Source organism: Zosterops lateralis (genome assembly GCF_965231275.1).
Source record: "Zosterops lateralis genome assembly, chromosome: 2".
NCBI lineage: Eukaryota > Metazoa > Chordata > Aves > Passeriformes > Zosteropidae > Zosterops > Zosterops lateralis.
In genome coordinates, this window is record NC_139763.1 from 81,549,538 (window position 1) to 81,621,626 (window position 72,089).

General features: G+C 38.2%; 1 protein-coding gene across 1 annotated transcript; it reads right to left on the reverse strand.

Annotated features, from left to right (window-relative positions):
* Positions 1 to 1,732: 1,732 nt before the first annotated feature.
* On the reverse strand, positions 1,733 to 27,692 carry LOC310924027 (putative N-acetylated-alpha-linked acidic dipeptidase). The gene is made up of 19 exons (XM_083885041.1): positions 27,558 to 27,692; positions 26,151 to 26,259; positions 23,001 to 23,187; positions 22,112 to 22,213; positions 20,451 to 20,576; positions 18,383 to 18,569; positions 17,158 to 17,251; positions 15,723 to 15,821; positions 13,974 to 14,059; positions 12,861 to 12,980; positions 11,444 to 11,526; positions 11,107 to 11,170; positions 10,520 to 10,587; positions 8,496 to 8,587; positions 7,620 to 7,710; positions 6,571 to 6,835; positions 5,678 to 5,759; positions 4,303 to 4,395; positions 1,733 to 3,325 (listed from the first exon to the last, which is right to left on the reverse strand). Exons 1-19 carry the CDS (start codon positions 27,673 to 27,675, stop codon positions 3,136 to 3,138), a joined length of 2,256 nt encoding a protein of 751 aa, XP_083741167.1. The 5' UTR covers positions 27,676 to 27,692; the 3' UTR covers positions 1,733 to 3,135.
* Positions 27,693 to 72,089: the final 44,397 nt, after the last annotated feature.

Genomic DNA, 72,089 nt, shown 5'->3' on the forward strand with positions numbered 1-72,089 from the left:
TATACATGTCAAATGCAAAACTAGCATGCATTTGTGTGCTGAATGCTATTCAGCATGAATTCTGCTATTCAGCCAAGTAGTAAAGCCAGTAATGCTACATGAAACACAGAATGAATGCCAAGGCTTGTAAACTGTAGGTTGTAGCTGCTCAGTATCTGGGCCCTAAAGCTTAATATCTGCAGCAAGAAAGATACACTACTGTTGTGCTGCTTGACCTGCTGTCTGACTAAAGGCTGAACTTGTGACCTGAGAAACTAAGGGACCCTGATCTATGGGAAAGACAGCTCTGGCAGGAAAAATGGCAACAGGGGAATGCTCAACTGCAATTTCAACTGCAAATCAGTAGCTTCCTACTGATTCTGTCAGTTGCACAGTCCCCTGAACTCTCTCATGGCCTCTGCAGCCTTTCTAGATTAAAACAGTAGTAGATGTTGATTCTTTGAGTCAGAGTCTCTCTTATATTGAGCTTCAGGAGACCATTTTCAAATTCCAACTAAAAGTTTATATTGCTGGCAGCTGACAAGTGCAGCTTGTACACTTTGACCATTTCTTCTACAAGAGGAAGTACTCAGCAAGACCGAGAGAGTAAAGGACTATTCACACTGAACACAGGGACTGTTGCAGTTCACCTTAAGGCCATTCCTCCTTATCCTATCACACATGTCCTTATAAAAGTCCCTCTCCAGCTTTCTTTATGGCCTTTAGGTACTGGAAGGTGCTCTGAGGTCTTCATGGAGTCTTTTTTTCTCCAGGCTGAACAGCCCCAGCTCTCTCAGTCTGTCTTCACAGCAGAGGTGCTCCAGACCTGTGATTGAATGGTTCTCTAGATTCCTTACAACAGGCCTTTCTTACACGGGAGCCCAAGAGCTGGATGCAGCACTACACGTGGGGTCTCATGAGAGCAGAGCAGAGCAGAGCAGAGCAGAGGGATGGAATCCTCTTTCTCAACCTGATGGTCACACTTCTCTGGGTAAAGTCCAGGATGCAACTGGCTTTCTGGACCACAAGTGCGCTTTGCCAGCTCACACTGAGCTTCTCATCCACGAACACCTGCAAGACTTTCTCCTTAGGGTCAGTCTCAATCCATTCTCTGCCCAGCCTGGATTTGTGCTTGGAATTTCCCTGACCCAGGTGCAGCACCTGGCACTCAGCCCTGTTAAGTATCATGAGTTCCACACAAGCCTATGTCTCCAGCTTGTAGCCAACGGGAGAGAAAAAATTTCTGCTCTTGTATCCTGTTCCCTGCAATGATTAGTGAACAGGCAACAGATTTTTTAAATGGCTGTTGCTGGTAGTTTAAGAGTGTAACTACTTCTGTATTTTGTGTAGTCCTGGGCCAGGACATTGGATATTATCTGCTAATTATTGCCAAAAAGGGCCCTAATTAAACTTAAATGAAACAATGCTATGTTTAGGCCAGAGATTAAAAAATTATGTCTTCTAGACTGAAATAAAAGGTTCCTGAAGCAGCATACAGGTCACATAGGGGAAGATCTCCACAATTTTGGAGTTTGGCACTTCCGTTCATCCTCCTCAGCAATAGAAAAATACTGTTATTGCATCCACCTGGTCAACAGGACCTGTCTGTTGCTGCCCCTCTCTACATGGTGGATTTGGCTTATCATTGTCCCAATTGCTGCAGACAAAATCATTTAGGATAACTTAACTAAATTAACCTGGCTATTTTTTTTCAGAGTTGGATTATAGACAGTCATAATGAATTCTCCATGTGTGAAAGTGGGGCAGTGGAACACACAGCAGTGACAACACAGAGTCAGCAATGTCTCCTGTCAGCACTGGATTTGGGGGAAGACATCTCCATTATTTTACTCCAATCAGTTTCATAAAAATGTAAAAATAACTAGGCAATAACTAGGGGTATAAGAGCATTTCCCACTATCTGGTAAACTAGACTATTTTATCAGAAAGACAAACAATTAAGCAAAATATTGACTTAATTATAGTAACTTGTCTAAAAGGTTTTAATGAGAAGTGCAGAAATATTTACGATAAATGAAGCCTCATAGAAAAAAAAAAAAAATAAAAAACATGCCATGGTACTGAAAACCATCAGATCACAGGACAGTAGTTCAAGACATGATAGAGGCCTCAGTTAACATGGCACATCAAATCACACAAAATATTAGCTGTACAAGAGGTTTATAATAATCCAGTGGCAAAATTTCAGATGAAGAGATCTGATTTTGAGTCTTCTCTGTCTGACCTTGGTTGTCCCATGGTCCATCACAAGAGTAAGCAGCACATGATAATCAGACATATAGACTCTACAAAAATGGCAATATTCTGGTATCCTGTCAAACTAAGGACATGATGAATTTTCTTTGCTTCTGTCTTCATATTAAAAACACCTCTACAGGGACAAGGCATAGCAAGGGCAGATTTTGGTTAAAAGAATAACAATAGGGTCTTCATCTTGAAAGACATTTTGTGAGATGACTCTATGTCTAACAAGATGCATTGCCTTGTTTTTATTCCAGTGACTAAAAGCTTCTTGCTTAAATTTATTTGCAAACAGCTGCAAGGCTTAGCATGTGAGGAAAAGAATGTCATGGATGAGTATTCTGGGCTGGCTGCCCAAAACTTGTTACCATTATTATACATGCTGCACACAGTATGTGACAGTTTTCCCATATCCATATCCATCTCAGTCTTTGTGGAAAAAGAGGGCTGAGAGGTCTCTCTTGAGGTAAAATTATGTAAACTCAGGGTAAATAACAAAAAGGCACCAACAAAATTAGTTACTGATAAAAACATGACATGAATTCTGTTTTCCTGAAGAACTATGGAGATCCCTATAATAATCAAGCTAGAAAAATTCAAAAATGAAAATAAATCCAGTGATTACCAATTCCTAAAATACAATGCTGAGAGAAAACCTGGAACATTATCAGTCTCAATTCAGAAGACATCTAAATCCTGAGCTCTCAGAATGGAGTACATTACTTTGTTAGCATTACTAAATGAATTCCACTTGGGTATATTATTTGCAAAGGCCAAGATTTTTTTGATTTTTTGTTCCTTGTCATAATCTTCCTAATGTTTTCAAATGCTCCATTTTTAAGGCTTCTGCAAACCATCACATTTAGTCTTCATTGACGACTATATTGTTCATATTTATGCTACTTCTTTCAGTGTTTCTGCTGCTGCCTGCACAGTGAAGGCTGCAATGGAAATCTGCCTCTTCACTTCTTCCCAGGCTTCATGTTGATCAGCTTTGCTTTCGATATCAAACATGGCATCATAGATTCCTGGGAAGGATTCTCCTGCATATTTGTTGTGGCTGCTTGGAGCAAAGATAACATGTCTGTAGGGAAGTTGAGGGAAAAAAATAACAATATTATGCATTAGGAATATAAAACATACTATTTTATGTTTTCTAAACCAACTGTAAACACTTGACACTGAAGATGTAAATAAATAAGATTATTGCAACAATAGTAGCTAAAGTCTATGAAACAAGAAAATAACATAAGCTACATTATGCCATATGAATTCCACAGCCTTATAGCTACTTGAGATAAAGTTAACTAAAATATTTTCCTTTCTCTCAGCTTAGATGAAATGAAAAGATTTTCAAAAAGCCAATTTTTTTTTCTCACAGATATATACAGTCTCCAACAGAAACAGGGATGCTTTGATGTAGGAAAGACTTTTAACAAGACACTCTTCTCAACAGATTTTTAACCATGATCTATGAGAGGTACAAAGATTGCAGATCTAAATTTCTCCTTCTGAACTTAGTTTTTACTGGAGAGATTACTGTAGAAGGACCAAAAAACTGGACTTGATTCACTGCCTCTTAAATAAGATTTGCTTCTTGAACTGGATGAGAGGACCACTGAACTCCTTCCCTGCTGTTTCAGTACTGCCCTCCACACTACATTTGCTAGCATGGCTGTGCTCTTAAAATTGATCAAATTGTAGGTACTTCAATTACATATTATTTCACTTTCAAATAATAAGAACAACTTCCCGAAGTTTCTACAATTAAAATTATTTAGAATTACTCCAGGGCTAAACTTTTACATCTATTTAGAAGCATAATCAAACCAAGAGAAATAATCTGAATAGGCCTCCAATAAGACTCTTCCTCATTCTGCAGAGTGTATCACACTGAAGTGTTCCCCAATGTCATTTCCCCTTTTCAGTCTTATTCCTCCTGTCTCATGGACTTTTGCTGTGTTGAATAAAATCATTATAACTCCATTTAGAGACTGCTAAATTTTAAAGGAATTTTCATAGACTACTGCAGGAGGAGAGTGAAAAGTAAACCTTTCTCACCTGTAGAACGGCCTGCCAGGTAATCCAAGAGGGTCGATGAAAGCCCTTTCTAGAAACATGAGCTGATCATTTAGTGATCTGACAGCAAGCAGGCTAAAATAATAATAATAAAAAAGGGAATATGTTGAATATGTTAACTGCAGTGTGTTTGACCTATTCTTATCCCAGCATACACATCTGGATTTATGAAGGACACTAGATCTGTGATGTTGAATTTTAAGTGTAGCCCACAAAAGATAGCCCACGTCAGCTAACCTGCATAGCAGAATTATGCTGATCTGTGCTGTGACAGAGTCTGGTTCATAACTGGAAAGTCTCTTACAGCTGTTTTTAAAGCCAAGTGATAGTGTCAAAAGACAGCATTATGGGTATTTTCTCTCATCTTATTCCTTTATTTCCTCTTCATGAGGATGCTTAAGCAGACCATTCTCTTCTTTTGTACAACAGTTTTCTAAGGACCCTCTTTTCCTGAAAGCCAGCCAGCCACAAATTACCTCAATAAAATTGCATTTGCTTTTATGTAAAACAACAACACATCAGAAAAAGCAACCCTGTGATGTTAAAATCCCCTTTTGAGCCATCAGAGAATTGTGTTTTTCTGATGGTAGATTTTAAATTCCCTAGAGCAGAGACCATCTGTGCCTGTGTGCTTTTAATAGCCCTGCACATACTATTGATGCTTAACAAATAAAAGACCTGTGATGAGGTTATACAGAATATATGTGGGCTTGGTGGTTTACATCCAAAGTAACTTGTAGACCTTCAAAGGCATTCACCAATAAAAATGTTAAAATTTATATCACAATAAAGCTGGAGTAAGTCTACTACCATTAAGGAATTTTTTTTCAAGTTTACAGTGCTGTAAACAGAAACTGAAACTGGTTGGTTGAATTAAGGCATAGATTTAGGCCATCCATCAATAAACCCATTTTGAAAATGTCACATACATGTCATATGTCATAAATGTCATCTTTTGCATAAGAGATTACTGTTAACTCCTTTATCTGAAAGTTGCTGCCATTAAAAAGATGGCTTTTATCCTCAGTTAGTGTTCCATAAGGGTAAGCATATGGCTAAATTAAATTCTTCCCAAGAAATGGAACATACATATATGTATATACAAAAGGAAGTTTGGCATGTCATTCTGGGCATGGCCTACAAAGAATAAATTAAGCATTAAGTCAAGTGCAAACTAGGCCTTTTGGCATAGGTGGTGAATAGAATTTCTTGAAAGCTCATCAAAAAGCTTGCCACAACTACAGCTTTTTTATTACTTCTTTTTTCTATTAAATGTTAGCAAGTGAAGACTAAGCCCTCTTGAGCTCAGAGGACTACATGGAGTATTTGACTGGAAGAAAAAAAGAGTTGAACTTACTTATTGGTATCTATTTGTTGCAGTCTCTCATGAAAGCTCTCAGCAACTTCTGTAAAATTCTTCACAGCTGAAAACAGAGCATCTGGAGGGAGCAGGAGGAAAGTATTTAACTTCAGATTCTGAAGATATCATTTAACAAATCAAATTCTTTAATTAAAACTTTATCTTCCCCCGTGATCATGATTGTGAACTGTTAAAAGTCTTGCTGAAGGAAATGAAGATGACCCCATATTCCTACATTAAAAATTATGTAATTCTGTGTGAAAACATCTCTTAGAAACAATAGCAATAAGTATTGTTGTGAATATTGTTTACTATTTGCTACTTGAAGGATGCATAGAAATATCAAAAAACCAGACTGTTCAGGTAGGTCTGAGATTTTATAAATCCCAGCAACCTGTGTTTTACAGCTATGTCCCTCCACACAGAGTTTTGAGAAAGACTGAGAACATGTGTGTGTGTACGTGTGTACATACATGCACATGTACCCGATATTGGCCATTAGCAGCCAAATCCCAAAATGAATATTCTATATTGTTGCTAATTAAAAAAAGGTTTCTCAGGCACAGAATTATCCAACACCATAAACTCCAAAACAGTGTGATTTTTTTTTTAAGGAAACATGACAATGATGCATTGTCAATACTGGCCAATCATACACAGATCAAAGCACACACAACTGTAAGTGTTAACTCTATTTGGCAGTGGCTAGTCCCCACACAGGCATGCTAGTGACAAAATACTCCCATTTCAAATTAAGGGAGAGTATTGCTCTTGTTCTATTTGCTGCTCATACAGCACAAGGTAAACACCAGGTTGTGACTAAGGCATCCATTAATATAAGGCACTGTTAGCATTAACAGAGGAGGAATGTGATCAAAGACTGTACGTACCAAAGGATACATTGTATGTTGCCAGCTCCTCTTCGTGATTCCTTGACAAATTATAGATGATGTGAGCATAGTTACTCACAGCTGATGCATAATCTCTACAGTCAAAAGGAAGCACAACAGAGTTGGCCAATTCGAACACCAGCCCTCCCCGTACCTGAGCTACTGCCAGATGATTCTTGAAAGTGGGATCATAAAACTGTTCCACAATTTCATAGGTTTCATAGACACTGTGGTAAACTGGATAGCTGCTGTATTTTTCTACGTTCTGAAACAAAGGAAACCAAGCCAAAACAAAACCATTATTCAGCTATGTCTATTTCTATTTTTGAAAACCTTTGCTGTGGGATTCAAGACATGCTAAGTTTTAGAGTTCAGGTCACACTAATCCTATGTAGCCACTATAGACAGTCAAAGGAAAACAACTGGTGGCTCTCTTAGACATTACCCTATGATGAGATAAATGGTCATTTGGAGAAATCTCTCTCCACTGATCATGTACACAGCCTTAAGAAGGTAGCTAAGCACAGACACATAACTCTCTGTTGACCAAATCCAGGTGAAATTGTACTTCTCTTGCTTGGATTTAATAATCATTTGTGTCCTTGGATATTTCTTCTTTTTCAGAGGAAAGGACCACATTGAATAGTTTGCTCTTTGAATATTTTTCAGTTAATCTGTCATAGTGTGCTCCAGAGTCCAACCCATATTTTCAAGAAAACATGAACTATTTTGAATTCAAAGCTTCGTAAAGTGTTACAAATCGTTCAAAAGCCACCATAAGCTACTCAGAAGCCTTCATCAGCCACAGGTAATTTTGAGCACATCCATTACCCTGAGCAAAAGTCCTTTTGTCTAAGTGACAACAAGTTGATCATTCTTATTTATTATATATTTGTGTTGAGGTAGCTCATACAGTTGTGGTAATTAGACACCACTCTGATACACTGAACTGTACTATCCTAAAAAGCTGGAAATCTCAATGGTTCCTTTACAAGTGGTGTTATTCAGGCAGTTACAAGGGAGATCAAACTACAAAGACACAGACTTACCCAATTTTTACTGTAACGTGCTCTGCCTGAAGCGATTCCAAGACGTTGAAAAAATGCTTCAAAGTCATTGCCAGAACCTAGTTTATTTATTCTTTAAACAAGAAAGAGGAAAATGCCTTGAGTGACAATACTTAAGGTATAATTTTAGTTTGCTTCCAAGCATACCATGGCAGTTATTTATTCAGCAGTCAGTCATTATACACTGCATAGTCTTTTCTCAATGTGCTCTTTTTTGTCAATACACCATGAACTCCCTCTGACCCCTGCATTACCTTCACCTCATCAGTTGAATTTTCATAAGAGCAAAGTCACCCTTCTCAGGGTCAGAGATATCCAGTTCTCAAGAGGGGAATGCACCTCACTGTCTTTTTACCACTGACAAGAACCAATGACCTTCCTCCTGCTGAACTTCCACTATCCTGAGCTCTCAACTCAGAGGAATCACAGCAGTACCAGCATGGCTTCATGGAATAAAATCATTTTGAGATTCTGTAGAAATCTCTTGGTAAATTTGAAGGACAGTGTTGTAAAATCCTGCCTGGTGTGCTCCCCAGTCACCTAAACTCAGAGGCCTTCCAGAAGACTGGGAAAAATGCAAAGGAAAGCTGTTGAGTTAACACCTTGTGTAATTGCCTCTACAAACTAAATGAACACATTTCATATATAAAGCCTCTTGTTCATCTGCAAAGGCAGGTTCACAAACCTGTTGTACAATAGTGTATAGATTGCAATCATTACAAACCTGGAATTTATACCAGGTGAGAATCACACCATTTCTCTTCAGGATTCAGGTTTTCATATGAGTATTCTTTAAAACACACACTCTAGAAGTTACAATCATGTTTGGTATGTCATTTGTTTTCTTTTGTCACTGACCTGGGGACCTCTTTATATTCACTTGATGGATTTTTTTCATACCAGCTCTCATAAAGAGATTTTCCTTCAAACCCCTCATCAGGACTCGGTATCTAGAAAAAAGACAAAGGGCAAAATTTTAAATGTTACCAAGCAACAAGTCAACAACCTGTCATTACACCAAGCCTATGACTTAGAGTAATGAGTAAGTCTCATTAAGCCTCTCAACCTTTCTCCATTTCCATTTTAACATTTCAAATGCACAGCATTTTCCAGAAGAATAGTTTATTTCCTAAAAAAATAGGCCAATTTAGATGGAAGAAAACACAAGGAAAGCAAAACATTTCAAATTCTGATATTTCTTTATGAGATTTTCAGCCATTTAATTTAAATATTCAAAAGAGAATAAACATTTTGCTTTACTTTGGCAGAAAATTTCAACTTTGTCTTAGTTTAATTCAAAAATGTTTTTACCCTGTTTCAGTTCCCAAAAAATATGTTTATGGATGCAGAAGCAACCTTAAAAGGGCAAGGTGCACAGTACCTGGTGTTTATGTCATCATAATTGCTAGAGAGTTATACAAATCACAATCATTCTAATGCTCATTCCTACCACTGACTAATTTGCAGGTAACTGAGCATCTTAAACACTGTGGATGTTTCTTCATCTCTCCTTTATATTGGTGGACTGCTGAGGTTTTATTATTTTGAATCTATTAAAGATTATTAATAGATATTCCATTATTAATCTATCCATCTTTTATCTAAGAATAAGTCCACAACAGGAATCAAATTAAAACTAATTTGTTTGGGTTTTGTCCATGGAACAGAACTATGAGCATGAAACCTTTTTACCACACATTAACTATGGATCACATGGGACATGCTTCCTCATCAGCATTCTCTTCAGACATCAGCTACCAACAAGCTGTGGTTAAATGCATTCATCAGCCTTTGCTTCCCAACTCGAGGAAGGGTTACACAAGCATTTTTTACTGGTATTTAGGCCAAGATTTTAATGATGGCTCTTGGTGTCCAAACTGAGACTGCTGACCTGATTTCCTGACAGTTCTGAACATCTTCATTTAGCAGAGGTTACCATGGGAACTGCAGGTGATCAACTCTTCTTGAGTTCAGGACAGAAGTCTCTTTATCCAGGTACCCACTTTTAACAGAGCTACATTTTATTTGCCGTCTTTTAATTGCCAGAAAATTATTATACTGATTTACTGTTTTTCCTTTACTTTTGCACCAGTCTAGTGCCAGCTTCCAAGAGATAATAAATTATCAAATGACTGACTGAATATATAAAGCAGATAAAGGCAGATAAAGTAAATTCACAGAATATACACAGTAGTTGAATGTACATTACATCAGCATCTAAAACATATGCAAAAACTAATTAAATGTTCACTGTTTAATACAGTTAAACAGAAAAAAAACCCCTCAGAAATAAAATGCCAGCCTCTAAGACCCACTCCCAAAGCAAGGGACATCTTACATCTAAGATGGTGTGGCTATTTCCTGAGAAAGGTCCCTACCTCTCAATTTTGTGTGCCACACAGGTGTGTGAGAGCATCATGGTCAGAGAAAAAGAATAACTAACAGGGTACACTGAAGCTGAGCCTGTCAAAACCTGTCACATCACACAAAAACAATACGGTAGTCACCCTAATTTCTTCCCCTGCCTAAAGGGAATCAGAGTCTCCTACTACCATGGGCATTTTAGTAGAAGATCTGGGTAGCCAGGTACATGCTTGTTTCTGTCCTCTGGTTCACAGAATACTTTTATGCTTTAGTTTTTAGAAGGAATGCTTTCACAGGAGGAATGGAAAAATCTCCTAATCCTGAATAGTTAATAATTTAATGGTATAAGCTGGGAATCCCCTTATATATCCTGGGAAAAAGCTCCAGTTCCTTAGCTATTGACCTAAAAGAGGTACTGCAGTCAGCAAAGAAAGATCTGACACCACATTTTTATAGACAGAGTCCCATCAAGTAATTGAGCAGCAAACATACTGGCTAAAAATTCCAAGTGATGTTACCTTTTTAGTCAGACTGTAAACCAGACTGTACATCAGTGGTGTGCAATCCACTCGCAGTGTGTAGTTTCCTGAAAAAACATGAAAAACTATTTATTTGAAGAAGAAAGTTCCCTCAGCTGAAACTTCATGCCCTCTAAAGAGAAAAGGACTAGGGAGCTACACTCTTTATGAGAAGCAAGCTGAGAAGATTCTTCCTATGATCTTCTCAGTGCACTTCATTGGTTAGGATGAATTAGAGCCCAGCTTTGGAAGCAAGTCTTAAGAGCTTTCTTACATCCCCATGATTATTATGCACATTATAAGAGAAGAAGCTGACTCTAAAGAGAGGCCACAGAACCCAAGGCACAATACTTCTTGTCTTTCTTTGACCTCCCAAACAGTGTAGCTACTGTAAATAACTTTTCCTCTGAAATAACACAAATGTCTGAAGGATACTTTATGATTCCAAGCCATGGTTTCTCCCCATATTCATTTCTGAATTAATGGAACAAAAATTATCACACTGAAGGCCTCATGAATCTCCAAGACAAAATCCCTCCCAGTCATACCATCACTATTCCTGTAAAACACAAGTCATATCCATGTACCTTCAACAGAAGAATCTGCATTTATATAAGCCACTCCTCGTGCTTGCAATACTTTGGCATTTTCCTATGAGAGAGAAAAAAAGGAAGAAAATGCTGATAAACTCTTTTTTCCCTCAGAACTATCTTCCCATTCACAAAAGAAACAACTGTTTCAGAGAAGGATATCATATACTGCAAGGAGCTAGAGATTCTTGGTAGTTCAAAAGGAAACTCGAGGGAGAGATAGAACTCGTGTCAAAGGAAAAGAGGTAGGGAGAGAAGAAGTGTTTCTTTCTAGTGCAGACTTCTCAGAGAGCAGCCACCATGCAAATTTCTTTTTGAACACTCTTGGATTTACCTCAGCCCACTCTGTTGATCCTAACAAGCCAAATTCCTCTGCATCCCAGCTCGCAAATAGCACTGTTCTCCTTGGTCTCCATCCTGAAATGAAAGACCATAAAGTTGTACTACAAAAATAAAGGCTGCTTGTTACATGACTCATGTGAAAACACATTCCATTTCTGGGGGGCTCCTCTTTTACCATGATCTGTGGGGAAAGAGATATACATAAGACTTCAGTAATTTTATCTAATAATGATTTGCTATTGTAGCAATCTTGCCTCTATTTCAATATGGGGCCAATTAATGTATTTCATCTCTCCTTTAAATGCAAGAAAATTTTCTAGAATCTAAAACTCTGATCAAGGAAAAGTAACGTGCTGTGCACAAACTCTTGAAAGAAGACTTTTCTGATCCTCTTGCTCTCTTCAGTTTAGTATACATTGTATTTCAGTATCTATTCTGACAGAGAAGTGGCATATTTTCATATTTATTATAGAACTTCTTTGACCCGTCTTTCAAATTCTGGATTTCAAAACCCAAGCAATTCCCTGTAACTTTGACAAATCACCTTCAAAAGAAAACATTTTCGCTTGAAGTCTTTCATTCAATTTAAACTCAGGCCAAATAGAACAGGGTCTATTGCCCTGATGCTGTATCTCAGCCCAAAGTTTTCTTCGAAGCTATTAGAACCTTTTCATTTTTACTCCCTTTCTTTTCTAACTTTTATTTTTTTTTTCCCATCTGCATTCCAGAGAGCTTCCCCTGATATTCAGTTACTGGGAAGAAATGGAAATAAAACTAAAAGTCAATAGGTTTTATGTGTAAAAGGCAGGCAAATAACACTTCTCTAGCATAGTATTTATGTTAGAGCTTCACCCCACGGGATGTCAGATAGGGAGACAGAATTTGCTCTGACAGCAACAGAAACTTGGTGCAGTTGACAGTTGTTCCTCTATTCTAATGCAAGTAGGCATGAGGTATTTTTAACCATTACCTCCTACCACGTTTGTACAGCTCATTCTCAGCGTTACATTGACATCCTTCACTTATTCTTGAGTATGCCTAGGAGCCATAGACAAGTGCTGAGAAGGCTCTCACTGTGGCCCTGATGAAGCCTTTATCAGTCCACCACTGTGTTAATATTATAACACCACTGACATATCCAGTCTGACCAGACTCAAATACAGACTAGTCAATTGTACCTAAAGGTCCTGTTTAGTTCAGCCTCCCCTATTTTGGTTTGTTTTCCTCTAGGTGTACTTTCTCTTGAGCAGAAGTACTTCACATACAGCAAGGTGCACAGCAGTGTGTTTATGCAAGACATCATTGAGATACACATTTTTCATTTCAAGCATATGTTTAGATCTCACAGAAATCAATGGGCACTGCTGGGAGCAGCTACTTTCATGTGCTTTATTCTTTCATTACATTACCTTTCTTTTTCAGTTTTCCAAAGCTCCTCACAATCTCGTGAACCACAGCTGCCCCACTCTGAGGATCAATGCCACCAAATACCCATGAGTCACGGTGGCCCCCCAGGATGACATATCTGTCTAGAGAAATTATTTTGGAAGTTTACTTAGGATACTTTTTTCCCAACACAGAGATGTTAACTTGAAGTAATTTCTAATTTTCCATGTACGTATCAAGCAACAGATATCAATAGTTTATAATATACATGACAGAAAGGAAAAAAAAGTTTTACTGTTCCGAAGACATTTTTTCTGTATTTTCAGTCAGTGTTGAAGAACTTGTCAAAGCTAGTAACTAGATCCCACAAGACTTACAACCTCAAATCCCATGTTGTTAGTTCTATTATTAAATACACTACAGGTTTCCTCTAAAGATAGAAGCATTTTTCCATACTTCATAATAGTGTGTTTCATGGTGAAGCTGATCCACTAATTATATCTGTACAGCACAGAAATTCACAACATTGTGAATTCAAGTGCTGAATGCCATCTTTCTCTGGATATATATAATCAATCACAAAAAGAGTTGTCCAAATCATGACAGAGATATGATTATTGAGATAAAATTCAGACTAGTTCTCTGTGTTACTATAATATGGTTAACAGTTGTGTTTTAGGCAAAAGGAAAGTGCTGCAATTAGAAGGTAAATGACATTATCATCATTCTAGGGATGTCTATATATCTAGTTTTTTTAGAGTATAAAATTGCACTGGTTACAAGAGAATGTAAGATAGGCAAAAAGTCAATAATGGTAGATATAGTGTCTTCCAATGGAACGTAAAATCCATTCCCATGTTTCTTAGGGGAGAATATCCACTTAAAAATATTCTTTCAATTGCAAAGTTACTTGCCTGAAGACAAATAATTCCATCTTAGTTATGACCCCCTTGAAAATCAGCATTTGCAGTGAAAGTGCTGACATACCCTGAAGCATATGAAAGCCGGTGCAAATACCATTTCAAAGATCATGCAATATATGAAAAAGAAAGAGAAAAGTATATTTCTCATGTCCCCCTTGTAACCATATAGAAGTCACTGCTCACTCAGATTATGATAAAGGCAAATGGTTTTACCTGGTTCCACTGCACCTCTGATGGTACCAATCACATTGTAAATCCTTCTTACTTCGTTGTTGCTATGAATGTGCATTTTCACCTTTCTAGTGTATCGGGAAGAAAATACAAAGAGAGAATCCACCAAATTAGACATCCAAACAACTTGGCACCTTTCAAAAGTGTACAATACAAATGACAATGAAAGCATTTTGACCAAATTTATCTCCTATTAAACCAAAGTAAATCTGAAAATATTACAGTGTCGTTTTTTTCCAGATTCATACATGCATGAATGAGAACAGCATTTAGCCCTTGACAGATGTGTAATATTGCTGATGTCAGTAAGATTAATACAGATAACAGGATGAGAATTCCAAAGATCTTTTGCTAGCAGCTAGTTTTTAAATTTGAAATAGTGAAAGAAAAATGGAAAGCATCTAATGTTAAAAATAACAATAGTTCTAATCTTCTGCAGTATGGAGCAAATCAGAACTGACTCCATGTCACAGTTTCATCCCAGTCAGCAACTAAGCCCCACACAGCCACTCACTCCCCCAACAGGAGCAAGAGAATCTGGAGGGTAAAAGGTAGAAAACTCATGAGTTGACATAAAGACAATTTTATACATAAAGCAAAAGCCAAGAAAACAAGCAGAGCAAAACTGTTCAACCATCTCCAAAAGGGCAGAGCCCACTCACATGTAATGGTGACTTGGGAATGCAAACACCATTACTCCAGACGTCTTCCCTTTCCTCCTTCCTTCCCCCACTTTATGTATTGAGCATGCTGTCAGATGGTCTGCAGTATCCCTCCCAGCTGGGATCACCTCTCCTGGCTGTGTCTCCTCCCAGCTTCCCATGCACCCCCCACTCTCTCAACAGTGTGGCAGACCAAAAAGCAGAAAAAGCCTTGGTTCTGTGTGAGCCCTGCTCAGCAATAACAAAAATATTTCTATATTATCAAGCCTGTGTTCAGCACAAATCCAAAGCACAGCCTCATACCAGTCACTGTGAAGAAAATCAACCCTACTCTAGCCAAAACAAGAACATTCCAGCATAGTCCATATTACTGCAGCACCTCAGGCAGCAGAAAATCGGATAATCTGAGCTGCATCAAGAGCTTTTTCTACAACATCAAGAGTTGTTTATCTGTACCACAGCTGAAGGTGTAACAACTCTGCCCCAAGAGTTCATATAAAGTTCAGTATGAACAATTACATGAAGTTAGTTCACATGAAGTTGGTACATTGTACTCAGGCAACATTGAAACACACAGATTTTAGTCCTAAACTGTAATTACTAATTCAGTTAAAAACAAACTGAAGCAATAAAATCGACATCGAAGTTCAAGCTCTTTTTCTGGAAAAGCTGAGTGGAAAAACTGCTTATATGAAGCAGCTTTATGTAAGTCAACAGGTAAGACCAGAAGCTGGACTCACTGAATTAAAAAAAAAAAAAAAAAAAAAAAAAAAAAAAAAAAAAAAGTCATTCTCAACCAATAGTTTATCAAAGGACAGATGCTTTTCAAATGAAACTGGTTCAAGACTAGCTGGAAATTAAAGCAAGTAGGTCATATCCATCTAATCAAGATATATTGTACAAATGCTTTGCACTGAGCTTATTTCAGCCAAGGAAATAGCCAAAATCAAAGGAAAGATGTAAATAAACCCAGTTACTAAACCCAGCTACTCTATCTTGGTCAAACTTTATTGGTCTACCTGTTTTTTCCCTGACCTCAAGAACACTCTCCTTAGGGAACAAAACTGACCTTATAGAATAATCTTCTGTAAAACCAGGACCGACGTTGTAAGACACATTCAAATTGCCTTTCCAGCTACTGTAAGGTGGTGCCTGCCCTCCCATATTACTGTTATGGGGAGAAAAAAAAAAATCATTATTAGTTACAGACATCTTACAAGAGCACCAAACAAATGAGAAACCAGAAACCACACTTTGCTAGGTCCCATGCAAAATCCAGTGTTGGTCTTTGTTTTATACAATTTATACTACAAGCTTTGGCAGGAGAATAATCTGAAGTTTTAGCTACACTAATACTAGTAAATTAACACAGAGCAATAATCCTGGGCATAGAGATCAGCTTGGAATGGTCTACAGCTACCTTGGAAGACAGTGTTGGTCGAAAGGTTTTGCATATAAACTGCCTCCTGTAAATGGTCCCTGGAACATTCTACTGCCTTGAACTGCATTTGCATTTGAATTAGCAGGGAGCAACTTGTGCCATTCCAACACTTTAACAGCACAGGCAACAGTTTTGTGGTGCCAGTCCCTGCACACGGTTTAATCTTGTAACATAGACAGCTGATGTGTGTCAAAGATGGCTAAAGGAGAGAAATATGATCAGTCCAAGTCACCCTTTCTTGTTCCATTATCAAAAGTGTCATGTTTTTCCTGTTAACACAACCAGAATTGCAGTAATTCAGTGGATCAAAATCACCCAGACTCATTCCCTTGAAGGAGTTTTATTTTTGACATGAACTTCTGAGATACAAAGAAAGTATGCTGGATGTTCTGGTTCTCAGGAAGCAAAATATATTTATTGTAAATTAAAGCATGTCTTTTATTGTACATACATACTTCAGTCAAGCTTTATTCCACAGAACACTTCAACGTGTCTTAAGACCCTGAGTAAATTGTTTATATAAAAATATGACAGCAGGAACAACAAGATGCTATGACTTCTCAAAACAAAAGTGAAAACAAGGACACAGTAATCTTAAAGGATTTAGGTTTCATTTATAATTATTAAAACCAAGTTCTAGTATTATTTAAAACTTATTGAACAGAAGTGTCTGGCTACATCATATTTATATTGCATTACATCATAGTAATGGCAGTGGATAAAAGAGGGTTTTTTACCTATATCTCTTATGCTTATGAGCAGTTATCCTGATAACTATATAGTTTTATAGTGATAAGTATAGAGTTTTAAAGAAAAGAAAATTTGGAGACATATTAGTCCATATTACAAATGACCTTTCCCAGATAACTCTGCACATATCTCATATATGACAATAGATACCACACTTATCTCCTACAGAGATCCTAATAAGAAACAAATATACTATTTCAACAGGTACAGGACAAGCAGAGTGCAAAAGTCTTTTTACTCTCTTTTCAAATACTCTCATAACTTCCAAAAAATCAATCTAGTAAAAATACCTCATGTTCTCCCATGCACTCACCGCAGTAATGACTCTGCATCATGATAGCCAATAGGATGAACTGGAATTTTTGGGAGACCTACACCACTGGTTTTGTCTAATCGGTACATGTATTCTGAAAGCAAAAGGCAGATATTTTCATGTTTACCAGTCTCAGAAGGAAGCTGTATACTCACAGCACAGTCTTAACACTGGAGTCAAGAATAATCATTTCACTTTCCTGGAAGCTGAGCTGACATTCTCCCAGTAATTTCATTCTTTGGGCTTTATCAACATGTTTTCAGAGAGACACTAATCAAGGTTCTCTCATAGTGTCTGCAGTGATACATTTAAAGATGGCTGGAAATTTTAAGATTATTTGTTCATTTTTTTGTGTTGAAATGCTTTTACAATAAAAATGTTTCTCTTCATGGGAAAGAAGTTCAGACTAAGATACACATAAAGAAGAAGAGCAAAGAAGGAGTCCATAGTGTGATGCTTGGAACATTCAGATGGAAACTAAAAAAATTTGCCACTTGATAAAGAGATGCAGATAAGATCTTATACACTGGACTACTGAATATTCTGGGTTGCTGTTTTTGTGTACAAAGCAAAATCTAGGTTTTGTTCCAACAAAGCTCAAATACAAGTAATTTTTTTTTTCAAATCCTAATCTTCATGACATGGACAAAAGCACATACAGAATAGTTTCCTCCTTAATACAACATTCACAGGGACCCTTTGTGACTGAGGGAGACATGCATTCATCTGTGATATCACTGGCTCTAGCATGAGGAACCAGAAATTTTCTGTCTACTCTGCCATGCTGCTGTTTTAAACATGTATCCCTTTCCAGCACAAGTTCTGCTGCCTGGAGGCAATACTGCCCACCACTTAGGGACTACTTTTCTTGAGGTGATTGCCTCTCTGATATGCTGGCCCAAGTGCTGCCATAAATTGTTCCTCTCGAATTTCAATCAAAATGATCTGGTTTAGTTGCTAAATGAAACAGCTTAGGAACAACTCAAGCAGCTGAGGAAGTCTAAGGTGAAGGTGATGAATACAGATCACACCTCTAGGGATCCCCTAATGTCCTCTAAATTTCTCTCATGTGCCATTTACAGAAGTGCCCTACTGCAGTGAAACTCAAAGCTGCCTCTTTTAGCAACAAAGACTAAGAAAGAATGTGTTGTTATAAGGGAGAAAACATCTTCTGTCCTTTCCTCGTATCAGACCCTTAGAGAATGCCTTCTCTAGAGTCACTCACCTTTTGCAGGATAACCTGGGGTCAGAGGATCCCCTGCCCCATTCAGGTTTAATACATTCCCACGCTGGGCTCCTCCACCTGGAAGGTTCCAGCCATTTGGATAAGGATCTACTCCAAGTGCGCAGTAGTCAGCAGGGTCAGAATACAGAATAAGTCCCTTGGCACCTGCCAATTCAGCATTCTTCACCTGCAAAGCACATCTCCTGTCCCTATCCAGTCCTTTATAGCTTGACACCAGAGTTCAAGGGCAAAAGGAAGTATGAATTACAGTGATTTTTCCCTCAGGGTCCTTTACAGTGCTTGGGATAAGTCAAGGGCCCATAACTTTCTCATAATTTCCTGAAAAAAAATATATGTGCAGATACCAGGTTTTATATGAAAGTGAAAGGTTTGCTGTTGCTTTGACTTTTAGTTAGGAGATAACATCGGTGACACGGAAAACATCCTCCACAGTATTGCTAAATAACCTGAGTTTGCATTCTGTCATTCAGATCAAAACAATCAACTGACTATTGAAATGTGCCTGAAGAGAAAAAAAATGCATCACATTAATGCAACAGTGTCTTTCAGGTAGTCTGGTTCTTGCCTTATTTACCTAAATGATCTCTGAATGTATCTCAAATCCTGGTCTATGCAGGAAGATTATAATTGGAGAGCTTGAAAGTGCCTTTGGCTGCGAACAAGACTAAATCCAGAGAGCCACATTTTAGGCTCATTACGGCAGAAGGACTGACCTGCATGCTGTTTTAAAAGTGTTCTTGTGTGACTTTATTATTGTATAATATATATCATTCTGACATCCCAATCTGGTTTTCTACTAGATATGACAGTGATGGATAGTGACAGAGTGACAACTAATCCTCAACGGTTTTAAATTTGGGCATTTAAACTCAGAAATATCATAGCTTTTTTTCCTTTCCTTTTTTTTTTTTTAAGGAAATACAGTAGTTGCCTTCATCCTCTATCCTATTTTTGCACACCATTAGGAAGTTGAAAAACTTTCAGTACAGTTCTCCAGATTTTATATAGCCTACCAAATTCTTCAGTATATAAGCAGTCATTAGAAATACTATTGTAAGAATGAGGATATCCCTTTGTGTCAGTGAGGACATATAATTTCCAAACCACAGGAAAAACTGCCTCTCTAGATATTAGTAATTCTAAGATATCTGTGTTTCATTTTAAGGAAAGGTTCATAGACGATAATACCTTCTTCAATTTTTAAGTCCTTTCCATTTAGATAGTATCCTTAGGAGTGGTAAACATTTGAGTGAAAATATTATCTGATCCAGAATATGAGTTATATACTACTTTTCACTGGTGAAAATGATATGTACGTAAACCAGTGAGTTATCTATTTAAAAGCTTCACACAAGATTAATCAACAGCATATAATAAGAATTGGCATCCAGTGAATTCAGTGCTTGATACCCTTAGGTAACTGACAAATACAAATTATAATTCGCTTAAATTAGGGTCAAAATAGTTGTTGTATAAAAGCCAAACACTCTTAAAATAGACTGTCTTCTTACATCTCTGTTGAGAAAATAACTTGAGTGTATGCCTGAAGTATGTACAGGATTATGTCCTTTCCTGTTAGGTCATTGAAATCTGGAAAAACTGTGGTTTAAAAATAAATTTATATGACAGGGATGTTGAATAATCAGATGCAGAATTTAAAATAACTTCCATACAGTTATAGTCTCTGACCAGGGTACAGAAATCATTATAAAAAACACAATATAGACATGGCAAAGAACAGCTGAACCAACAGGGAAGAACAATCTAGTTCAGAATTAGTCTATGATACTCTAGTAGTGATATTTTGGAACAATTTATAGAATGCCAATGAATATTAAAATATGGAACATATTCCAACTGACTTACTTTTATCCTAGAAATGCTAAAGAATCATTTTTGAACACAGGTCTGTGAAAACTAAGTTACTCTAAAATCTCCAGAACACATTAGGGAAGCGTTTCATTCTCTAGAAAACATTGAAGGGCAGAACAGTTGAAGTGAGAGTAACACTGAGAAGGACAACAACCTTATTATACACAGGGATTACCTTGTTTCCTCTGAAGATCTTCCCATATCTGGCAATAACAATCTTTCCTGTACAGTTAATCCCCATTTCACGTTCTAATGTGAAGAAGTCCTCGGTGCGGCCGTAATTCACATACACCAACTCACCCTGAGAGAAGGAGGCAGGGCTTCAAACAGTAATGTCAAAGAGCATGTTGAAAGGAGTATGTGATCTACTAAGATAATAATGGTTTTAAACATAAAATTCTTGGCCTGCAAGAACTCAGAAGAACCTTGGCCCTACTGAATATTCCCACTGAGGAGCTTTGTACATACTCCTTCCTGTGCTGTTTGCAGTACAGATCAGACAACAGCTCACTGGAGAATGCTACTGCTAACAGCACTACATAAGTACTTGGAGGTCTTGTCAAACTATTATGTAATAAGGTGAAAATATGCATCAGATTTTGAAAAGACAATCTTGTCTTTTGATATTGTTTTTATTGGAAACAAAGATTTTATATTTAATAAAAATAAAACAATTTCCTAAAGAAGGAAGCTGAAGCTTTTAAAACTTGTTTTCATCATTTTCCATATCTCATCACAAACCAAACAAAGCAGTGATGTTATTACATCTTTCTCTGGTGATAGTTATGATAAAAGGTCAAAACTCATGAATTTTATCTTACACTATGTTCCAAATTTCCCACTGCAATTCTTGGAACACTCAAAGCTCTTATGTCCCAGGGAACAGATTATTGCCTGGTTCTCCAGCTTTCTTTGAGTGTCTGAGGCAAATTAATACAGTATTCCTTTTGTTTTCTGGACTTGAACAGCTTACTAACAAACATCACAAAGTACATGACTCTGATATAATACCAAGCTGTGTGAGTAGAAGCATTAGCATGTTCAAATAAAGCAGAGCCTGGACCAGAGTTCTGTCAACCTAAATTATTCTACATATAGACAGGAAAGATATTGAGAACAACACCAAGAAATTCTAATCTAACAAAATATTAATTGAAACCCCTAATGATCATAGAACAGAAAACTCCTGTTACACAGCCCAGCTCTATCAAAGAAAGTTGATATAATCTGTGTAACAAGACACGAAGGATTAGTGTTAAGTTCAGATCACTGCAATGCCTTTATCGCCAGCTAGAAATGTCAGCAAAAGCTTTTCAAGCATCCTCAGCACTGTGCACCTATACCTGTCAGTGTGAGCCTTGGGCATGCAGCATTTTGAAAAGTGAGACTGTTCATTTGGCTGGGTAAATGTAACCAAGGTGGAAAACAATGGTGCATAGTTACAGAAATAGCTGGGGAAGTTTACAGCAGCTGATATTAAGGATTTATAACTATAGTTTTTAAGGAAAAGAAAAAATAAAACCCAGCTCTGACTCAAACTAGAGGAAAAAATTGAACATAAATATGAATGCTCAATTTGAACATTGCTTCATCACAATAATCACAAGAACATCAGAGCTAGGTCACCCTTCCTACTGGTGATAAGTTGGGTTTTGAACTAAAGCCTAAGGAATTTCATATTATTCTGCATTGCTCTCTGATATTCTGTGCAATGTTACAGTTAACTGTGGTATTCCATCTTTTTCATTTATATTATTTCTATTTCTGTCTCTGCTTCTTTTCCTACTTCTCTTCCTATCTCCATTTCTTTTACTATGTAAAATTCTACTATCTTACCTCAGGCATTCCTTGGGGTGAAAAGGCACTGTAGGGTGGCACTACATCTCTAACAGCCTCATATCCTGGAGGAGGAGGCTCAGACAATGATGTGTTGAAAACCTAATGGGAAAGGAGAAAAGGAATAAGGTACACAAGGCAATAAGGAAAATAAACGCTTTCTATTCACAAGCACATTTGACAAGCATTTGCACTCTAAAGGACTCTGGTTTTAGAATTCTATCTAAGAAGAGGCCAAAGTTTTAGCAAGCACTGGGCATCCTTTTCAGCAGGCATGCTCAATGTGTGAACTTACAAATCCCATCCCCACTCTTCACAGAGAATCCTGCATAAATGATCACAGGGTTCCCTGAAATGGTCTGAGTTCAGCAGATAAGAACAGGATAGATTACAGTGGTAAAAATGCTTGCATTCTGTTCATCTCTGAAGCTTCTACATGCACTTCAGCCAGTATGTAATGATCGCATCCCCCTTGTGATAGCACGTCTTGAGTCCTAAATTCTAATCTCCCAGAAACTGAATTTTGCAGAATCATCAATACTGTGAAATGAATCAATGCAAAGAATGGTGCTGACCAGGCTTTTTTTCCTCTTTCTACATAAGAGAGTAATTTTCAAACAATTGAATTACATGAAGTAATTGTTTTCCATAATTGGTTTTTAATCCATATGTCAGGATGCTGCATGAATCAGGGTAAATATTAGTATTCGTCACACATATATTATGAAACGAAGATGCAAAACATAAAAGCAAACTGGAATCCCTGACTTCCATGAGCTTTGTACCAGGCCCCACACCATTAAGTGAACAAAGGACAGTTTTCCCTCACAGCCTTCCCAGGTGTATGAAAGTGATTTTTTTCCCTGGTTGGAAAAACTGTGTTTTGTACCTCATTGCCATGCTCATCAATTATTGAGATGTAGTTGGGCTTAGTGTCATCAGGGTAAGAGAGCAATACATCATAATGAACCAACTGAACTGAATCCAAACCAAATTTCTCCCACTCAGCTTGGACTTGCTGTGCCAGATGCATATTTTCCTTTGTTCCTGCTAGGTGAGGAAGCTGTGTAAAATTGCTAGAGAAAAGGAAGAAATAAGCAGGGTCAGGCATTGAAGGTCATAATCAGAACTCATCTTAGCCTAGCTGGAAATAAACCTCATAAAGGTGATCAGATATACTTAGGCTAAATAAGGACCAAGACTTCTCTGCATCTACATATTTTTACATTGTACACATAAACTGAGATGAAGGGTTTCAGGCTGTCCTAGCCTGAATCTAGCACAGGTATTTAAATCTTCCTTGCAGCGTGGTTTAGCAAGAATGGTGTGGTGACACCAGCTATGGGGTCTTGTCCTTTCCTTACTCCTTGTCTTCTGAGCTACAGTAAGTCCATGCACTTCTATGCACAGTAAGACCTTATGATTGTGAGATGATTAAAAAACTGAGTGCAATTATTTTTATGTATTCAGTTTAGAAAAGTGCATAATTACTCTGATCCTTCCTTGAATTCCACAATTTATTAATTAATTTTGGCACAAAGACTGGTTTATCTAAAAATTCAGTCCTAGTGTGTCTTGTTGGCAAGAAAAAGAGAATGAGTTTTGAGTACCCTATAAACAAGGAACAGAAAAACTCAACAGTTTGCGACTTAAAAGTCATACCAGCATGAATAACAAACAGTGAGAGAGAGCATAAATAATGAACAGCCCATTGTCTGGAAAAAAAAATAAAAAAATGTCCAGATCATTGTGAAAACCCAGTTGTGAAGCCAGCTGAAAAAACCCTCAGTTGAATGAGGCTGTCATCATGATGTCCTCATTCTATCATATGACCATGCCATTAACAGGCCAAAGAAGCATGTGTGGCACCAGCTGGTGTCAATGAAGGAAATTGTATCTTTGATTATGAAGGGGTGCAAGATTAGGAAAAACTTAAATTCTGGAGCTCAAATAAGACCAAAGTCACGAAAAAAAGCCACTCTGAAAGAACTATACATTGGAATATAATCAGAGTAAGAGTAAGTTTGCTTGTAAGGGATCTACGACAATCATCTAGCCCTACTGCCTGACCAATTCAGGGCTAACCAAGTTAAAGCATGTTTTAAGGGCATTGTCCAAATGTCTCTTGAAGACTGACAAGCTTGGGCCATTGACTACCTCTCTAAGAATGCCTGTTTCAAGTCTGAACATCCTCTTGGTAAAGAAATGCTTCCTCATGTCCAGTCTGAACTTTTTCTGGTGCAGAACTGAACTGCTGAACTATTCCTACACATCCTATCACTGGATACCAGGGAGAAAAAACAAGCACCTCTCTTGCCACATCCCCTCCCTTAGGAAGCTGTAGGGAGCAATGGTGTTGCCCCTCAGCCTCCTTTTCTCCAGACTAGACAAAATCCTTAGCAGCCCAATACTGCTGGATAAAACCACGTTCCTCTGATCATGCCAAAATCTAATACCGTACTAAAAGTCACTGTTATAGTGACAGCATGATCTTCTGGATAACATATGCTTAACCAAGAGCACACTTAGTGTTATTGTGACTGAGAATGTTTTTTTTTCTATAGGAGTTTCAAGTGTTTAAGAATCACATTTTCATTAGAAGTTGATTTATGCAATAACATTTCCCTGTACTACACTCCCATAACTGAACCTTGTGTTTTTCTTTATTCTCTCTTCTAATCTGACTGCCTGTACTAGTAGTTCTGAGCAATGACTAAACATCTGCTGTATTTCACTGCAGGACTGGCCACATGACAGTAAATGAGGTACAAGGCTTTCTGCTTACACAGAGACAGGGAGTTTAGAGGGCAGGAAGTTACTGAGCTGTTTAACTACAGTTGACTTTGCAGGAGCCAAAACACGTGAAGACTCTAAAACCTACTAGATCTTTGGTTATGAATGTGTATGTTATAGTCCAGTACATGACTGCTACGTAGGAGAGTGACCATACTTTCCAGCTAATTTATCTGCAATAGTTCATAGCAAATACACTTAAAATGAAAGTAGTGGGATTGCCACAATCCTATTAACTGAAAATGGTCTCTTAGTAATTTAATTTTGCACAACTCCACGCTATGCAATCAGACTGGGAATATGAGGCAAATCCAACTTTGTTGATTATTCTTACAATGGCTGATGCTCTTTCTTTACACTGAAAGCAAACTCCTATCATTAAACTATGACTTGTGGCCTGTTACTGACTGGAATAAATACAAGATTTTAACAAATCTTAAGAGAAAAATAATCCATTTACAAGATCCCTAAAACAAAGAAATCAAGTACAAGGACTTGCAGTCAAAGCTTCCAAGTTACTAAAATAGAAATACTTATAACAGTGATTAAATTTTAATAGACTTTAAAACATCTATATTTTCATGTTCCATTGAAATGGTTGTGAATTGTTTAAGTCATGACCAACAAGTCAGGAGAGGTGATTCTGCCCCTCTACTCTGCTTCATGACACCCCAGCTACACTGCTGTGCTCAGCTCTGAGACCCAACACAGGAAGGACAAGGACTTGATGGAACAAGTCCCACAGGAGGCCATGGAAATGATCAGAGGGCTGGAGCACCTCTCCTGAGAAGAAAGGCTGAGAGAGTTGGGGCTGTTCAGCCTGGAGAAGGCTCTGAGACCTTATGGCACTTTCCAGTATCTGAAGGGGACTTACAAGAAGGCTCAAGAGGGACCTTTTTCGAGGGCATGCAGAGGATAAGAAGGGATAATGGCTTTAAAGTGAAAAGATGTCAGGTTTAGATTGGCTATTAGGAAAAAATTCTTTATGCTGAGGATGATGAGGCACTGGCATAGGTTTACCAGAGAAGTTGTGGATGTTCCATCCCTGGAAGTGTTCAAGGCCAGGTTGAATAGAGCTCTGAGTAACCTGATCTAGTGGAAGGTGTCCCTGCCCATGGCAGATGGGTTAACACCAGAGGATCTTTAAGGTCCCTTCCAACCAATTCTATGATTCTGTAATCATTTGGCTGGCTCCCACTTGATTTTTTTTTTCTTGTCTGAACTGATTAGTCTACACACTGCTTACTAAAGAAACTGCTTGATGTTTTCTGCTTTCATTTCAGCCATAAATGCTGTCCTCATGTCCTCATGAGTACTCACAGACGTCTTCTCATCTGTAGGTTTTGCAAACCAGCCTGTATAACACATGAAAATACAAAAGTAAAAACAGAGTAATATTCCCATGACATACACCACTTCTTTTTGGTCTCACCACAAGATTTTCAGTGTTTTACATTTTAGAACTGTTTTTATTTCAGCACATATAAGCAGATACAACCTAATGCAGGCTGCAAAGGGATGGGAGTATTAGTCCACAAATGGTAAGAGAACTTATTTGTCTAGGTAGACGTTGAGGGATATAAAATACTATCTTATATATTTTCCTGTAGATGGTAAGGAGACCCATCTATCTTCCTTGAGCACCAGAATGTCATGCTGTCAGTCATATAGCTACCTCAATAATAAGGCAGATGCTTTACAAAAAATGCCCATACACACAGGCACACTTTGTCAGGAACAGATGTATTGTAACTTCTTTCTCACTCTCTGGTCTGTCTGGCTCCTTTCTGGAATCCTTCTCTTTCTGAGCAAGCAATACCAGAGTAAGTGATGAGAGAACAGCTGGCTAGAAAGAGAAGTGTTCCTGACATCTGTTTTTAAGTCAGACTGGACAAGGTCAGTGCATGTACAGAAGCAGCTACATGGGTAGTGTAAATGAGAGAACCAGTGGGTTCAAGAGGGTAACAAGCCGGCACCAGTGAGGCCCTGGTTACTGGCACAGTGAAAGGCTCCACATGAGAGAGGAGTTCAGTCGGGGCTTCCCAATGGCATCAATGCCAAGTACATACCAAAAGGCATTGCCAAGTACAAGTGGCTCTTTTGTTTTCCTTCCTTCTGTAAGCTGCTCAGGATTCATATGTGAAACCAAAAGGAAGGTAGGGAGAGGGAATCTCTTGCTGCAGCAGCCCTCAGTCCTGCCTGCTTGGGACGAGAGCAGGTGAGACACCGAAAACTATCTCTCCTGTCCGTGCCCCTCCAGCCCCTCGTTTACCTTCCTGCCCCTGTGGCTGGTGCTGTTTCAAGGCAGCAGGATCGAGGGGTATGTCTTTTGTCTCCCCACAAACCCAGCGCTCCTTTCTCTTGCCCACAGCATTATTTTACTCCTATTTACTTTAACAAAAAGTAAATAGAAAAAACAAGGCAAAGACACCGAAAACCCTTCTCCCGCGGAGGAGGAGCTGGGTGTCCCAGAGAGGGCCAGGGGCTGCACCCTGATGCCAAGGAGGAGACACGGGGCTGGGACTGGCCGGCCGAGCAGGGACCCCCCTCGGGCACCCCCGGCACAAACTCCCGGGGGCTGGAAACCCGCCCGCTTCTCCCCCACCCCGGCCCTGCAAGCCCCCGATGGAAGGAGGGTTAGTGTGCACTGTACCGATGAGGAACCCGAGGAGGAAGAGCCCCGCCGCTGCTCCCAGGACGACAGCCCAGAAGAGGCCGCTGGCTGCCCTGGGCCCGGCCGGCTCCGAGCGGGCACCCACCGAGCTCCTCATGGTGCGGCCCGGCCGCCTCGCCACCCGCACTGCCCGGGGAGTGAGCGGGCAGGACTCAGCCCTGCCTGAGCCCGGCGGGAACACCCAGATCTGCTCGCCCCGCCCGGCCCGGCCCGGGGTAAGGCCCTCCCGTCGCCCCGCCCGGCCCTGCCCGGCCCCGCCGCCCCGCCCGGGCCCTGCCCGCGTCCCCTCTGCCGGAGCCCGGCTACAGCCTGCCGCCCCGTGTTCACAGAACCACACAGGCTGGAAAAGACCTCTGGGATCGTCCAGCCCAACCTGTGACCAAACACCGGCACATCAGTAAGACCATGGCACCAAGTGCCACGTCCAGGCCTTTCTTTAACGCCTCCAGGGATGGTGACTACACCGCCTCCTCGGGCCCATTCCAAGGTCTCATCACATTTCTGTAAAGAAAGTTTTCTTAATGTCCGGGCTGAATGTCCCCTGGCACAGCTGGAGGTTACACCCTCTTGTCTTCTTGGTACCCGGGAGAAGGGGCTGGTCCCCACCTGGTGCAGCCTCATTGCCGGCACTTGTAGAGAGTGATAAGGTCATCCCTGAGCCTCCTTTTCTCCAGCTCCCCCAGGTCCCTCACCTGCTCCTCACAGCACTTGTGCTCCAGAGCCTTCCCCAGCTTCATTGCCCTTCTCTGGACACCGGAATGCTCTTCCTGAATTGAGTGGTCCAAACCTGTACACAGGCTTCAGACTTCAACCTCACCAGTATTGGGTACAGGGAGATGATCACTTCCCACTCCTGCTGGCCATGCTATTACTGACACAGACCAGGATGCCATGGGCCCTTCTGGCCACCTGGGCACACAGTTCTTTTGATTTACTACAAAGGGCAGTGAGAATGCAGAGCGGTGACTTCCACACTCGGTTTGCCATGGATTTCCCATACTGTGCCATGCCATTCCGTGCCATCCTCCACAGGGCACACTGGAGCTGGCAACACCAGCAGGGCAAATCTGAGGGGGGAGAAATTAAACAGCCAATGTTTTAAAAAATACATTTTAGGAAACATTTTACTCCAATACCTAACACACTCGGCCAGGCTATGAAGATTTCAGAGAGATATGTGCTCCTGTGAAGGTGGGTTACTACCATGTATCTCCCTTCCCTGTGTTTTATTCCATTTTACAGAGGCACAGCCCCAAAGAGAGTGGGTGCACCCAGCTGCCAGTCTGAGGACAAGGCTGAAACTGTGTCCACTTTTGACTTTGCTGGTGTCTTTTTTTCCACCTCTTACAATTATCACTGTATGATTTTGGAAAAACCTCTCCATTCAGTTCAGTCATCACGTTTTGGATGAGAGTTTACCTTTAAGGCTGTGAACAGAGTGGAACTTTGGCTGCAGAGTTGACCTCACTGGGCTCTGTATGGATTTTCATCTTCATAACCCTTGCTCAGTTACCTGCTAGGGGGGCAGCTGATGTTTAACACAAAAAGTCTGAAGTTGTGTTGTACCTACGTCCACATACAGTACAGGCAGTCTGTACTCAGGAGCAGTGCAAGGGCTGTGCACTCTACTCCTACTGAACCACGTCACTTGCTGATGCAGGCAAAACCTGAACCTAGGATGAATTCCAGACATTGGACTTTGTCTTGCCTCATCTGCAGAACCTATTGCACCAGTAAATCTTGATACAAGAGCACTAGAGGGCTACTATGGAAAAGCAGAAGTGCTGGCTTCGAAAAGCAATACACCAATGACACAACAGTAGCATACTTCAAAATCTTCTAAGAGGCAAATAAACCCTGCAAATGACCAGCCACGCAGTAAAAAAACAAAAACAAAAACAGAACACCAAAATCCTATGTTTGCGATATTGGTCCTGTCTCCTACTTTATACTATTGTGTGCAGTCTGACCCTGCTGTGCAGAAGCCCTGCTGATGATACTCTGAGCAGGGTACTCCATCACATTGTCAGGTCAAACTCAGATGCCTGGCAAGTTGCCATCAGCTTATTGACAGTTGTATAAACCATTCAGGAATGCCCAGCTTTCCACTGATATATATATAGGGAACATAAATTTGGAAATGCACATGGTGGAAGGTTTTACTTTTGCCCTGCAGTTTGCTTTCCTTCCCATCCTGAACCTGCACAACGTGCCTGTATTTGTGCCTCCTCTGCTATTCCCTGGTGGATGATGAAACCAAGGCAGTGTTAAGTAGGCTGAAGAATGAACATGTCTTCTGGTATTCTTAGTAAGATTAATTTGGCCAGGGGACCTTTGGGCATAAGGCATCTTTGGGAGAGCCCCTGGCTCAGTTAATTGGTTTTTGAAGCACTTGGAAATTAGGTTAATGAAGCACCATGGGACTAGGCACTGAACAAAAACATATCTTATCTCTTGATTAATATTCCAGAGGGATTTAATCAATCCCAGTGGTTCATGGCCACACTTTTTTAAGTGAAATAAGATGGAAAGTAGCATTGAGGAAGTTGAGATGGGAATATTGTTGAAAGTTTGGTGTTGTTTAGTACTCTAAGATTAACTGACCTGCCCACACCATTTAGAAGTTCTGAATTACTGCTTTGAGATGTTTTTTTCTGTGTGCCTGCAGCTTGGGCAGCACATTATGAACTTTAAATATACAATAATGAACTTTAAATATACAATAACAGCAGCCAAAGGTCATAGCAAAAAATTATTCAAGAGTAAATGGCAGTTGTATAAATGCATTAAATGTTATGCTTGTTCTATACTGAATCATATAGGTCACCGTAGGCAAAACTGTTTCACTAAAATGTAAGAAAAGTTAATGCTTCTCCTGTTTCTGTGAAAAATCTTCTACTAATCAAAGTACTAGAAATATTTTTTCTTATCTCTGAGATTCAAGGATTGTATAAAAATTTTTCTTTTTCAGTACATCTGTTTGAAGGAACAAATGTTCTGAGTTTTGAGATGCAAATTTTAGGCAGTGTTTTGGTTAAGATTATCCACTTATTTATCATGACACAGTTTTCTTTAGGTCCAGCTTCAACTAATGGTAGGATATTTAGGGTATCAAGGAACCTGCATGTATGTAAAGGTGGTGTTCAAACACAGATACAGTAAGTTCAACTTCTGTGTTACTTTCATTTTATATATCTGCAGGATAACTCTACTCTTTGCTAGCCCCTCAGCATGTAAAATGTTGTCACAGTAATTTACTGCACATAACACTTGGAAATATTTGTGGAGAGGATTCTAATTACCCATACCTATTAAATGTATGCTTCTGTGTTTACTTAGATTTGGGATTTAGGCAAGAGTGGGGACAAGTTGTATCAGTGATGGTTTTTGCAGTAGTCTTTCATGACTCTGGGTCACAAAACTATTTTGACAGATGATTGAGTTAGGAGGTCCCAAATTCTTTTCTTTAGGGCAGAAAACAAAGAAGGTGGAAGTGCCTGTGTCACTTACAACCCACTGGAGGAGCAGCCAGTTTAGTGTGGAAGTAACACTACTGTGGTATCCTAGGCCAGCCTTTATAATGTGTCAAATAAAGGTGTGTTTGCTTGTAGCTGCCAGTCTTTGTTACAGTTTTAACTGTGAGAGAGTGGATGAAAAGATGCTAAAATGTGTAGAGTTCTGCTGTGGTTATGTCAAGGTTCAAGAGGAGTCCAGCAAGGAGACACGATGGGGATCACCTGCTATTGACTGTTCTATCAAGCTGAGAAAATGGGTCAAACTTTCTTTAAAAAGCTAGGAGAAGTTTCATGATTACAGGGCCTTCAGCATGGGAGCACTTGAACAGGCTTCCCAAAGAAGTGGCATAAAAAAATCTTGGAACTTCTCCAAACACCTGGACAAAGCCCTGTGCAACCTGATCTAACTTGGATCCTAGCTCTGTTTTGTGCAGGAGTTGGTCTGAATTGACCTTCTGGGGTCCCTTCTAAGGTTTTCCTATGACTTCATAATTTTAATAGAGAGTTGCTTGTGGATTAATATGTGGGCTGCTTTGTAAATGTTAAAGTCTGTGTTTCTCTGTTTATTTCTCTGTTAAAATTTTGAAGAAAAGATAGTAAAATAAAAACATTTGCCTCTTTCCAAGAGGTTCTGTAGGATTAAATCATTCCCTTAAAAAAAAAAAAAAAAAAAAAGAAAGAAAGAAAGAAAATAATGAGTTCCAAGTCTCTATTGGACTATAAAAACAATCACTAATTGAATTTTAAGTGTTTCGGATAGAAGTTATTGTTATACTTTATGAGTGAAATAAATTGCATATATTGTTGTAAAATGTCAATAGAAATCATGAAATGAAACCTAGAAGACTTTTCACCTAGAAACCTTTTCTTACACTTTATTCTAGCTTCATATATTCAAACAATTCAAAATATCAGTTTCACACTTTGTAATCGTATAGGGCATGCAAACAGTAAGTAGGTTTATAACTCATGTTTTCCTTTCCTATAATATATATACTCTTCTCATTGCATTTGCATTAGAAAGTACATGGATAAAACTTTGAAGGTGCCTAGAAACCGTGCTGCTTTTGGTTTTCACAAGTCACTACAGTGCTTCTGAAGCATCCCATTCTGCAAGAGGCCACAATTGGCTGTGTACTGGAAAGAAAATGTGAGCTTGTTTAATATTTTTCTTCCTACAGGTCTCTGAATAAAGGAATCAAAATGCTGCTTCTGTGACTACTTAAAGCATTAAGCAATCCTAGAATCATAGGTTCACAGAATAGTTTGGACTGGAAGAGACTTTTGAAATCCACCTCACCCAATCCCCCCTGCCATGGGCAGTGACATCTTCGACTAGACCAGGCTGCTCAGAGCACTTTCCACCTGGCCTTAATCTATCCAGGCATGGGACATCCACAACCTTCCTGAGCAACCTGTTCCAGTGTTTTACTGTCCTCGCTGTAAAGAAATTCTTCCTTATATCTGGTCTGAATCTACCCGTGTTATTTTAAAATCATTTCCTTTTGTCCTATCCAAACAGACCCTACTAAAAAAGTCTGTCCTTGTTTCTCTTACCTCCTTGATTTGAATCTTGGTAGTCAAGTTTATTATCTGGTTTGTTGGGTTTGTGCCTTGACCCTATGCTGGGAGCTTGGAGATCTGTGGAGTATTTGCTGTGATAAGATCCCTTCTACTGTGACTCTGGTGACTGTCAAAAATAGAAGCAGGGCAGGGCTGCTTTTCTACTGTAATGGCTCACTAATTTTGCCCTCCTTTCCTCTTTTTGTATCCTCTTTCCTCCTCTCCCAGTTCTTAAAGGTCTCCAAGGGAATCAGTTTTTATGACTTATAGGAAAGGGAATTTGCAATGGTAACTACGTGCCCAGGTGCACTCTTTTGTTGACTCCTTTCTGTCTTGAATGGTGATACTTGTTACTGTGTCCAAAATAATTGTGCTCTCATCTTCTGGGGCTTCCTAATGAAATGCTGGAACACTAACTCCTACAAAGGTCATAGAGGTTAATATCCATCTGTTTGCAGAAGGCAGTTTGGTTTCTCAGATAGTACAACATTTTGGGGTAGTACACTGTGAGAGAAGGAAGGTACCATGAGCTAGCATAAGGGCCCATAAGTATCTGTGCTACACATGCAAAGAGGGGAGGAAATTAGTAATTGTAACCAGTTGTAACAGGGGCCCTGGTGCTGCAAGATGCAGGGATGTAAAGCTAAGGGAAGGTGCTGTGCTGATTTGAGAGCTTTTCATATTGAGTGAAGAGCTTTTGCTGTTACTACTGTTCTTGGCTTTGGAACTCAGTTCTCTTCCAATTGTCATACTCACAGGACTGCTTATGAATGGATTCTTTAGGTTTCATCACTATGGCACAGAAGAGTATTTACTGCTATCAGCTTCAGCTTACTATTGGATTTTGGTGTTGAATTGGTATGTGGAGGAGTCAGACAAGCTCCATATGTGACAAAATGTGATCCAGGGAGTATCTGCCCCTTTTCTGGCATCAGAATGTTAAATCAGCTCAAGGTGCCCTGTGTTAATGGCACCAGGACAACAAAAATGGCCTGTTGTTATTGCAGAATTCACCATGGCTGAATTGCCTTGAATCATTTTATGGCTTTAGAACAGGTTTTTACAGAAATATATAGAAATTCTTCTGTGTCTGTGTTCAGCTTTTGCCTTCCCAGGACACTGATCTTCCCCATATTGGAAGTACGGCAAGTATATTTTCTTGTTGTTCTTGTGGCAAAGACTGGGGTGTCAGTGTAAAGACAAGGAGAATGGAGCAGAATAATGTATACATGGAAATTCTCTCAGATGTTAGAACATAGCTAATATCAAAATATGTGCCTCTGAAAAATCAATAAACTGCAGTTTAGTCATGTTGCAGCTGCCTTAAGATGAGCATCCTCACCATTTTTGCTTTATTCAAAGCTGCACTGGAGTGCTCTGAAGCCTACAAATATTTTAGGTTTTTCATGCTACAGGAGCAAAAGAAAAGAGGTGTTTTTTCTGTGCTTATTTGCACAGACTTAAATTGTAGTGCCTGTTAAATAACCCTCTTTATTGAAGGTGAGTCACAGTTAGGCAGCATGAATTCTTGGAATTTTACAGAACAGTTTTGTTGCTGTGATTATCACTGTTGCATGCATTTTGGCTATTTGTCTGCCCCTAGCTGCTTATTGTTTAAGATTTTCTATTGCAGCTGGAAGAGATTTAGTATATATAGACAGAAGCAGGAAACCATTTCAATTCTGCTGGTGAACAAGACATAGTGACTTCAACTTTTAAAAACAAGTTAAAAATAGACACTGCTGTTATGGACATTTGTGTTTGTTGTGTGATTACATCGTAATGCAAAATATGAAGCTTATTTTTTTAACAGTTTCCTGTTGTGAATTTTATTTTCTCAGAAATGAGAGGCTAATAATTCTCAGGGGGATTTTTGTGGTCAGATGTAAGAAATAAGTACTTGCTCAAGAAGTTTACAAGGTCTATTTCAATCTTTGTCCTTTTCAGGATAATTTTGTGGTTTAAGGTTTCATGCTCCTTTATTTCTTTTTATTCCTTTTATTATACAGAGAAATTAGAATACTTGGCCATAGCACCATTTTTCCTGGATTGTTTGAAAAACTTTATGCACGATACTTCTTTTAATCCTTAAAGAGTCTGAAGTGCAGAGTCTTTCTGACTTATCTGAGGTCATTGTTGTAGATACAAAGTTCTCTGATTTCTCAGCCCTGTGTCCTGGCCACAAGACTACAATATTCCATAGCCAGACTGTAGTATTCCTTATGTCTACAGTCTTCTTTTAGATGATGAGCTAACTAATTCTTTGTATAGGCAGCTGCTGCTTTGCAAAGACAAATTGTTTTGACAAAGATAGTTATGCACCATGTGCATGTAGAAAAATCAAATGCTACCAGAGAAAGTTCCACTTAGTGTATCATAATTTCCACTGTCAGTAAAAACTGGGGAGGATTTTCCTCCCCTCCATTTGTCTGCACATTTCAAACACTGTCTTTCCTTGAGAAATATCCCAGTGGCCTGGGAACTGTCCCCCAAACAGACACCTAAATACTTGAATGATTTTCAGTACTGCATACAAATCTGTAGTTGGTCTGAACCACAGTAGTTTTACTCTCTAGTCTTTTTAAAAGAAACTGCACCGGCATGAAATTGGAATGATACACAAATAAATCAGACTCCTGAACTTTTTGTGGTCACCATGTGAAGGACAAATTGAAGTGCACTCAACCTCCTGATAAAAAAAGCAATTGGTAGAGTAATAAAAGGATAAGCAGCTGTAGAAAAAAATGTGAGCAAAGGACAGAGTTCAGATTAAAGACAGAAGCTGAAGAAAGGCAAGTCAAGAAATAAACAACTCCTTAAAAAACCTCTTGTGAAAGTCCTGCAGTGTAAGGGGAAAAATGCATTCTCCTGCCCTGACCTCTAAAGAGAAGTCATCAGTTCTCTGAAACTCTATGTGAAAAGGAAATGCTAACATCTGTTTTTCCTTGTTCAGTCAGTGAATTTGATATTGTTTGAAGAAATTAATTCACTTCAAGAATTCAGTCATGTTGGCTGTCCTACACAGCAGTGTAAGGAAAACCCTCTTCTGCTGAGTCTTTTTATGTTGAAAATGCATCATTCCAGTGCAGCTTGAAACAAGCACTAAACTAAATTGACTGAAATGAGATTCTTGCAGCTTTTGGGGTGAATTAAATTGGTTTTATGAGGTCCACTCCTTGCCTCACTCACTACAAGATTACTTACTTCAGTTGTAAATGGCTTTTCTCCTTCTCATATTAAGAGATAACATAATAATTCCTACACCTCTGTGGTTCAGTTAAAATTACATCCACCTCTGAACCTTCAAGTAGGTGGTAAATGAAGACAGTGACTCTGAGGAGACCTGCTATTTCTATCTTTTTGTTTCTTTCCATGTGAATGGCAGGCACAAGAGATCAGGTCCCATTCATATCTTAGTCTGTTTTTTGTTACTGAATATCATTAGCATCAAGAAAGATCTCTTCAGAGATGTGAGAAATGCAAACCAGACACATTTCCGGCACCTCTATGGTGGAAGACTGAAGTGAAAAGATGTATGGCAGTAGGTATGTATGGAGATCAGTTCAGTATGTCCCATCAGCAGCTGATGTTGGTCAGTGAAATTGATGCAGACTTTAGGTTTTATTGCTAAAAGACTACTAAAATGTACTAAGTTGATGAGAATTTACTGGATATTTCTTTGATGCTAAGAAGGAGCTGGGAAGGTTCTCTACATTTAGCATCCCAATCTATAAATGTGATCATTGGAATAAAATTACATTAGTTTTCATGTGTGGAACATATATGAGATTTCATGTGCTGTATTATTAATTTGTGTTATAGAGGCACACCTGCATCCTCAGGTGGGACGGTGCTATGTGTTTGCAGGGATGCCTGTAAAATATGGCACTGTAACCGTACATGTTAGACTGAAGGTTTTCTGTGAGTACTTTATCAAAATGTGTAACCATTTCTCCCTCACCTGAAAAGTTTAAATAAAGGCAGTCAGACTTACTTACAGTATTTTACTGAGTCCTTTGAGAAATGTTGTTCTACATTCTGAACCCCAGGGTGAATCCTTCAGACAGTCCTACAGAAGGTGGTTAAAAAAGAAATGCTTCCAATAGCAACTTGTTCTTCTGCTGGAGCAAGCCAAAGTTATTTGAAAAGACAGCATAGAAATAGGGAAGCTGGGGAGAATATATTTTGAAAATGTAAATGGAACAGTCCTAAATTGAAAGGGCTTTGATAGGGAAGTGAAGGCAAACAATCTATCCTACATAAATTTCATAGAATTACATCCCAAGTAGCATTAAACCTCAGTCACTGGACTTCCTCACAATGTGCATATCTTCCCCTCTTCTGGTGCTCTTGACTTCTTCAGTATGAGCCTCCTGGACATCACAACCAATCAACACCTTCTGTTACTGTCTGACAATACTGTTTAGATTCTGTAGGATCTAGTGATGTGCCTGCAGAGTTGGTGTTCTGCTAGACAAAGGATGAGGACCATATGAGAATCTCTTGCTCTTCTATATGCAACTGCTTTTTAGAGCTTTTTGTAGCAAGTCTTTTTAGGGCTAGTCTTCAGAGCACAAGTTACATGAGGAACAGGGAGGGAGAACACAATAATTGATGATTCCTGGAAGCAAAAGGTAGAATAGAAGAATTTAATTCCTGAGAACTTGTTTATGTGAATAATGAATCTTGGAATAGCTCGTACATGTTACTAACCCCGAAATAAAATAAACTGAAAATACACACATATTCTTTAAAAATGCAGTTTTAAAGAGCATGATCGATAGAGTATTTCCTTATGTAATTTTTACATTTTCCCACCAGATGGCAGCCACAGACTGCCCACTGCTTGGCGCATACTCGGCTCCTATTTATATAACATCTATGACCCGAGACCATAGTCTGACAAGAGCTGCTTTGCTTTCAAGGAAGTCAGCAAAAATAAATACAACTGTAAATTGAGCAGTTTGGTTCTTCTGATTTCTTTATGTTATGCTTGCTTTATGTAAGTGCAGCTACAGCATTTACCATTTGGGAAAGTGAGGCATCTGGCCTTATATGTGTGCAAATGTATGCCTATGTAATGCATTTAAATAAATGGAATAAATTCATTATTTGAGGGTTACATTCTCCTTACAGCTCTTTTTCTGGTCTGGTCAGGTCAGGTCAGGTCCTCAGCTTGTGGAGAGAGACAATGATACACATTTCATCTATTTACACTGGCCTAAGATTGTGAAAACAATAGCCCCAGTTTGACAGCATCTAGTGACATGCAGCCCACTGACTGCACTGACACTTGATAAATCTCATGCATTCAATCTGACAGTCTCTGGTCAGAATTTTAGATACTCACGCATTCTTTCCTGCCTTCTTATGCCTTCTTTTATTCCCTGTCGTACCTACTGTGTGCGAGATATGGCAGTACACTGGAGCTTGTTTGGAGGATTCCTCCTGTGAGTAATCTGCTACGATCTCACCTCCTTGTTTCAGCCAAGTCTTCCACTGCTTTACACCCCTGTTAAAAAAATACCTTGATTGTCCCACTCTCACATCCTCAGGAGCAAAAAAAGTTGAAGTCTGACTTAGGTACTTTGAAAGCAGATGCTTAATTTTTTCAATCAGAGATGATTGCCAGCATTTTGCAGAGACGTAACTCTGCTGGACTGGACTCCGTGCAAATTTGTAATGGGATAGGACTTTGCTAGAAGATTTGCTGTCTAAATAATGTGGAAGAGCTGTCACCAGAATGGGCAGGGACATGTCCAAGATCACAGAGTTTATCTAGACAGAAGCAAGAGAGATCCCAGGTACTCTGGGTTGCTAACACTATAGCATTCACTCTATAAGCAGTATCACTTAAGCTTATTGTTTTCTGTAGCTCTTAGAACTGGTTTTAATTTTCATGTAGTGGCTACTTAATTTAGAAATTACTGTCCAAGGAGGACACAAGAATAGCAACAGGGGAAACTGATTTTTCCTGAGAGCCCACAGATGTGTGCTTTGCATTTGGCTTTTATTTTGCCTGTGTGCTGGGAGGTTTTCTGAGCTGGCAGGGTTTAGGGGACATAGAAATCCCCAGAATTTTAATACTCTTGCTGCTGCACTGGATAAGCTGCTCCACTGGATAATTTGAGTGAGCAGCCTGGGAAGTATCATACAGAACAAAGATGAGACTAAACAAAATGAGACCTGGTGACTAAATGACATTTGCATCTTTCCAGAGAAAATCTCTCTATATTAGTCTAATTTCTCCGGATTCAAGGAAGGGCAACAAATTGCTCTCTCTCTAATTGGACTTTGGTCAGCCTTGACAGTATTTTTCTAAGAGGATTTTTTTTATTTATTTATCTTTGAACACCTTTTATCCTTAAAAGGAAAAAAAAAAAAAAAAAAAAAAAAAGAAGCCATCCTTCAAATGAAGCTTAAATCCAAAAGGAAAAGATGCATAGCTGAGTGGATTACAAGAAATAATGTTAGAACTTCCCCAAAACTGCCTTTTAATCTAGAATGGTACAGAGTAGGAGGTCTGTGTCTTTTATCTATGGAAAAGAAAAAATGAAACTTTTTGCATGGTTGGGACATGATAATAACTGAGGAATCTTGCACTTTGTAGGCTGAGGAAGTAAGAAACCAAATAACATAACTTTTATTACTTCAGTCACCATGTGATGAGAATGAATAATGGGATGGTTTCCTGCCATCTGCAGATCTGCTTTTCCATAGAAAAAACAGTCACTCTCCACAATGACATCCTGGTCCCCAGCAAGCTCCTGACTCAGGCTTTAGTGCAACTCTGAGGTTACTCCAGGCTGATGGAAATAAGACATGTATAAGCTCAAACAGAAAAGTGTATTAGAGTATTGAAACCAAAATGTCTCATAGTAGGCCACTGTGCTTTTTAACAAGATCCTGTCGGACTGTAAATGTGTAGCTGAAGTGCAGTGCCACAGGCCCTTCCCTTGCTCTGTTGATGTGATAGAAAGGAGCAGCACAGTGGTGGGATGCAGCTCAGGCCACCCAGCTGCAGCCAGCAAATCCAGTCAGTTGGCAGGAAGGAAGCTGTGATGCCACGCCTTGATGTACCTGTGAGGGAACATAAAGTGAGGGCCACTGGCATGGATCCCTTGTGCTTATGCCCTCTCTCTTTCACAGAGAAGACAAAAGGCTGAGGCAGGATGTGTCTTAGTTCTGTGAGCAGCTATTCCAGTTTTGTTATCCTTGGTTTTGATCTGAGAACTGGTCTTCAAAAGAAACCTATCTATGAAGTTGATGTCTAACTAGCTGTTTGTCTCAGTTCTACCTTAAACAGCAGCTTACACATTTGAAAAGCTGAACGGATGAGAAATCACAGGCCCACTTCTTTCCTTCCCACACATTTCATTTGCTGCTGGCTTTTCTGAAAGGCTTTGCCATTGACTGCTTCCCTGACCTACTTTATTTCACACAAGTAGACCAGGAAGGTTTTCAGCAGTTACTGGTCACTCTCTTATGGAAAGTAAAGCTGGCAATACTATTTTTATTTTCATCTTAGGAAAAAAGAATGTTACTCATGCCCTAAGGCAAGGTCATCATTTGCCTTCAGTTTAGGTAATGTAAGAGAACACGCCTATTAGAGCTTTTGCTTTGAATATTAACTGCCAGTTCTTCACTAAAACAAAAGATGCCACATCCTTATATCTTCAGGATGTTTTGAGACCAGCATGGACACCCCAAGCTGTTGGTGCCTTTTTGTTTCCAGTTTTGAAGGTCAGATAATGGGTCTTGCATAGCTAAGCTACTGTTCATTTCTGTTAGTGCTTTTGAGACTTCTTAATATCCTTAAAAAAACCAAAAAGAAATCAACAAACACAAAAGCAATTTCACCCAGCTGAAAGTAAAAGTAAAACTGATCTTTGTTGCTGTGAAACAATATAATGATTCTTAATAAAAAAATTTGGTTTATTTAACTTAGTATTTGACTAGAATAGTGGTAAAATCTGCTATTATAGAATATATATTGTATAATTTATAGATCTCTAATAGCAGCTATATTACAGATTTCTTCACTTTCAGTACACAGATACACAGAAAAAAACCCAAACACATTATATTCCTATTACTTAAGAGCAATGCAGACTGCAGAGCCCTCTTGCCAGAGTCCTCTTGATGCAAAACCAGGGTAATGTTATTTCTTATAAATGCATTTGGAATTATATTGCCTGTGGAAAATTTATAATATAAAAATCGTTGAAGTCGCCAACTACATTGGGTGGGGGTGGAAGATTTCTTTTTTTTTTTTTTTTTTTTTTTTTTTTTTTTTTTTTTTTTTTTGGTTAAGTAAATTACCCTTGCAAAGTTCTTTATCTGGTATTTTACTGGGATGCTGGGATACTTCCTCATTTTGTAAATGGAGTCATCAGTAAAGAATGATGCTATCAGCCAGTCACTTTTAACAGGAAAAATGTTTTTGAAGCTCAGTTTGACTGTTGGTCCTTGTCTCGATCCCACTGCTTCAGGAGCTGGATGTGCAAGAAATGCAACTCTTGGATCTTTTTGACATGTTCATACTGCATGGTAACAGAAGAGCTCCGTGGTTACTTCAACCAGATTTTATACACAAGGAAATTCCATCTTGCATATTTGTTTTTTAGAATAGAAACATCTTGAAATTTTATTATTATTACAGAAGTTATCTGTTTATATTGCAGCGAGCAATGTTGGTACTGCTCCTGAGATGACATGAAAGTACGTGTGTCTTTGCAGCCCCTGTATCTGTTAAAATATATGGTCTTATGTCTTTGCCTGTTTCTCATATGCCACACTGGAATGCATGTTGGGGAAGAGTGTTAATTAACAACTGCAATAGAAATCTGTGTTAGACTTTTAAAAATGCCCAGTTATTGCAATATTTCAATTTGAGGGAAAGCAAAAGACCTTACCTTGCTGTTGTTTATTTGATTTTGCAGACAAGCATTGGAGTCTACTTTTGGAAAATCATTCTTTATGAGGTATGTAAAGGTTCACATCTGAGAACCTGAGATCTCTAGCTCTGACTTGCTATGTCAATTGGAAAAGGATCCCTTCTGTTATTTTTAGGACCTTTCTATAAAATAAAACAGAACACACTCAATTTCATTCCCATTTCAATTTCATTCACATAAACATATAAAGCAATCCTCCAATGAAAAATATTACAGTGAAACAGGTCTTGTTTTCCCGCTCATTTCTATTCCTACTACTGTGTAGAAGACAGTAAAGCAAAGGGAGAAAGTGATCAAGCTAGAAAAAAACAGGCTGCTTGGACCTAAGGGAGGAGGCAGAAAATGAGATGGGCATAGCTGAAAGAATTGAAAGCTGTTAAACAGCCTGGATCAACCTGAGATTAGGCAGTCAGATTCACTGCCTTGAATTTCTCCCCAAAGTAATTTGGATAGTATTTTTGTTAAGGGACTGCAGTACTTTCTCTGTGTGATATCTCAAAGAAAGCATTACAGTGTTTCACAAACACCAATGGTCTCTGTGCCATTCTGTACATCCCAGTTGAGTACCTGGCATGGACCTAGGGTTTCGTGATGCTCAGAAACCCCAAACAGACCAATGGTCTGAAGGGTGTGATTACGACTGTAAAGTTAAAGATCAGTGCTTTAGGAATGCCGTGCTCTTGTGTATATCTGCCTTCTAATTTACACATGACAAGGTTTGCAAACATACCCTAGAGTTCTATGACCCAGAGATCCCTCTGTGTATGAAATAAAAGAGAATTAAGTGAAAGGCATAGAGCTATCAAATCAGAATATCATCTGATGTGCTGTGGCATTGCATCTTTTCCTTCTATTGCAGGGGCCACCATATCCCATCTTCATCCCTGCCTCGCTCAGACAACGGAGCTCCCCCTACCTACACCCTATTTATTCTCTTTCTACCCGTCATTCAGCAACACTCATCAGTGTGACTTAGTTGTCTCTGCAGATTGCTGACAGCTACTCAGACAGCACTTTATTTTATAAATGAGATCCCTTTCTATTTTAGGTCAGCAGATCTGCCTAGGTTGTGACAATTTTCATTGCTCTGTGCTCCTGTAAAAGACACTGTCATAAAACTATATCAGGAGATGAGAAATTACTTCCTTCCTGGCTAAAATTTGTGCCATGGAATTTATAAAAGCTTTGAAAAGTTTTATTCATTTTTCAAATTATTCAGGAAAAACCCCAACAACCTTTGGGTTTTAATTCTCTGTATATTCACGTGCCTTCCTTGTCCTGATAATGTGAACTCCTTTGAGAGTCAATGGAACTCCCTGTTTCCTCTCCATGCAGGAATTTTCAGTTTTCTATCCTACTCACTGAACCATTAGGGGTGCAATATCATTGCTGAATTAAATCTCTTAATTGTGTTGTACTATGGTAGTACTGTTGCTGCTTTTTTTTTTTTTTTTTTTTTTTTTTTTTTTTTTTTTTTTTTTTTAAATTTTGGGGATTTTTGCTAGCATTCTGGTCTGTATTCCTTTACATTTCATAGACAACTATTAAATGTTAAGCTTGTTCTTAAAGCTGCTGCTCAATATATCTTCCATAGAAAATTTCTGTGGACTTTCAGACACATATTCTGATGTCATGCTTTCAGAACAGTTTTCATGATGATTTCCAGAGTAGTGATATTTGGATAAAACTCCTTCAAATTACATTATTTTCAAGAAAGGGTGTGAAGACAGATGATGATTTGTTTTTAAATCATATACCATTTATTTGAGATGAGTCAGCTGCATGGTTAGATGTCTGCCTTCTCTCATTGTGTTAGAATACTGTTTATAGATTTGAGTCTTGCTTTTATTAAAGTTAGTGACAAATCTCAAACTGTACTGAAAGTAAAGCTACATCTTTTTGTTTAGGACTTATTTTAAAGAAGCTGCAAAATCCCTAGGATAATATGAAGAAATTTTAAAATGGTGTGGTTTGATGTCACAATATTTATTCAGGTTTAAAATTTTTTTATGTATATGACATGCATACATTTTCTTGGGTGATTTTTAAATAATAGTGGTTTATTTAATTTTGAATGAAACTTCCCACAGCAATATTTTTAACCTGCAAATTGCAATTCTGTGTTAAGATGAGGGCCAAAAGGTGAAACCACTAAGGAAGAAATAAGCAATTCATTTGTAACAGCAATACTGCTTCAAATGTAGAATTGCATAATAGGAGGGAAATCACTGCTCTTAACAGAGAAGCTGGATTTTTTTTGTGGGATTAGAACTCTACATTAGGAAATTCACATTTTCCTGTAAATCATGATCTGGATTATCCTTCCCATTTTTAGGGTTCACTAGGAAGTTTTTTCCTAAGATAGATAAGAGTTTGGTCAGATTTGAAAGTTTTTGAAAGGAAGGACTAATAGCCTTTTTTTCTCCAGGATTAATGTATGTGTCTCATGAGTAGTTTAAGTTTGAAGACTCTGTCACAAAGCCTCCATTATGATTAAAGCTGTCACTAACTGAAAGCCAGGTCAATCTCAAAAAGATTTTCAAATATAATATTTCATACTGCCAACATCCTTTTCTCACAGGACATTTATACTTGTCATTATAGTAGCTGTTTGAAATTAATAGCAGATCCTTTGTGGACTTTGCAAAATGTGGTATATCCCTCTCTTTAGAAAGGGTAGCAGAAACAGAAAGAAATTGTTATTGCCCTGAGTTAGTTTTTAATTAAAATATTTTCTTCATGTTTTCTTCTCTAGGCAGTCAGGCACACTAACTGGTAAGAAATTTGGGACAGTAAAGTGCCAGTGTTGCCCTGCATAATGAGAAAAATATTTTCTTGCCAAAAGAAGGGTAAAAAATATCCATGAGATTCCCTAAGAAGGCCAGACTGTGGATTTACCTGTTGCCTATATTTCTGCTTTCTTCTGTTATTTTCCTTTCTTTTTATTTCTCTCTTGAAGTAATTTCACTATTCAGCAAAATTTCCATGAAAAATTAAATAGAAATGAAGTGTTAACTCAGTGCTTTAATTTTAGATCATTTCAACCAGTGCCTTCACTCCTTAGGTTTTCACTCTGAGCAGTCTAATTAAATGTATTATTTTTTGGTTAACACTTTTTAAAAGCCTATCTTGGTATCAGATGGTTGGGTTCCATTTCTTTAACCCTAGTCAAGTGCCATAATCTGTCCTGGTGCATCTCTAGCACTCAGCTATACACATTGACTCAGCTGTGCCAGGGGACTATAAATGATGATGATTTTGTTCATGAGAGACCAAGCATCTGAAATCTGTTTTCACTCACAGTTTGAAATGGGTGCAGTCCTTTCTGCAGCAATGTCTGTCGCTGAAGGGCATGTTCAGAACTTTAGTGCCAGCTTATTTGAAGTAAACTGTATAATTTGAAGCAGGAATCCTGAGGCCTGGCTGCCCCTTGCTGGGTTTAGAATGAGTGTAAAGGAAAGACTTGAAAACAAGAAGTGTCTCTGTTGCACGTTTGATGGATGGCGTCAGACAGGGTGGATAGAAAAACAGTGCCAATATGAAGTGACGAGCTCACAGAAGTGCAGAGAGCAGAACTGGCAATGAACTTAGATAAACCCAAGAAAGATATGCTTATTGGACTTGAGTGTCAGAGTGATGCACTGTGTGCTCTTCCTGTTACTACAATGCCAAGGATCCTGTCACGGTCTCAGTTCTTGTGGGAGAGATAAGCCACCATTGACGTTGCCCTTTGTTCTCCTTTCAATGTGGCAAAAATATCAGATATTGTATCCTTAGTATGTATATATCTGGATGAACCTGCCTCTGCAATGACAAACTGGCAGTGAGGCCAACAGTGCTAGGGAGGCTTGTGGTTCTTTTGGAGCCTGGTGCAGAAATCTTGCATGCACAGAAAGTCAGCAGACTTGCTGCACATTCACTGTCCCCTCAGAAGGTTTTTCACAGCTGCAGTTAGAGCTGTTTTGTCCTGAACCCCGTTCACATGGTTGGTCTAGGACTGACATGATCCACAAGTGAAAACCAGCACTGACAAACTTCTTAACCCCAAAGTCTTCAGTCTGAAACAGCTCCATAGTCACTGAGGCTTGGAGGCTCTCCTCCCAGGTATCTGCTGCAAAATGGCAAACCTGTAAAAAATGCTAGAAGTAGCTGTTTCCCCCTTTACATTTCTCTTAGAATATCATAGAAACCTTTCACGCTCTTCCAAGCTTTCTTTGGAGGACGATCCCAGTTTTCCCTTCAGTGTACCCATAAAATGAGCACGACACTGTCATCAGGCTGCCTTTTCCTCCTCTAAGGTTCGTATGGTTTTTACAGGGTTTTAGGCATCTTGTGAATGCGCAACTTAAATGCATGTTGGTTTAGCTGACAGTGCTTCCACAAACTGTGTGTGTGCTTGTGTATTTCCTTATCTGGTCTTCAAAATAATACTTGGATTTGTCAGCATATCCTTCTGCATTTTTGCAGAAAACCAATTAACCCCTCTGCATCCCTTTAAACGCGGCCAGAAATCAAGTGCCAAAGCTCACTGAGGTGCAACTGCTTTATTTCTGTATCTTAAAATAGCATTTTTAAACTCCTGGAGCTAATAGCTTCCTTAGAAATAATTCTTCCTCTAATCAAAACAGCTGAAGCTTTGCAAAGACATGTGACTTTTATTTCCTCTCTGGAGCCCTAAAAATGTACTTTTTTTTCCTCTTGATGTACCACCTTAAAGTTAAAGAAGTTCTTGGGTATTCCAGGACTAGAAGACTAAGAAGGTTTTTATTCTAAAGCTGTTTCTTATAGCTCTAGTTAACATAGTATTCGTGTCCTTACCCTTTAACAATGATTTCAGTATTTTTTAAGCAACTAAAATTAAAATATCCTTATTCTTTGATCTTCTATCTTTCTTTCTAAAGTCTAAAATCAGAGCTTGTTAACTGAAGCCATCCAAGGGGAGCCATGCTAGGAGAGGAAGAAACAAAACATAGAATTACTGCTGAAACCACCTCATAACTTGGCTTGGTTACCAGCTCTCAGCCCACAGCATTCCAAAATTTGCTCAGGTGTTTCATTCACTTGGATATTTTTCAAAGTGAGTAACTTGAGTATTTCTTTTTTTCTTTTTTTTTTTTTTAAATTTGTCTTTTGGCTGTCTAAGTAAATTGGTAATTTATGCAGTTGCCTCTCTAAGCTATGTCTCTATTCAGAGGTCTTCAGACATTGTAAATGCATATCTGAAAATGAATGAATATCTTTGTTATCTCCACTGCATCAAAATTTTTTCACATCGAGGAAATACGTCAGATACATTAACAACAGGCCAATTGTACTAAATAGATTATTCCATGTTATTGTCTCCTTAGTTACTTCAGCTGTCTATCCACTACCTAACAAGCAAAACTCTGTGATATTATTTTACTATCTTCAGAGTGTGGTGCAGAGATGCTCCAAAATCTTTATATTGAAGTTACAGAAAGTATTAGTCTGCTGCATCATCTAATCCATTTGATATATTCCTAGCTTCTTACTCATGGCAGAACACAGCCATTTAATGTGGTTAATTTTTACCTGAGGCAGAGACTAATCAGGCAAATCAAAATAAAGAAGAAAATGGCAAATATGCATCTGTAAAATGAAGGTGTTAGGTCAATGTTAATTAAAGAATGATTTTTTAGGCAAGCAATAATTTTTAAAAATGTAACATGTTTTTTCTTACTTTTAACACCTGTTATATTGGCATATAATTATTTCATTAACAATTCTTGTCATTATACGTGTTACATTAAACAAAGAAAACAATGTTGGTTTTTTTCTCTTTGCATATGGTTTGAATTAGAAAGCAATATATGAAAAAAATCTGGACAGGAACAAGATAATATTTTTCTCTTTCTCAAGAAGAAAATGTTTTTCTTTCAAGACATTAGAGAAAGAACACATAACTTTTGCAAGAGTTTCTTTTTTGAAATAATGATTTTCCAATTTTTTACTTTTTTTTACAAAATAATTTTTGCCCACTTGAAAATGAAAACATTCCTAAAGCAAAGTCACCAATTTTAGACAAGCATTTTGGAGGAAAAAAAAAAAAGGAATGCATACTTTTTTAAATAGTGGAAGGAAGAAAATCCTACTCTAAAATACTTTTAATTAATTTTTGATTTACTCCTGGCAGCAATTCCCAAAAGTTACAACTTGAATGTTTTCCTGAGCCCAATTCAGTGCATATTGAAGTTTATTAAAAGCCACAGCAGCAACGTGACAGTGGTGGAGACAGGTGTAATGGGATATAAAATCTGAACCTTAATCGAACACCTTTGAAGCATTTCAAGTGATAATCATTACAACATAAACTGCAACACTGAGTCTTGAATTAACTCTGAGGCTGTTTCAATAATAACTTCAGTAGACTGAAGACTATCTACACTCATGCAACTGAGTCTTAGGTTGTGCATTACCAAAAAAAACCCCAAACTATTAAGCAACTCTGGCTCAGTTATTTCCTAAGCCAAAATTCTTTAAGCCAGTGACTGTAGTTTAAAGAATTACTTTAGTACTACAGTGTGTTTCTTGTTACTGCGCTCTTGTGTTTATAGCTGTTGGAGATAAAATTCTAGACTAAAAGGACCTTTGAGTTCACCTGGTATAGTTGTTCTTACACAGCCTAATTAGTTCACTCCTGCATGAAAAAACAGGAAGAGATTCCTCACACTCTAAGCATCATCTCCTTCTTTGTAGGCTTTTAAGGGCAGGCGACCTAACTTTATGTGGCTTCTGAGGGGAAAGAAAATTACTAGGCAGAGACATCCTTCCTTCAGAGCTCTTCCTTCAGTTCTGCTTCATGATTTCAATGTCAGAAGCCAGTGAAATGTGCCAGGAAAAGGGAAGAAGAGTGTGCTCTTAGTAAAGAGCATATCCTGAGGTATATTTTCAGTCCCCTGTGACAGACACATCCAGGAATATTCCAGCCACTAGGGAGAATATGATTATGGCATTGCCACTGTAGATTGTGTTTGAGTCACAAATATCCACTGCTCGTGGCCCTTCTTTGTGTTAGGATGCAGGGAAGACAATGCTCTATGGAGCAGCCAAGGTTCATCACTTACTGTATAAGCAATAATATATTGATCATTCAGAAAACGTGTCCTGTAGAGCTGCTTGCTCTGGAAAATCAATCCTTGGATAATCTGCATTTTAGCAGAAGAATATACAATGACTCTTAAATTACTTGCATATATTGTTATGTACTTGGAGCCGGATCTCGTGTGGGTTTTTTTATCATGTGGGACATTTAGATGTTTGTTCCAAGTTCACTGTTTAGTGTTAAAAATTGTGCTAATGCCCTTTTCTTACATCTTTAAAGTTTCTCAAATATTCAGAAGAGTTGGGAAAAGAATGGAGCTTATGTAGGTTAAAATTTCTCTGTACTTCCACCGGAACATGAAGAGCCGAGAATTGTACATGGCTTCCAGTGGTAAAAAGAGAGGTTAAGCATAAGGAAAAATTTTGAAAGATATGTAGACTGAGAGATTCTAATAAGGTATGTAAGGTACTGCAGAAAACTTGCTCTTCTGAAATGGAGCATTCTTCTGCCCTTCAGCAAAATGACAGTTTAACTTACATCAGTGAAGAGTGATAGACCTAGTGGTTGTACTGGTTTTGGCTGGGATAGGGTTGATTTTCTTCATAGTATCTGCTATGGGGCTTGTGTTTTGGATTTGTGCTGGAAACAGCATTGATAAGACAGGGATGTTTTTGTTATTGCTGAGCAGCACTTTATTTTCTGCTCCTCAGCCCAACCCATGGGAGATTGGGTGTGTACAAGGAGTCAGGAGGGAACAGCTGGAACAGCTGACTCCAACTGACCCAATGGATATTCCATACCATAAGGTGCCATGCTCACAGATAAATCTGGGAAGAGAAGAAGGAAAGGGGGAGATGTTTGGAATGATGATTTTTCTTCCAAAGTCACTGTTACTGTGATGGACCCCTGCTGTTCTGGAGATGGCTGAACACCTGCCTGCCCTTGGGAAATGGGGAATGAATTCTTGTTTTGCTTTGCTTGTGTGTACATCTTTTACTTCACCTGTTAAACTGCCTTTATCTCAACCCATGGGTTTACTCGCTTTGACTTTTTGGATTTTCTCCTCCATCTCAAGAGGGGCAAGTGAGGGAGCAGTTGTGTGGGAATTAGTTGCTGACTGGGATTAAACTATGACAGCAAGCTGATTGTACTTTGCAATCATCATTCCAGGGTCTAGAGCAAATTGTTTTGCTAATGAGATAAATCACCAAGTGAACTAGAAAAATATTATATTATTGCCGCCTTGCTCTTTTCCCAGAACTGATTCAGATGAATCTTGGCAGCTTGGGATTTTTATATCAGAAAAGTCCATAAACTGTTATTTAATTTTCTATCAGTATTCTCTCTCATAAGACTTTCAGTAGAGATATATTTGAATCTTGTGCAGCAAAAAAATCTGGCAAGAAAGATAAGAAATAAAATAGGCATAATCAAAATTCTGTAGCCTGACACTAATAAACAGTGCTAAAATCCACTTATCACACAATCCCTCCTAGATTTTGTATCTATGTAGCAAAATAGAGTCATTAGCTGCAACTCCAAAGCTATCTTTTTCTACACAATCAATGGAAATGTCGAGAAAGAATAAATGGCATATATTGAAGAGGCTGCAATTGCATTTCAGAGCCATAGAAAAATCCATGGCTTAAACATCAAACAATGAATCTTCAACTGAAATGCTCTTTGCATTATCTGAAAATTTTAAAGTTAGAAGTGCATCAAAAGTGATAGACAGATAGCTAAGTGCCTTCTGGAGTAGATTGGGCTGCCTGAAAAAATTCTCTGAACCTGACTTAAAGAGGGGATTTGATCATAGAAAATAAAGTGCAACAGAGCACAGACAAAGGACACCATGCATGAAAGTATATATGAAGATGTACATGAGATCATAAAGTAGATGCACATGAAATGGATTTCATTACTGAAAGCTGCCTATCCAACAAATGCTTAAAGTCTTCTGGGGTGGAGGTTCTGACTTTGATTGACAACATTCCTGTTCTTCATTGTTCTAATTACAAGAAAGCTTTTATTTTCCAGTGCTGGACCATGTTGTTTGTAGCGGTAGCAAAGCTCTGCTGTTTTAATTGAAAACACTAATATTGTTGTTACTCATGGTAGGCATAGAAGGTGTTTATCCCCTTTATCATCACATGGCTACCTCTTAAATATTTGAAAACAACAATAAACATCTCACTAGTCCTGACTCTCTAAAGAAAACAATTCCATATTTTTCTTTCTTCTAGTAAATCTTGGTTGTCTTTTACTATCCCTGATCTCTGAACCTTCTTCAGGTAATCTATATCCCTTCTACAGTGCCATGTGGAAAATTCAGTGACTATATATCCCAGACATGTAAAGAGGTGTCCTGGAAGATATACAGAGGATAGATGACAGTCTTTATTCCAAGAATGGAATGTTCCCAGATTCATGCATATGAAAAACTGAAATACAGGCATAGGTGAAACTGAGCTTGCTCAGTCAAATCAACTGTCATTGAACTTCATCAAAATCTGAAGCTCCAGATAAAGCTGACAGACATTCCCAGACGACATATCAATCTCATCATGAATTCCAATATTCAAAGTCAAGTTCTGCTGCACCACATCCTTATGAAGCTGAGACTTCTGTGCTTTAGAAGGTATGAAGTGTGAAGTAGCTGTCGTTTCTTTTGAACAGGCTGTTAGCATCAATCAGCTGGATTATCGCACTTTGGGCTGCTTGATGGAAGAAGTCATTCTAACAGACAAACACTCTAGGTGGAATGATTGATAATATGCCAAGTTTATCACTGAACTCCTTACTTGAGTCATTGCTTCTCTCATATTTGATATTTTGCATGAAGTACAGCACCCATTTTGTTCAACAACATAGAGTTCTGCTGAAAACTGAAAACTTGTTTGATACCTCCTGGAAACACCTGGCATTTTGCTTGTAAGGTCATGGGGTAAAAAAGATTTCAAATTGTAATGTTGTGCTTCAAAAATATCATTCAGTCAATAAAAAATGCTTATTTGAAAAGCCAAAGGAATTAGAACCGTGTCTGTTAACTTCTTTTTATACAGTGTTTTGCTGTATAAATAATAAAGTGCACAAGATTAAAAGACACACATTACTAAATCGTTTCTTTTCATGCAAAATTTCTATGGAAGACAGTTCACACATACTTTATCTAGTAAAGAAGTTGTAATGGCATTCAGTAGTTAGCATAATCACTGTGAAGGATATTTGGTGTGTGTCCTACACACTGAGGTGGAAGAAGGACATGTTGGAGCAGGCTGGAAGATAGAATCAGTCTAAATTTAGAAATATGGAGAATGGGTTAAAAGACTGCTGGAAAGATGCTTGCTATAGGCCAGGAAACAATCTTCTTCTCTTGTGTTCAATAGAGTTTGGATGCTTATGAACCACCAGCAACATCAAACATATGCTGTCACCTTCCTTCTTCAAAATTTGATTCTACCTGATTTTAAAAGTCAATTTAACTTTTCTTTCTGGTTAGGAGAGTAACCTGAAGAATCAAAAAGATGTGTTGTGAGCTGGTACCCATCTATAATAATGTGGAACAAATAGTGGAAGAGCTTCATACAATCCAAATATTCTTGTATTTTTATTGCCATAAAGAGAAGCAAAAAAATGGCATATAGTTGAATAATTTTTTTAGAACAATAAATACAAAATGTCAGGGAAGGCTGAAACACAGTGTTACAAAAGTCTTTTCTGTAATAGCAAGAAAGCTTAGATAGACTTTTGTTTGGCCAGATGTCAGAACATCCCAACTTACATTAAAATGCATAAGGACAGCTTATTTTCTTAGTTCATCATTGTAGCAAAAATAAATGACAAGGTGTGAAGGCATATATTAATGATCAAACAAAGTCATCCATGCCTAATGAAGCTGAAGAAATTGCTCTCAGATTGGTCTAGAAATGGTCTAGAAATGCTGCAAGTCAATGGGCATGTAGAAGAAAGTGAATCAGCTTGGTCCTGGTTACCCAGCACCAAGAACAAAGAGTTTTTGAATGCCTTCAAGGAGACTCCATAACCACTGTGAGCAAATTATTTCAGTGCTGAGTCTCCCTCACAGTAAAAATATGGTTCCTGCTGTTCAGAGGGAACCTCCTATATTTTAGTTTGTATCCACATCTCTTGGACCAGATGATTTCCAGAGGTCCCTTCCAGCTTTACCCAACCTGTGATTCTGTGGCACTCAGAAAGGACACAATTTACTATGGTGCCAAACATGAGAAGGACAGAAAGTAAAAACATGTATAGCACTCTGTCCAGGGAAGAAAAGATCATCCTAGGTCTTCCAGGTCTACCAGCACTGGCAGGTCTGACTTATCTCCTGTGCATTCACAATTTTTATTGCAAACCCTTCAGAAAACAGTAGAATGCCATTTGACTCAACACAACAGAGATCCCTGAAGCTGGTACTTCACTAGCAAAAGTGGAAAGGTTAATCCATGTGCCATATTTCCCCAAGATATTTATCCTAGAATAGTGTCAAACTTTTTGTGGAGGGAAAAAAATTGGGCTGGAACTAGAATCCAAAAAATATACAATTGGATCCAGAGCCAGAAGGAAGATACTTTTGCTAACAAATAGACTTAAGGCTGCATAAACTTACAATATTGGAATTTTACAACTCTACTATAGAGGACATTTAGACATTTTCATGTTTTTGGGGTTGGGTGGTTTTTTTTTTTTTTGCAGTTCTATTGTTTTTCCTACCAGCACATGGACTAGGCAAATCTCTGCAGCAACTGACATGATGTTATGTGACATTTTCAGGTTTAAGGTCTGTGCCCACTGTTTCTGTTCTGGGCTACCTGTGTTTTAAAAAAAATATTCTTGTTAGGCAGTGCAAGTGCTGGTTATCTGGGGGGCAACTCTTGATGCAGGAATATAAGTTACTTGCAGCATTGAAATTCTAAATTCCTGTGAGAGGGAAAATTGAACCAGAGTGATGAATTTCTAGAGAGGATTAACAATTAGAAATGAGCTCTTCAGTTGTACAGGAAGAGCCCTGTGAGTGAGGTCCCTGTAGCAAAGCCTTAGAATTGTGCTGAGCAATTTCCCAAATGATTGGAGAAACTGTAAAGCTGCTCTTTCAGTGAAAAGCAAGTATAGGCTCAAGTGTGGTAGCTATTATGTTTTATTTAAGGATTAAGTAGAAAAGAAAGGAATTCGTTGCTCAAGCAGATGATCATACTTGACATGAGATTTGTCTCCTGTTTTTTTGCCCATACTTTGCAGAGGTGGAAAAGGTGCTGGCCTAACTGCAATTGCAAGGGTGTCAGAATAGACTGTAGTATTAAAGGTTTTGCAGAGATAAAAGTACCTGCATATCCCAAATCTGTAATAATGTAGATGCTTCTATAATGATGTTTGTGGAACTTTATTTTCCCAAAATATATATAATATTATATATATAATGATGTTGCATATTTTCATATCAGCTCACATTTTCTGATGTTAAAATACATCAAATTTATTTTTATTTTATGTACCTCTTCCCTGTTTCCAACAAATTTTATTCTGTTTATTTGTTTGTTTATGTTCTTTTTATGTTGTTCACATCCATGCCTTATTTCTCCTCCTTTATACTCTGCTTACATACTGTGATTTCCCTGGAATCCAAGGAAATATGACCAGGATTCACAGTCACCCCAGACCAGTCTGTTAGAAAGCATATTGGTGAAGAATAGCTGATGAATTCCCAGCACCAGATGTTCTGTCAGACTGCTTACAGATAAATGAGAAGTGTGCAAAAGTATATTGCTCAGTCATCTTCATGATCTAACAACATCTGGTTCATTTGCAGGTGCCCTCTGTCTCAACAGCAATATATTAAAATCCGTGCACTGCATTGTAAAGGGAACTGATTTATTTTGTATTAGACTGTGGGGAAAAATATCTATTTTTGTCAGTAAATCAGTCTACTACTAGCTGTTGAAGGAAAAGAACTAGAAATAAATTAGTTTATTTGCTACTGTTGGAATTCCCAACTTTCAGATAATCCAGAAATTTCAATGGCTGTTTTCTGTCTAACCAAAATATTTCCCCTGCACAAATGTTAAAACAAACAAATAAAACCAATCAAGCAAACAAACAAAAAACTCCCCCTACAAAAAGAAAAAAAATCAACAAAACCTGCCAGAAATAAGATGTATGAGTTTGCTTTCATTAATTTATTACTTCAGGAAATACAGTTACAAGTTGTTAATCTCTTGATTGTAAAATTTCATAGTGGAGGAATTCAGAATGCTATGTTTTTGGAAGATCAAATAGCAGAATGTTAAGCTGGGACAAAACCTATCTGCAGTGCAGTACTTTGATAGAGTGATATGATACTGCCTTGTCCTACATAATATTGTGAAAGGCAAAAGACCACTGTTGTTGAATCCATGCTTCACTGTGATATGCACAGATAATTTCCACTGCTAGCAGTCTGAGGCACCTTAAAATTCTAGACTTTGTGGTGCAGAACAGAGGGTGGAGTGAAGATCCCCAGGTCAGTTCTGTTCTTGGCATGAGGTTTTCTCAAATATGAATTCTGTTCATCGGTTAATTACTTTTTAGCTCCCTAGGTCCCATAGCTGATGTTCTCTCTCATGTATGATTAGAGAAGGGAGCTATCTTTCTATCGCTCATGTGGCTGCTGCGTCAGACCCAGGCAGTGCAATGTCTTGGTCTGCAAATCAGTGGGGAGAGCAGTGGGAGCTGCAAGGCCCTGGAATTGTCATGGGGAGCTGTCTGGCTACAGTGGGATGTGCATTCCTGCAAGTGTGCAAAAAAAAGCTGCTGTGAGGTCTGATAAATCATTATGACCTCAACATCTGCTGAGAATGGAGACAATCAAAACATCCTGTTGCAGGCAATCTAAAGAAACCATCCAAACCAATGTAACCTTGCATTGTCCTTTCTTTGACAGCAGCTGAAAAAAATTCTAAACTTTGCCTGTAAGATTGATTTTTTTTTATTCAAAGATATATGGCTCATCCAATTTTTTTCTTTCCTTGCCTTCTCTTGCGTTTATTGTGATGTAAAGGCTTTATCAAGAGATCTGGAGATACAGATCCAGAGATTTGATGGGGACACAATGAAATTCAATTTTTACTTGCTCGTCTGAAGACTGATTCTGCTTTATTTTGATGTGTGCCCACTAATCTTCTAGATTAGTAGAATACAAAGTACCTGTATGAATAGACATGCTGCTTCTTGCTACTGAAACAGAATTTTAGCAGTCTGTTTATTATAAAGCTAACTGTGGTACCCTCCCTATTTCTTTTAATAAGTCTGTTCAAATACACAGAACTACTAGGGGTACCACAGTCTTATCAACTAAGCACTACCAAAACAACCCAATGAAATCTTGCATTGGAAATCAAATTCTTTAATTGGTTACATTGGTACAATTGTACAGATGAGGTTTCCATTAACTGCAGTGAGAGTTGCATCTGTGAGACCAGTTCCAATGTGGGGGCTGTGAATATTACTTGGATATATAATCCTATTGAAATATAAGTCCTATGAAAATAGAAGCTATAATAACCTCTTTTGCTGACTGAAACCTGGTGCAAATATAAGCTGCACTTGGCCAGCAGGGAAGTCACACAGGTATCTCCTTATTGGTCATCTGGGTTAACAGGAAAGAAATCCTTAGCCTAGTCCTGTTCCTTATTGTACATCTGTAAGAACATATTGTTGATACTGTCTTTCTATTAGCCCAGTCTGTAATGGTGTGGTTAGAACAAATCTGATGGATGTTTTTTCTTTAGTTCAAACACAAAATACAATAGCCTTCTATGTAATTAAGCCTTTCAACTCTGAAGTGAATATCGACTGTAGAGAAGTGTTTGACATTGATGGTTCACATACAGAACCTAATATGGGATGCATTGTTTCTGCCTCATTTAAGGCACTCTCAGGTCAGTGTTGTTAAAGATATTCCTCCCAAGCAATCAATCTAAAATGGACTGCTGTTTCTTGCTATAAAAGCCCTCATGGACATCTTCATAGTGACATGATGCACTTACTGCGAATGAATTCACAAACACCACAATGAAAACATTTGTTTTGCTTCTCTGCTTCCTAGAATTGGTATCAATTATATCACAAGCCCTTTTTACAAGAAGAGAGAGAGAAGAATTTGGATGTCTGCAGTGTTGAATGCCTGTGGTTAATAGCTTTAGAAAGAGCTGAGGTATCCAGATACATATGCCAGCATTGACCTTGACAAAAGAGTAGGCTTTAATTCTTAGTAATAATAGACAAAGTGCACACTGAAACAGTGTGATAGAAAAATCTCAGAGCTATTGTTGGCTTATTTTAGACAAAGAACTTGATTTAAGTCAATACTTTGTAGCAATGTTCTGCAGTGGATATGTGTGTCCCCATTTAGGTACCTTTTTTTTCTATCATCTCCAGTTGTTTTTGCTTGGTTAGGGCCATAGATGAGATTTTCCTTGTTAGTGATAGTGTGTCTGAGTCCCGTAATCTGTTTCCAGGCTGAGTTTCACATTCTGCAATAAAGTAGTCTGTCAATCAGACTGTCCCTCAGCCAGGACCTTGGCTATCACTTATTCCCCATCAGCCACCAAGCCCTTAAACTAGGACATTGTGTGGAGGATCCTTGCTATATCCTATTCCCCTGAGACAGAAGTTTCACAGAAAGCATAAAGATGTATTAGTGTTCAGCACAGTTAAATTCTCATCTAGAGATGCGTCTGGTGAAACTGGGCAGTGTTGCTTTTTTTTCTGTATTTCACTCCATGTACCTCACTTTGTAGCAGAGAAGAGCTGGGCAGCTTGTATGTGGGAAGATAAATATGAGCACTATTGATTTTTGGAGCAGACAAATTGCACTGTTGTTGATAGTGCTTTTTCTGTCTTGAGTAAGATCAGCTGTGGAAAAACATGATATTGTTTTGAGGCTGTTCTTAGCTCTGGTTCCTGTGTACTTTGATTGCTTTGAAGAAATTTGCTCTACTGGGTTATATATCTAAGTTGGGATACTTGACTTGTGTTTATCTCTCCATAATGGAATATTAGCAGGAGAGTTGTCCTGTGAATTTTGCTAAGAGCAATGCATGTGCATATGTAAAGGCATCTTTTGTAATATTGTTTTGATCTCTTTCCTCTGGGTTCACTTTTGTATTCTTAATTCATTCCCAAGAAGTGTGTTTGTTCAATTTGTGCTTGATTTCTCTTTATCCTTTTTGATATTACCATGTTCTTTGATGAGGATAGGCCACTCATCTGTCATTTGCATGAGAGCATTTCTCCTATTTTTTTTTTTTTAATTACAACAAAATAGTTTTTATCCCCTAGAAGCTGCTAGTGACTGCAAGTAAATTTCTTTTAGACAAAATTTTCTAATGTTTTTTCAGCTTTCCTTTAATATTCCCCTACTTTTTGTCTAATAATAGATTTTATCATTCGCTGGAATAAATTATTATCATTGACTTTTCTTCTTTGTTTTCCTGAGGATTTAATAATTCTAGGAACTCATGGTTTTTCACTAGCTCTTCTGGCTGCATTCCTTTCTCTTTAAAAATTCTGCTGTTGTGTTCTTCTTTAAGTGGCTGCTTGGTCAAGAATAATCTAGATATATTTCCTCATTACTGTCTTATCTGTTTTGAAAAGCAGAGGATTTATTTTAATTACTCCTTGTTCCTTAGTAGTTATTCATAATTTCTTTGTATTTCTTTGGACAACTAAATCACTATTGCCTCTACTGTCCTGAAATACTTTTTCCTGTATAGGTGTGTTATTTCAGTGGCAAGGAAGGTTGCAGAACAGAAAACAACACTTTTGAGTTCTCCAGCCCTCTGCTGAGACTTGGGTTTCTTTTACATAAAATATTGTTGTAGTCATTAATTCATTTTTACTTTGCTGTTCTGCTTTTCTTCTTTATTTGATGATGTGCTTGGTGATTTAGAGTAAGAGAATGGATACTCAAGTTTGAAAACAAAAACTAAAAATCTTGATGCAGTGCAAGCACGTTGTTTCTTCAGTCTTATCTCTCTTCTTCAGAGAGCAAAATATCTGATTTAAGATGCTACAGTCTCTCTGAGCTGAAGAAAACACATATTAACAGTGCAGACATGAACTAAAGTTTATATCAGCAAGGTCAATAGTTCCCTACCTTTCAGCATTGTGGTGGTGTTTCTGAGGGGAAAGCACACAGACAATCATGGAATGCTCTGGCTCGGCAGAAGCTGGGGACACATTCCCTGCACATCTCTTCTGAAGAGGTACATGCTTTGAAATCTGGGCAGCAGCAGTTTGGAGCTATCTCTGCTTTGGTTCTTGTGTATGTTTAAGTTTTTGAAGTGGACATGAAGGGATTCCAAGATGTGTAGATGTGATTGGGAAGTTCTCTTACTGATAAATTTGATAGCTTGTTCTTGAAAACCAGCTGCTTTCATCAAAACTTTTTTTTCCTTTCGCTTTTGAAGTACAGTTCTAAATAAAATGCTCTACTTAAATATTTTCAGAAAAATGCTTCTTATAAACCAAATCAGGATGCAATCAAAACCTTCCAGGTGTCTTGGACTGATTTTAGTGTTATTGTTAGTATTGTTTTACTTAAACTTTGGTATCTCCCTTCTCAGAATAGCCATTTTCCCTTGTCATCATTAGAAATTACTCTCTTGTTCTTGCTATAGAATGGAGTAAGGTTTGTTGGGATTTCTTTGCTCATTTTGAGTGTAAAGGTAATGAAAGAGTCAAAAGTCAAGGAGACAAAAAAACTTATTTTCTGAAACCAGTATCTTTCCTGAAATAATAGTTTCAGTGAAGCTCTCTTTTCCAATTCCCAGAATTCAATTTAAGTAATAATACTATGGATAAAGCTGTTCATCTGTAGATTAGACAAGTTGTCCGAGTGGTAGGGAAATCCAGGACTGTATGAGTGCATTGTCTGATTTAAAATATGTATTTCCCATCTACAAAGTGAGTGCATTTATTTCTTGGAAATGCTTCCTAACTGAAAACATTGGTCTTCTTTGTATGATATTTTTTCATTTCAGCTTCCAAAGAACTTCACAATGCCAGACAAATTTCACAATTCCTGTTGTTTTGGGAGAGACAATTGAAATACCAAGCAGACAGCATGCCTTGCTACACTAGTACAGGACATAGGACTGAAGCCAATATCTCTTAGATAGCCACTCATGTCCCTGAATATCCTCAATTCTCTCCATTCTTCCTATACATAGTAATATGAACAAGTTTGTCAGCTGGAAAATCAACTCATGTATGAGCAGCCATGTTAATAGGGCATTTCCTGCTATGGATGATTTCTATTACCTCTCGTGGCAAGCAGGATGCTTGATTTGAAGATCTAATGTATGTGTGGAAGGCAAGATTCCTGGGATGTAGTTGTGAGTGTTGTACTGCTTCAGTTGTGTGTGAACCTTGGTGTCTTGGTTTCAAAAGTTCTGATGAATAAACTGTAAACAAGGTCTGGCTCAATCAGTGCTGTGGGGCTGAAAACAAAATAGCTGTCCAATGTGAAAAACTATTCTTGCAAAAAAATTACTATGACAGAGCAAACAATGCCAGAGTTCTGTTCCTAGACTTGTGGGACATTGGGAAACTCAGATGTAATCACTGCCCTGCCTCAAAGGGATGACTATGTGAGGATAAATATATTAAGACTTAAATGATCTATGATGGTAGAAATGGTTGGCCATGGAAAGTCTACATGGAATTTGATATTAACCTTTTTGTCAGCTGTTGAATTTGATTAAACAAATATCATTTTGCTCATGGTAAGAGTCCCATTTCTAATACATCTTTCCTTAAAAAAAACCCCAACAAAACAGTGACTGTAAATCATGTTTATAGATTAAATCACAAAAACATGTTCGAATTAGCTTAAATGTTTAAATGTAAAAATATGCCTTTTTAAAATTACTTTCTGCCCCTACTGCATTCTTTGGAGCTAACTCATAGATATATTTTACTGCTTGAGTTTGGCAATCTTCTACTAGTTGAGTTGTCATCCAAAGGTAAAATCAAAATATTTTTATAACCCTTAAACCAGGAAAAGAACATTTTATACAACAAAGCAAGGTTAAAACTGATCTCTTGCTAAATAAGATAGAAAGACTTGAATGTCAGTAATTTCTGAAATTTCTTGGCAGAGTTTGAAAATACTTTTGGCATAGTCGTATGTTAACTACTGTGGAATTAGTCCCTGGTGCAAACCTAGACTATTCCAATATGTGACAAAAAAGAGAGAATAAGTTTTATTTACCTCATTTATCTCAACAATTCCCCAGTCTGAAAAGCATCCCAAGGACAGCTCTTAGATTTAAATATTTACTTATTAGAAAGCTTGAATTAACAAGAAAAACTGGAGAGCTACTGAATTTTTGGATGCTAGATTTAGCTCTGAATTTCAGGTTCCAACATATCCTCCTGAAGGTCAGAGTTCCTCTTTTGGGGTTTTTTACTATTTGTGATGTGTAGACTCTTATCGTCTTTTTTGGGCAATATTCTTGGAAACGTGATATAAGAAACTATCTCTGTGTGACAAAGACATGGCAAAGTCCCTTGATTCCCCCTCTAGCAGCCACATCTCCATTGCTAGATGTGCTTCTGATGGTTGAGGTTTTGTATGAAGCATCTCCTCACTCAGAGCTGTCACCTCTTTCAGACAGTAACAGCTGCCAGGGGTGACTGTGCTTAGGACAGAGCCTAAGTAGAAGTAAAGTTAGGTTAAGGAGGAGCTAAAGGGAAGGGTGAACTTTCCTCTCCCTCTAGAAAAGCTAAATTGGAGACTCTGAGGGATTACTGCTTTGCAATGAATGGTCATTAAAAGAAATGGAGCCATAGCTTTCATCCAACTTTCTGGTTTGTGAAGATACCTATGGATTACTCTTCTCATAAAATATTGGAATGTGAGGGCAATGGACTAGAGGAAAACAAAGTAACAACTGTATACTTGAAAGTAGTTGAGATTGTGGAGCTTGGACACCTGGAAGGCATTTTCTGAATCTCTCTCCCTTGCATTAAGGGAGTCCAGCAATAAGAATAAAACAGAACAGCATCTCTTGGTACTTCCCTTCATTTTTGTTACTTCAGCTCCATGTTATGGGCACACAAGCTGTTCCAAGGTGAATTATTATTATTATAAAAAGTATTATTAACCGAATTATAATTTTAAGAAAGCTAAGCACAATAGAGATAGCTGGGTGACTATTCAACTTAAAGACAATAAATGAAAATACATGAACTTGGCAATGCTGACTGTAGGTGATGTCCCCTGATCTTACAGCTGGGTCTTGTAATAGAAGACATCTGTTTTCTATTATGTTGAGTGTATTTTAGCTACCTAACCCTTTCTACTGTTTCCAGTGGTAAAAGTGTTACTTTTACAAACAAAACAGTTTCAATAGGCACGTCTCTACTGAGCAATCAATGTTGATCTCCAGGGAACTGGAAACGAGCTTTACCAACACTGTAACAGTGCTTTGTCTGTCTGCTGAGTGCTGAAGATAATTGCTTCTTTTCTCTGGACAAGGACAGCTTTCTTCAATCCTAGACTGCTTGTTTTGCTGTCTTCTGCACCTGCTGTGTTTTCCTACGACTTACCCCTTAAGCTGTGCCATTGATTTATGGCAGTGTAAGGCAGTGATCCTTCTGCAAAGGGCAGAGAAGCGCATAATAGTCCAGTCATTATTATATTTCATAACTAGAGTATTTTATAAGGAAGTCAAATCAGGACCACATCGTATTAATGGATAAATATATAGAGCTCTTGCACATTCAGCCCAAGTATTACACACTGATGGTGTCATTCCAGGTTATCCTGTCTCATATCCTCAGGTGACTTCTTGATCCATAGGGAGCAGTGACAGTTTTCTTATTTTTATGATTTTTTTTGACAGAATGTTAATGTTTATATGAAGAGATCTTATAGAGTGCTTTGAAAATGCCTAACACATTCCATGTGTGGTATTAATTTTTGTACCGTGTGTATAAAACAAGCAAGCAAGCTTCCCAGTAATTCAAATGGTTTCTAACCTGTCTGTGTATGGATAAACATTGTAGAAATTACCTGTCTGGATAAATGTATTTGTATATAGGGAGACCAGAACAAGGCTCTCAGAAAACTTAGATAAGATAATAGAAATCCATTTAAATAAGAATGTACCCTCTGTTGCCAGTAGTCTGCTGAACAGTCTGGTGTCATTCCTCAATCATTAAGTCATATTTAAACGAGGTGCTGAAAGACTTTGGTGCCACTGTGTTCTTTTGGCAGCTTAACTAACCGAGAAAACCAAATAAAGTTAATTGCAAGCTCCACCACAGAAGAGATAGAACAAAAGTAAACATCACAATCTTTATAACTCTTTTCAGTATCACTTGTGCCTCCACACTGTAATTGCACAGCTAAGGCTCTGTGTCTCATATGAGAAAGAGACTGTATGAGATCAGTCAAACACATTCCTACTTCTTTTTAAATGCAAAACCTTAATGTATGTTTGTACACTGTGAAAAGGGCTGAACTCTGCACATCCCATACAGTACTCAACATAAATTCTATCCATTTAAAACTCATAATAAAGAAAAAAAATCTTACAACTGCTGACCAAAACACTTATAGCTGCTTTGAAAATTCCTGCTCTTTCTCTGCTTCTACCCTCTTGGGGTTACAGAAGAGGAAAGGCAGATGTGGACAGTTTGTCTGCCACAGATTGCTTTAACACCGTGGGTTCTTTCCAGCAGAGAGATGTTTGCCATGCAAATGGCACATACCACAATGGGAAAGCTGCTCTGTTTGAGGGCTCTCAGCACCTTCACAATTCACTTAAATTCTTAAGTCCCCTCCAGGACCTTCTAGACTGAGGAGCTGGCCTCCTCTGTTTGATGCAAGCCAGGCATCGCCCTTTTCCCCATGGCATGGAGAGTGGGGTTCTCACTTGCAAGTGAGCAAGGAATTAAAGAATGAAAGAGATACTTATGCTGGGTTTGACCCTTGTCTGTTCTGAGTGCTGAGCATCTTCCATCTTTTAAAGCAGCAGAGAAGAGTGTTAGAGTAGAAAGAAGAGAAGCTGGCTGAAAGGAGTTGAGGGCGTGATCTAGTTAAGTATGTGTGTCTTAATCTGTGTTTTATTTTGCTATAGAATTCACATCTGTGATGGAATATAGTGGACAACTATTGGACAGGCTTGTTTTCTTTATGTCTCATAACATGTGGCCTGAGGCAGAATTTCTGTTACTTCCTGTGCAAGAATCACAGCCATAAATCACTGTCAAAACAAAAATGGATAAGTAGACATGCTTTGTGAGGTTAGCTGCTTAACACTTGGGCCCTTCTTAAACTTGTCTTCTCTGAGTTAATTAAACAGCCACTACAGGACTATTCTCTTTGGCCCTGACTTCATTTTCCGTGACACTGATTGCAATGATATGCAATGACATCCCGGGGACTGAACCAAGAATCTTCCGTGCAAAAACATTAGAAAACTACTGCTAGAACTAAGGAACCAGTGTTTCTAAGTTTCTGCTAGAAATAATGTCTCTGTTTGGTGATTCTGGTCCCACAAAGAGTGATCTGCAGTATGCTTAAGAGGTGAAATTAGAATTCTCTGCAGATTTGAGGGAGAGCATGGATCTTTGCAGGCAAAATACTTTCATGAATTAAGCTGTACTACTTAGTTCCTATTCTGTTTTAGATCTCAGATATTTGGTTTGGATCCATGTTATTTAAGCTTGAACTGTATCAATAACTATCTTTTCTTTTTTTTTTTTTTTTGCACATTTGAGTAGTTAAAAAAGACTGTTTCACTAGGTTGTGTCCAGCAGAGTTTATGAAAACCTCATTAATCAAAACTTTTGTTGTGAATCTGTCAAAATCCATGGTGTTCTAAGTTTCAAAAAGGAATTACTTTTATCAATAATAAAAAAGACAAATAGATAATTAATCATTATTTTTGTATATGATCATTTCATTAATTCAAGGTTTAGTGCCAATACCACGTCTCCAGGAGAGCCAAAACTACTTACATGGTTATATGTTGGATTTATTCTTTCTGATATGTTTAGGAAGCTATCCATTAAAAGGTGTTTTCAGAATAAAAAGTTTAAAAGAATAAGTGACTGCCTGGCCACTGGATAAGATCACACTCTGTTATTATACTTATAAATATTTTTAGTCCATCTAAATTTTTTAAACTTTTATGTATAAATATATATCTATATTTTATACCCCAATTTAAAAGCTATTTGTATATTTGACAGATAGATTGATAAACCTTCTAACATCGAGTTTTTTCCAAATTTGATACCCTAACAAAGGCAACAAGGCAGTCTGTGTATTTTAAATTCTACTTCTTTGTAATTATTATATCTTTTTAATGAAACAGCTCAAAAAAGACTGGTCAAATCTGAAGAGCTCATGTTATCAGTCACACAGATGGGCTCAGAATATTATGCAGACAAATTACATGCTTTCTGCTTAGGTCAGGCACCAGACTGCACATTAAGGATAGACAATCTGATAATGATTTAGGATGCATTTATGGGCAGACGGGAGCAGAAGTTCTGGCCAAAGTTGTTCACACTGAGTTGAAATAGTACCAGTGGATGATAATTTACCACCTAAAACCCACAGAACTGAACTGCAGGTGGACAGGCTACCCAGCCTACCATGCCAGAAGTGGGAAGCTGTATAAAAGCCATATAAAAATGCTGAAATATACACTGAGGATGCTTTGTGTTGGCTCTTCTCCGTAGTGAGAAGTGGTATGCACTGAAGGACATGCATCATCAAGTGTGCCACATCACCTTAAAGTTTAGATTTGTACTTCTTGTCACTTTTGACTTCTATCTCTATTTCTTTTTCTGTAAAGTAACCACTAGCATTGATGCTGATACTTGCATTTTAAGCCAGGGGGATAATTTTTTTGTTATTTGATTTTACAGCCAAAGAAAACACTGTGCCCTAAACACAGATGGCAAAAAATGGGGGAGCATACCACTATCAAGCCTTAAAATACAGCTCTAATTCTTACTCCAACTCTGGACTTTAACCCGTGTACTCGATATATAGCACTTGAGAAGGTTTGCAATGCAGGTTACAATGAAATAAGCAATTAAGTTGAGCAAGAACTGTTCTTTGGCTCACTTACTTTATATTAGCAAATACAGTTCTTATTTCTGTTTTCTCTGGTTATTTCATTGTTATCCCAACTGAGAAACAGAGATAAGGTATTTTATGTTGTGTATTTCTAAAGCTTATAAGACCTTCACTCTGTATGTCCTGATTTATGCATCACTATTTAATATGAATAGTTATTAAAATCCTTTTCCATGTTGAAACTGATTTACTTAAGTCATTGTCTCAGAATGCTTCACACAGACAATTTTGCTACCATAATAGTATTAGCTTTTGCTGGCAGTGTGCATTTTAAAAGACTGTTTAAAATGAATTCTGAAGGTGTTTCCCAAGCATGTACCCTCTACTGGGGACAGAAGATGGCTTTGGAACTGTATTTCCTTTTTACAAGCTCTCTTCAAAAGGAAACATGAAACTGCTAGAAATATTTTGATTTATGTACTGTGACAGAAATGGGAGGTCTTTGAACAGTTGTGACCTGCAGTAGGAATGCTGAGGCACTGAACTATGCTGGGGTCAGTAATGGATCCATGCTTGAGTTATTCTGTTTACTAATAACACTAAAATAAATGAGTTTGGTTAGTTTGGACTTCTATGACTTTTACTATACAAAATAACTAATAGTCAGCAATTCCAGAATTTCAAAGAGATTCAGAGAATATTTATACAGCAATAATGCTTACAAATCTCTGATTAGCTCAGGATCCCTATGGTAATATACTTTCTTCTTCCCTGTTAAGCTGACAACCTAAGTAAGCAAAAATATAGAACTTTCCCCCCCTTTTATGCTGTCCCATTGGCATAATCAGAAATATTTTTAAATACTTCATATGCAAAGACATTTTAAAAACCCTATACATCAAACAGCCACTAACGTCATGGTCTAGCTTGGAGAATTAAAACAATGAAATAATGAAATTTAAAAAAAAGACTTACTGACATCCAGGGGTCTGTGACAATCCTATGTAAAGATTCATTTTTCTGCATCTATTCTGTATGTCTGGACCCTCAAAATATCCAATGTTATTTAGATAAGAGATCTGAACTAACACTGCTTCTTTTGTTTCTAAGGCTGTATTCACATTCTCCACTGGAGAAATCACCCCATGTCAAGCTCTGAATTACTGTGACCATGCTGCTTCTTTCAGGCAAGCTGAGTTGTTTTCTATACAACCAGTGGAGGAGTGCAGTGCAGGTGTGATGCTGAGACCACAGATATCCTTGCCTCCAAATTTGTGCCAAGATTCTTGAAATTGTACAATTAAAAATGATTGGTTCTGTTGAAGGGTGGTGATAACCAGTGTTAGACATCTTCAACTGAGAAGTAAATTGACTCAGTTTTATGACTATCAAGCAACAAACAGGTATGCTGTCATGAAAAAAACACTTTTGTATACATAGCCTTACCCAAGCTCTTCTTTTTGCACATTGCATTTTTTTTCATTAGACATAATATGTTTAAGCAGAGCACAGTATAACTGCTTACTTTTCACTGTAGCATGTCCTTCTCAGGTTTTCTTAAAGAAGTATGGATGCATTTATTTTTAAATATTAGAGGTAACAATTGCAGAGTTCCTTCTAATGCATAAGATGAACCAGCAATGCTGTAACAAAGCTAGGAGACACTCTTGGTAGCTTTGGGACTAGGAATTTAGAACACTGAGTGTCATATGAATTGCTTCCCTAAATAAATCCTATCTTTATGGATAAGGCAAACAGAAGGCGACATTTAGGCTGACCTTCCAAGAAAACCAATTTTATTTTTATTATTTTAACAAGAGCTACAGATGTTTATCAGAGCAGCTGCTAAATTTACCCTCTTTTTGAAGTTTGATACAACAAATTAATGGTCAGTACATGAATATGAATTATTAATTGGCTTTTAAAAATAAAAAGCAATTTTGACCTGTCCTGGATGGGCAAAGGCTGTAAATCTCTGACCTATGCTTCATAATACTGTGTATCCAAGAAAATATTAGAATAAGTCTAATGGCATTAACTCAGTTTAGAGTTAGCAATTTGGTCACTTTTTTCATATTGGTGTAAAATTTGCAAATTATGACAGCTCTCAAAGCTGCATAAAAATTAATCAGTGCTCTGGAGTTTCATACAGATACTTGTACACTTCTGGGTGATAATAACTAAGCCTGTTAATAAACAAATGGTATAACATTTTTTTTCAAAATGTGCCCGTTTAAAAAGGAAGCCCTTCTGATGGCAACAACACCCCAGTTGCCTTACAAACAAAATCACAGTCTATAATGCTATAAAGCTTCCCCCATTTTATATAAAGCCATGTGTGAGCTAAATACATTTAGTTCTGCAACCCTGTGAATTGTTTTATTCACAGCAAGTGTATTCATGATATTCAAATATCTGAAACATTCCTCTCTGTGTTCTTCTGGCTGTCCATGGACCTACTGAAGATCACATGAATCCTAAAGGGAATGAGTGAGTAAGTATAATAAAATATTTTGGGCTGGAAGAGACTGTAAAAATCATCTTGTTCTAATCCTCTGCCCATGAACAGGGACATCTTCCACTAGACCAGGTTGCTCAGAGCCCCATCCGGCCTGACCTTGAACTCTTCCAGGGATGGGGCATTCACAGCTTCTCTGGGCAACCTGTGCCAGTGCCTCACCACACTCACAGTGAAGAGTTTCTTCTTAATATCAAATATAAACCTGCTGTCTTTCAGATTAAAGCCATTCCCTTTTGTCCTGTTACTACACATCCTCATAAAATGTCCCTCTTCAGCTTTCTTGTACAAACCTGTCTGTATGGAAGGATCCTAGAAGGTCTCTCTGGAACCTTCCCTTCTCCAGACCGAACAACCCCAGCTCTTCTCACAGGAGAGATGCTCCAGGCCTCTGAGCATCTTTGTGGCCTTCTCTGGACTTGTTCAAACAGGTCTATTCCCTTCTTATGATGGGGACCCCAGAGGTGAATGCAGTATGGGAAAGCTTTGGGACTGCTAAATAAGTTACTGTCTCGAGTTTTCCTGTCCCTTCTGCACTGAGGATGGAGCTGTTAATAAATTATTTGACACTCTAAGTACATTAGAGGTAAATTCACTTCTTAATGCATGAGGCTAATGAGTCAATGGGCTACCTCACTGATGGAAGGGATAATGAAGCTGGAAGCACTGATCTGGTCAGTGCTGTTCTGTTGTTCCTACTTTTACTCATTAAGCTGGAACACAAAGAGTAATTTACCAGGGCAGCATAGGGTTTATCATTGTGCAAGCATACAGTCACAGTCTTTATCCTGTTTCATCCTTGAGACTGTAACCTTACAAATCTCACAATCATCATAGCCCAGTGAGTGATAACCTGAGAGATTAAAATTTAAAAAATAATTCCCACATTTTTTAGAAAAATTACTCATCCTGTATTGCAAACAGTATCCCAATGGGCTCAGTGTTGATTTTATGTTTGTTTGTTGGGTTTTTTTAAACTTTGTTTTACCACTGTAGGTTTAGACATTCTACAAGGAAAAAAAGATAGCAGATGGGGTGGGAAGAGGGAAGAAAAAAATACACATATTCCTAGAAATTCTGTAGTTTATACAGAAATTAACTGGAGCTCAAGGTGGCAGTCATTATTGCTGCTTGATTCATTTATTAAGAGTACCAGCCTCCTCTTCCATTGTGTCCTGAATGAATTTTACCTTGAAAAATCTCAAGATTCCAGAAACATGCGCAATTAGCAGAAAAGACCATAACAAGAGTAGGGAAATAAATGAGGACTTCTGATTAATCGATTTATTTCTGCTGATAATCTGCTGCAGAAAAAGATCAACAGCCTTTTCCTCCCTTTTCCTCTGAGAAAGGCCTCTGCTAATTCCTATGTGAACAGTAGTCTTACATACTTTTTCTTGGGTAAGGACTACACTGCTTAACTTTGCTTCTGGTTTTCCTCAGTTCAGAGCAAGGACTTTACAGCAGCTGAACAGTGGTAGAGAACCATCTTGATTGGTGTGGATGCATAACATGGAAAGAAAACACACCAGAAACATATCCTTATGCTCACTGGAGAACAACTGGTCAGCTTCCAATGGTCCTGAGCCACTGCACACATAATGAGATAACACACTGCATTTGTTACTGAAACAGCACCATTATTAATGTGGGTCAGAAAGCAGCTGCCTTGTCTCTCTCTGCTAAAATTCCAAAGTACCTAGTCTGGGATATGTTCATTAGTTTCTCCTTACAAGGGGTTCATGATGGATTTAGTGGTATGCTAAATGTTTTAATTTATCCTCTGGGGTTAACTAAAATTCATTTCAAACACAAGTTTGGAGATAACAGGTCAGATCTCTGAAGGACACATGTCTTCTGTTACTCCAATTAATGTGAATGCATGCTCATCAATGTTTTTGGTAGTACCTCCTAGTTCTCCTATTTTAAGGTGATGCAGAGAATTATCTTTGCAATGTTGCCTGACAGGCTCTTTCAGCTGATCATCTCAGTGTGTCTGTTCTAGAATGAGACCTTTGTGGGTTTTTTTCTTTAAGGTCCTTAGTGGCTGAACCTTAAAACTAAGGACTAAGGGCGGTAAAAATGGAAGATTATGCAATTATTATATAACAAATACAGCAAGTTCCAACTTCAGAGGACTTCAAAAGAGTGTGGGAATAGGCAGAACAAAAATAAAGAATTTCAGGGAAATAAAGTTTGGTTCTCATCAGTCTTCTTCTAAAAGCAAGGCAGATTGTAAGAACAGTTTCCGATTTTTAACTACCATGGGATAACTGATCATAACTCTTAATTTAGAGCCAAACAAAGGCAATAATTTGTTAATATGCCGGTGCACTGTAGGTATATTAATGTGATTCATCAGTAGTTGTAGGAGCTAGTTTGAATTTCATGGAACAAGTAAGCATGAGAAAGATTTTTTTCTCCTTTACCATTAAATTTTTACTTAACAAATATTAAAGCAGAGTACGAACATGCCCTGTACCAAAACAACTGCTGACACAATTTTTCATTCTAGGCCCTTCTACTAGAGGCAATAGTACTGATTTTGCAATATCAACAACATCTCGCTTTCACTGAAATAATTTTAATTAAATAAAAAAAAATAATTTTATCCTTTGAAATCATGTTCTTCGACTAGGCCAAACAAAGGCTTAATGACCAGGAGACAGACGATTTTATTTTTGCAGTGAACTGGAAATTTTTCTTCCCTTTACTTTGTCCCCTGTCTTTTGTTGCAAAAGGATTTAACAGTACTTGGGAGAATGGGAGAATGATCAATGAAGAAAACTAGCCAGGTCAAATTCTGTCTTGAATGAGAAAGCAATTTTTTTTCTCCACTTTATATTTTCCTTAACAGTTGTCACTGGGTAGAAAAACAGAGAGTGGAAAATGTTAACTTTTTTCCCTCTGAAACATGTCACTGCATTCCTCCTTTCTCTTTTGCCCTTCAACTGCTGTAGTTTACATGCAAGCTTTCTTGATGCTGTAGTATCATTATGATGAAATACTCTAAATATTTATTGGAGACTTTAAATTTACTCTTATACTTTCCTATGCAACAGCTCCAGGCTCACTTATCAGCTCTCTATCTCTCTGGAGAGAGCTCTGAAAGAAGTAAACAAAAGAAAGCAGGAGAAATGGCTTCCAGGACCATGGGGTGCCAAGCAAGCATAGATGAGCTTGTTTTTAAAATTGTTTTTGATTTTTAAGGCCTCTTACCATCTGATGTTTACCCCTTGCTTCTTGAAAAGAGTCACATTTACTGGTCTTGGGCTCCTTATCCAAAAAACGAATCATTTGTGGAGATGTCTGCTTGGAAAGAGGGGAGGTTTCATGGATACGATGGGACACAGGGAGCTCACAGCTACCAGGGTGGAGCTGCCATTCCCTGTTCCACCCCACACAAGCTCCCTGGAACTGTGTTCCTGCTGTACCCTTTCTCAAGATCTGAGACAGGTCTGTTCTCTGAATCTACTTTTTCATGTGGGGAGATCCATTTTTTTTTCCTGCCTTTAATGAGCTCTACCAGCTCATGAAGCACTCAGGAAAGCATGAGCACAAGGCAGCACTGGGACAGAGAGGAGGAGGTGGGAGTCCTGGTTGCTTCTTTCAGCGAGTCCTGACTGCTTCTTTCAGCTAACTCCTAGACTTGACTCAATTATCTGTAACAGAAGTCTTACTTTATAAAGCACCCACTTTATTTTCTTTAAAACAGGCATTTTTGCAATTTGATCAATAGGAGCAAGAGATGTGTCAACCAGTCCAAATGGTAATGTAACAACGACAAAATTGTGCTT

Coding starts and splice junctions, on each gene's coding strand:
- LOC310924027 (XM_083885041.1), bottom strand. CDS start 27,675: ATGAGGAGCTCGGTGGGTGCCCGCTCGGAGCCGGCCGGGCCCAGGGCA. Junction 17,252..18,382: donor CCCAGGTTATCCTGCAAAAG/GTGAGTGACTCT, acceptor TTTTGCTTTCAG/AATACATGTACCGATTAGAC. Junction 7,711..8,495: donor GAATATAAAGAGGTCCCCAG/GTCAGTGACAAA, acceptor TCTTGTTTAAAG/AATAAATAAACTAGGTTCTG.